This window comes from Alosa sapidissima, chromosome 11 (genome assembly GCF_018492685.1).
Source record: "Alosa sapidissima isolate fAloSap1 chromosome 11, fAloSap1.pri, whole genome shotgun sequence".
Classification (NCBI taxonomy): Eukaryota; Metazoa; Chordata; class Actinopteri; order Clupeiformes; family Clupeidae; genus Alosa; species Alosa sapidissima.
Window position 1 is genome coordinate 36,488,800 of NC_055967.1, and position 69,716 is coordinate 36,558,515.

General features: G+C 42.3%; 6 protein-coding genes across 13 annotated transcripts in view; 5 read left to right on the forward strand and 1 right to left on the reverse strand.

Moving 5' to 3' along the window:
* The first annotated feature begins 3,810 nt into the window (after positions 1-3,810).
* c11h11orf96 (chromosome 11 C11orf96 homolog) lies at positions 3,811-5,278 on the forward strand. Its single transcript, XM_042111292.1, has one exon. It carries the CDS (start codon positions 4,185-4,187, stop codon positions 4,557-4,559), a length of 375 nt encoding a protein of 124 aa, XP_041967226.1. The 5' UTR covers positions 3,811-4,184; the 3' UTR covers positions 4,560-5,278.
* Positions 5,279-9,019: 3,741 nt separating this feature from the next.
* On the forward strand, positions 9,020-31,106 carry ticrr (TopBP1-interacting, checkpoint, and replication regulator). Of its 2 annotated transcripts, none has more exons than XM_042110855.1 (22): positions 9,020-10,297; positions 10,393-10,654; positions 10,888-11,108; positions 11,292-11,541; positions 12,041-12,182; positions 14,851-14,987; positions 15,701-15,898; positions 16,268-16,413; positions 16,622-16,716; positions 17,339-17,432; positions 17,546-17,628; positions 17,780-18,001; positions 18,404-18,500; positions 18,607-18,688; positions 18,793-18,933; positions 19,083-19,173; positions 19,252-19,310; positions 19,463-19,600; positions 20,912-21,063; positions 22,324-24,649; positions 25,331-25,459; positions 30,715-31,106. In XM_042110855.1, exons 1-22 carry the CDS (start codon positions 9,614-9,616, stop codon positions 30,810-30,812), a joined length of 5,847 nt encoding a protein of 1,948 aa, XP_041966789.1. In that variant the 5' UTR covers positions 9,020-9,613; the 3' UTR covers positions 30,813-31,106. The 2 variants fall into 2 exon arrangements, with proteins under 2 accessions (XP_041966789.1, XP_041966788.1); XM_042110854.1 differs by having other exon boundaries at positions 9,021-10,297; positions 16,616-16,716.
* A 693-nt stretch (positions 31,107-31,799) lies between these two features.
* Positions 31,800-41,501, forward strand: LOC121724460 (creatine kinase U-type, mitochondrial-like). 4 transcript variants are annotated; one of them, XM_042111034.1, is made up of 10 exons: positions 31,800-31,884; positions 32,955-33,172; positions 33,963-34,161; positions 35,281-35,376; positions 35,521-35,742; positions 36,000-36,085; positions 36,702-36,825; positions 37,709-37,843; positions 39,947-40,072; positions 40,956-41,501. In XM_042111034.1, exons 2-10 carry the CDS (start codon positions 33,021-33,023, stop codon positions 41,064-41,066), a joined length of 1,251 nt encoding a protein of 416 aa, XP_041966968.1. In that variant the 5' UTR covers positions 31,800-31,884; positions 32,955-33,020; the 3' UTR covers positions 41,067-41,501. The 4 variants fall into 4 exon arrangements, with proteins under 4 accessions (XP_041966968.1, XP_041966969.1, XP_041966966.1 ...); XM_042111035.1 differs by having other exon boundaries at positions 31,825-31,877; XM_042111032.1 differs by lacking the exon at positions 31,800-31,884 and adding an exon at positions 32,251-32,352.
* A 2,746-nt stretch (positions 41,502-44,247) lies between these two features.
* LOC121723958 (cation channel sperm-associated protein 2-like) lies at positions 44,248-52,234 on the reverse strand. Of its 3 annotated transcripts, none has more exons than XM_042110206.1 (13): positions 52,076-52,234; positions 51,826-51,949; positions 50,507-50,668; positions 50,131-50,199; positions 49,866-50,038; positions 48,798-48,959; positions 48,571-48,695; positions 48,297-48,475; positions 48,102-48,201; positions 47,981-48,007; positions 47,783-47,871; positions 44,506-44,664; positions 44,248-44,308 (listed from the first exon to the last, which is right to left on the reverse strand). In XM_042110206.1, the coding sequence occupies exons 1-13, from the start codon at positions 52,085-52,087 to the stop codon at positions 44,277-44,279; spliced, it is 1,413 nt and encodes a 470-aa protein (XP_041966140.1). In that variant the 5' UTR covers positions 52,088-52,234; the 3' UTR covers positions 44,248-44,276. The 3 variants fall into 3 exon arrangements, with proteins under 3 accessions (XP_041966140.1, XP_041966141.1, XP_041966142.1); XM_042110207.1 differs by having other exon boundaries at positions 51,826-51,946; positions 52,076-52,202; XM_042110208.1 differs by lacking the exons at positions 50,131-50,199; positions 50,507-50,668.
* Positions 52,235-52,665: 431 nt separating this feature from the next.
* Positions 52,666-63,702, forward strand: pdia3 (protein disulfide isomerase family A, member 3). The gene is made up of 13 exons (XM_042110205.1): positions 52,666-52,951; positions 54,045-54,123; positions 54,231-54,348; positions 54,446-54,553; positions 54,667-54,796; positions 54,921-55,037; positions 59,248-59,373; positions 60,764-60,946; positions 61,186-61,294; positions 61,565-61,693; positions 62,858-62,937; positions 63,023-63,080; positions 63,181-63,702. Exons 1-13 carry the CDS (start codon positions 52,818-52,820, stop codon positions 63,292-63,294), a joined length of 1,485 nt encoding a protein of 494 aa, XP_041966139.1. The 5' UTR covers positions 52,666-52,817; the 3' UTR covers positions 63,295-63,702.
* Positions 63,703-66,491: 2,789 nt separating this feature from the next.
* The window catches only part of isg20 (interferon stimulated exonuclease gene), a 4,674-nt gene continuing 1,449 nt past the window's right edge, over positions 66,492-69,716 (forward strand). The window contains exons 1-3 of one of the 2 annotated variants that reach the window (XM_042110491.1): positions 66,492-66,634; positions 67,150-67,840; positions 68,027-68,227. In XM_042110491.1, the coding sequence (XP_041966425.1) occupies positions 67,175-67,840; positions 68,027-68,227 (867 nt within the window). In that variant the 5' untranslated portion in view covers positions 66,492-66,634; positions 67,150-67,174. Of the gene's footprint in view, positions 66,635-66,705; positions 66,727-67,149; positions 67,841-68,026; positions 68,228-69,716 lie in introns of those variants that run through there. The other variant, XM_042110490.1, reaches the window with a different exon arrangement.

Genomic DNA, 69,716 nt, shown 5'->3' on the forward strand with positions numbered 1-69,716 from the left:
CCATCCTGTCATACTTGTTATCCTTTGAGAGCAGACCCATCCTGTCATACTTGTCCTTTTTATCCCAATTTCCCAAATGTTGCCCTTCTCTTCCTGACAGCACTTGTAATGCTTGGCCACTCCGGGCAGTCCAACCACTGACCATGACGTTAGCTATACCAGTGGTAATGTCAGTACAATTCAGCTTTTCATTGACTGTTTATACTCCTCTATTCACCTTTGGCTCTCAATGAAAGATTGTTATTGTTAGATTTGGATACATTACAAATCAGAAAAGTATTGTCCTGCTAAAGGTCACATAAAGACATAGAAAATGTTTATTTTATATTTGAGGTCAGCTGACCCTGTAGAGTGAACACCTTGATGAAGGCATGTAAGACATAGAATGGTCAGTGTGATAAATATATATTTTTTTTTTCAGCTCAAAATTCAAACCTTTTGGAAATACCTTTTGATAGCATAACAGATCAGAATGATCAGAAATGTTTTGGTGACATTTAAAGAGTAAAGACCAATGTTGTGAAATTAGTGGCAACCATGGTTAAAAAAACCTTCTGGCTTCAGCCCATCAGACTATTGTCAGCGGCGGTATAAACAAGTTGGATTACACATGAGACAGTTTGACCATGAACATCAAAGTCACTTAACATATTCAAACATGAGAAAGATCATCGAACAATCCCAGATATGATCAGAATTAGCATTGGGAGTATGTGGTCTTGGTGTCAGAGTATGTTTAATGTGACGTGTTATGAAGATCCATGGTGCGGTGTGGGAAGAGCCTCCCTATAAATACCCTTGGCTTTCTCACCCCCCTGGTGTTTTCTGTGGCAAATCCCTAGGGTCATCATCTACTCCCATAAGGAGCTATTTTTTCCTGCCTCCAGTCCTAGAGGGCATCTAATCATGCCAATGAGAAAAACATGTGTGGCTCACCACTGCACTGCACTATGTGGCCTTTTGCTCTCACAAGTAAACACAACTTTTGTGTCACATTCGGTCGAAAGATCTGTCCCCTTTCTCTCCCCTTTGGGGCCTTTTCAGAAGCCTGTGTGTTGAGTGTCACCCTCAGATATTCTGTTGGGCCTGCTATGTTACTCACCTCAGTACCCCTCGCTAACTCACTTTCATGTTGGCTGAAATGGCAGACCATTGCACTCTTGCTGTAGATAAGAGTGTGTGCATTTGATGGTATTGTGCTAGTACTCTTGCTGTAGAAGAGAGCGTGTGCATTTGATGGTATGGTGCTAGTTCCTAAAACAACTGTATTGCTTCTATTTATACATCTGATGTCACAACAACATGAAATAAGTTTTAAAATAGGTCCCATCTTTGGGAAAAGCTTGTTAGTTCTTGACTTTGACCTACTTTTCATTCTGTTTACACCACATGTTGCTACTCAGAAGGGTGCACGGGTCTGCAGCTGTTTTGTTGTGTCATTCACCAGACGGGCACAACTATAACCAAGGAAGCAGTGCGCTTCTGAAATGTTCGTGGTACTTCACTGCCATAGGCCTATACACAGCATGGAATGTCTTTACCTCAATTCTTATCTAACAGTTTCCACTAAACCTCAGTTTGCAGTCTGTGGCTCTCTCAGCACTGTCACTGCGACCTTGGAATTGTCATGACATAACAAGAGAAACAACCACGCTCCAATCCCTGCGACAAGGTGAAACTCTACCTCTGGCAACTGTTGCCACGCAACCTTGAGTCCCAGTAACAATCGGAATGGAAACTGAAAATCAAGACGGGTCATTAATTAAGGCAAGGCCAGCATCCATGCAGTAGCTTCACCTCTGGGTGAGATCTCATAATGCCGTATGGCCTGTAGCTCTGAGGTCACGTTATAGCAGGAGGCTATATGAGGCTGAAATCCCTGAAGTCTTAGGGGTGCTGAGTGGAAGGTCTGTCTTTGGTACAGCTGCTAAAGTTAGCAGGCTAATTCAATAAAACTTGCCTCTCATCTATCAAGGATGAGCCAGCTGTCACTGGTCTTGGGTCTTGGAAGGCTGGAAATTGCCTTAAAGCATCACACTGTCTGACAACATCAGCATGAAAGTGAAGAATATGTCTTTGTGTCATAGTTGTACAATCATTTTTGGCCATCTTTTTGATTATATGAAACAATATATATGCGTAAAAAAATTAGTAAGTCCATTTCCCTGCCCAGACTGAGAGATTAAAGGCTCAGGAAACCATTATTGTGCTTGATTAGCTGATAAGAGCTCTTCTCAAGTCGCAATTTCTGTATTATAAGTTTTTTATTCTAATATTTTGATATATTGGATTTTTGATTTCCATGAGCTGTAGGCTACTGATCAACTTTAATCAGCAATATTAGAATACTTAAGATTAAAACAAACAAACAAAAAAGGCTTGAAATATTTCACGTTGGGTGTAATAAATTTAGATTATATGAAAGTTTCGCTTTTTAAATTACAAGAAAAAATGTACTTTTTATGATATTCTCATTTTTTAAGATGCATCTGTACATCAGCATTACTAGATGTCAAAATATATTTTTACAAAAAGAAAAACAAAGAGAAAATCTAACAAACAAACAAATAAATAAATGTTTTGTCCTCCATGTGAGGATAAAAGAGAGGATGCAGATGAGCCTCTCTTTCTTTTTCTCTCTCTCTCTCTCTCTCTCTCTCTCTCCCTCCCTGCCTGGCCTGACCTGTCTGTATGCATGCCCTCTGGAGTGAATAATAAAAACAGGGGCCAGTGGCAGGCTTAGTAATGCATGAGGCAGACCTGAGTGGGTTTCATTACAGGCACTATTCCCGGACGGACTAACACAGGGCTGCTATTGCGGCCCATCCGGTGAGGGGTGGTCATAGTAAGGGAGCCCCGAGGGGGGGCAACGGGGTGTCATGTGATGTCACCCAAACCTGAGGCTGAGCGGAGTGCCAGAAATAGACTGAGCGGCATTCACACAGGCACCTCAGCACACGCCCCATTCACCGCAAGGGCTGATGGGAAGGGTTGGCACGTATGGTGATCTTACAGGGTTATCCTGGGAATGCGTGACGGAAACAGGAACGGTGTCTCACACATCACGTCACCCTTTCTGCCTGGCGGTAAAATGACAAACACGCGCTTCGTGTTTGACATGGTCCGGCCTCTAACCTTTGGTGATAATTATAGACACACGGTAATATAGTGGTGTAGATTGATGATGGAGGTGGTGGTTATCACTGGTGTTGTTGATACTGATGATGACAGACACACAAATGAAGCCTCTGACTGAGGCTGATTATGTTGATACTCTTAGTCTGGTTGGGATTGGGATGCGTTCACTTTTGTTTTTGAGCTTGTTCTTCCATGTTCAATCTTTCAATTAAATCTTTCAATCTTTTTGTTCTATCAGTAAATAAGGCTCATATACGTTATGAAATGGTCAAGGTGCTTTACTGATTGTGAATTGATGTTGTTTCAGAGACCTTGTCTGAACCACGCGTCCTCTTCCCTGTCCTTGTATGGCCCAGTGTGTAGGTGTATAGTTGTGCAAATGTGAGTGCTTTATCTTTGCATATTTGTGTGATTCTTTATCTTGAAATGTCACCATAGGCATACATTACCTCCAACAGTTACCTATTCCACTGAAAATGTGGGTGTGTTTATGTTACCTCTCTCTCTCTCTCTCTCTCTCTCTCTCCGTCCACTGGTTTCCTTCTATGTGGCTGGTGTTTATTTAAGGGGGCTGATCCTGGTTGACTGGTATGGCAGCAGGAACGGTGACTGGAGTTAGAGGAGGGGCCAGCAGGGGGGGTAGTGGGTAGTGAGCAGCTATAAAAGCCAAAGCTGGAACCATTGGCAGCAGAAGCACTCGCAGGCAGACGCAAAAACCCAGCGCTCAGAGTCAGTAGTAGCAGCAGCAGCAGCAGCAGCCAGGAGGAAAAGTCAGACTCACAGAGGACTCAGCCACTGACGACAGCAGCAGTGTTTGCCACAGGCACCGGTAAAGCAGGAGCACGGCGTGCTTCACCAGAGCCAAGCAGGATATTGTTCCAGAGTACTGCATTCTCCCATTTGGCGTGAAGCTGTCTACAGACACTCAGCCCCAAGAGGCCGCAAGGACCGAGGAGGGACCGGAGCAAGAACCGCAGGCTCTCTGCAAGAAGGAGCTACTGGCATCGCCGACAGACCAAGCGCACCGCGCGTCCACGCCGCCACACATGGCCGCCCGTCGGATGGAGGTGGTGGGCTTCCCCGCGCTGCCCGCCCACCTGCTGGCGTCCACCATGGAGGAGTTCCCGCAGCAGCTGCCCGTGCCCAAAGGCCCCGCGCACGGACGCAGCCGGCCTCGCCGGCCCCGCGAGGCGCGCTTCAAGACACAGCCCGTCACCTTCGCCGAGATCGCCGAGGTGGAGGAGGAGGGCGTCTCTCCGCTGGAGGAGGAGCGTGCGCGACGGTCCTTCCTGCAGTCCCTGGAGAGCCTGCGGAGGAGCACCCAGACGCTGCACCACGGACCCCCGGCACACGCCGCCCACTCCTCCTCCACCCCCACGCAGGCCAGCTTGGACTCCAGCGACTCCGACTCGGCACACTGAGGGAGGCCCTGGACCTGGAGGAGGACTGAGGAGCAGGACACACAGATGAACTTTTAGTTCCTCTCCTTGGACTGGACATTTCTCCTATGTGCGTAGATTCTTTGCTGTCACATGATATATGAATATATATACATATCTATGAATAGATCATATCTATAGTCTTGACATGCATCTGATGCATTCTCAACCAAACTCCTCCAGCAGTGTGACAGTAGTTGGCTGACTGGATACCACTGCTTGGCAAGAGCTAATTGTAGCTTGTAAGATGTGACACAGTCATAGTACCACTTTAATTCCTCATATATTCCTTTATTTTTACTGTGTAAAGCATTTTGAACTTTAAGCAGGGCTTGAAAGTGGATCTAAGTATTTGTTTTTTAAAAACAATGAAGCATTTCGTTTTTTTTTTTCACCTTGTGCCTGCTCATAGATTCTTAAAAGTAAAGAAGTGGCTGGCTCTTGAACTTTCTCTGCAAAGCTCTGATCTCTGGCCCCCAGAGATGTAAAATTAACCACAGTATGTTTTCCAGAATTGAGGAACAATGTTTTAAATGATTGTGATATTTATTTTACTGATTTTAATTCAATTAGGAAAAAGACACTGTGGACTAGTAAAGTCACTTTTCATAGATACAGAGGGAAAATGCCTTTATACTTTTGATTTAATTTTATTATCTTTTTACAGTTTCTTATTACTTCAATAAATATTTCCAACTATAGTTTTTGCTGGTGTGGTCTATGCTTGCATTGGAAGAAGGTGAATTCCATGGTGTTTATGCATTCTGAACGCATAGGGGAACGCGTAAACACTCCGAAGAGGCTGTGACATTCAGTGACCCAGAGTGACGCATGAATCTCCATGCATAACTCATGTACAACCTAAACTGGCAGGCTACGTGCTGAGTGACCCCTTAACCCCATTAACTTGACCATCCATATGAGTTTGTTTATTTCTTGTAATTATATACATATGTGAGTGAATCCAGTTCCTGAGAAATATACATAGCTGGAGATCCTCATTGGACACTTCACAAGATCTGGCACTGTTACACTTTCTTGGCTGCAGTAGAGATAAAAATAGTCTGACTTGCCTTTCCATCTAGCTGGAGGAGCATGCAGAAAGAATGTAATCGTTGTGTAAGAGCATGTTAGTTGTGACAGTGCAAACATCACATTACTGTGAATCTGATTGTCTGTCAGTATCAGCACACTCTATCAGAGGCGAGGCTTCACGAGGGCCTTGTGCTTGCTCTGTAGGGCGAGGCACTGAATATGGATTCCTCTACTTCCCTGACAAATACTGCATGCCAACAATCAGGACTTTACAATGGTCACTAATTTCAAATTTAGGAGAAGAAATGTATTTGTGCTTCATGTTCCGCTGCTCCAGTTCATCTTTTCACCTCCTTTTCATGCCTGCAACCTACTTTGCATCCCGTTGCCTTGGTAATGGAGGAATGAAGTATGATGTTCAGAAAGTGTCATCAAAACAAACCTCTCTGTTCCATTTCTACCAGACCGTCCTGTTACCTGCCCAGTCATCCACACACACACACACACATACACCTCCTCTCTCTCTCTCTCTCCCTCTCCCTCTCTCTCTCTCTCTCTCTCTCTCACACACACACACACACCACACACCTCCTCTCTCTCTCTCTCTCTCTCTCACACACACACACACACCACACACCTCCTCTCTCTCTCTCTCTCTCTCTCTCTCTCTCTCTCTCACACACACACTTCTTCCAAACACACGCCTATTTGCCACCATCAGTCTTTTTTATCTTCTTGGTTTGTTTCAGGCTGTATGTTTTGGTTTGTTTCAGGCTGTATGTTTTGGTTGGCCACTGCAGCTGAAATATGATTATGATCTTTGGAAAAGACTCCATTTATGGAAAAGATGTGTTACTAGAGCTGTAGCGAACAGCTTCACTCTGCAATTAAAAACACTATGTTCCAACAGGCTGAACAAGAAGCAGATGTTTCTTCCATTATATAACCATAAACTGACATTTATTCACTTCTTTCAAGGAAATCTCATGAGCCCTTCAAAGAGACCCACTTGTAGCCTTGGCAGAGCATACATGTTTCTCAGACAAGGACAGAGTCACTGCCTCGTGAGGACAGATTGTGGTCTGAATGCACGACCAGGCAAACTGGTCACATGCAGTCCATAAAACTGCACTACATAAATAAAAGACTTACTTACTTAAACTGATTGTTGATTTAACTAAATGTGTGCCAAACAGATGGAGCTGAAACGCATGTTTAGTGGCATAACACCTACATTTTTGCCTCATTAGTCATCTAGAATGTGTGCATGAAGCATCAACACATTTGCATTTTGACAGGTGAATTACTGACTCAATCATATTGGCTTCTGACTGGATGCTAAATGATGCAAATGTCCACATTAGTTGGATAGAAATCTCCAATATTTGTGTATAAAGTGAACATAAAGTGAGGTCATATGCACATGCACATTCCGACACACACCTGTGAAAAAGGGTTGTAGGGTCGGAGGGGGGATGAGGGGGCAGATGGATCCAAAACGTCCTGGTTGCAATAAACTTTGAAACAGGTTTGGATTTACTCTTGATGGTAGGGTGGGCTCATTCATTAGTGAAACATAAATAAATTGTCAAGATCTGGTTTTGCATTATCTTCATCTCATTTTTTTTTTCTGTATATTTTTCTTCATACACTAACCCATTTGTGATGGCCTGTTAAAGTGCAACAAACTGTACAATGACATTATTATTTGCTAATCAATGCTGTTCAGAAGAAGATAATAAGTGCATCATGGGATGTGGTTCTGAGATGCGGTGTTGCAGTGTCTGTATACGGCCTGATTGGAGTGTGTTGGGTTATGCGGTGAAGTGTCTGTATACGGCCTGATTGGAGTGTGTTGGGTTATGCGGTGTTGCAGTGTCTATACGACCTGTGTTGGGTTATGCGGGTTTCTGAATCTCTGTCTGACCTACATTTTCCAGTCTCAGCACATCCCTCCTGGGCTTTGGGCCGGAACCAAGAGACTCAAGTCTTCAAATGCAATCCTTCCACTCACGCCTTTTGTGAACCAAAAATTATCCTCTTTTCTTCCTTCTTAGACACATCCAGTGGTGTAGTCTACGTGATACGCAGGACTACGCAGTATACCCACTTAAAAAGCATCACCATCTCAGTATACCCATTTAAAATAGGCAAGGATATGTATTAACATTTGGAGTTGATCACAGTATACCCACTACAGCTAACTAGACTACATCACAGTATACCCACTACAGCTAACTAGACTACATCACAGTATACCCACCACAGCTAACTAGACTACATCACATAGGCTACCCACTACAGCGAACTAGACTACATCATAGTATACCCACTACAGCTAACTAGACTACACCACTAATTCCACCAGTGACAGGAATAGACCTACGGATAATGAACAGAAGGTAACCCAGTTCTTATACTCTCCAAGAGCAAGGTCAGTTCCAGGCCCTATAGGTAATATGGGAGTGAATATTTATGACAGCCAAATTGGCAAGCAATGAGACAAAAATGTGCCTATGAGGACAATTTAATATGGATCTATAGAGTAAATTATGGGGTTGTCCATCATGTCCTTTCTTAAATTTCCCCTAGGGATCAATAAAGTATCTATCTATCTATATATCTATCTATTGTGAATGTGGATAATGCAGTGTCACTTTTGAATGTTAAACGTTGCAATTGGTGATTAAACTCTTTTGAGAGGTGGATAAACTATTTCTAAAATGTCAGAGGTGGATAAACTGCGTACTTGCATTTAGCCTCCACTACAACACTGGTTACATTATTGTAAAATGCACAACATTCTGCCATAATTTCTTCAGAACAACGGTAGCAATATGGACCCTTTCAAGAGAGTTCCATTATCAGCATCATAGTTGGCCCCACAAGACTTCCGTTTTAACATTCCATATGTTATCTTAATGCAGAGGAAGTAGATTGGGGCCCAAATAGAACGTTCAAGCATTGTTTTTGTTTACCTTGTTGAAAGGGTCTATAGAGAAAATGTTCCAATTGATTTGGGGGTGGTCTATCTATCAGCTGCAGAACTAGGAGTGCTTGCAAGGCCTAACCAGATTGTTCTGATTAATCCTAACAGGAGACATCAAACAATGTAATAGACGGCCTATAGACTATTAAACAATACAGGCTGACGGCCGAGACAAGTGTCATTTTTAGAAAATACCAAAGACTTTATCACTTGTTATGACTAGCCCTTTTAATGATTGCTGTTAGCTTGTTGTTCTTTGGCGTGGTGCATAGACGAAGCAAGCAAAATTGATTTAAATGTTTTAAAACCTTCACGCTTGGCACATGACTCCAGAGTGGTCCAATGAAATGCGCTCCTGTAGACGCGGACGCAGTGATCACTTGATTGATAGTACGTGAAGCCAGTGAGAGCTTTTGCTGTAAAATTGGATCCAATGAGGCGCAAAGGGTAGGGACTTCAGTTTTGAAGCGCGAACAGTTTGAGGGCAGGGGAAAATGGCGAATTTGAACTTAGCGTAACATTTTACTTATTGCGGTTTTATTTCAGAGCTTTCGTTTTACATTTTGTACGTAGTGGTACAGTATTTATGGGAGTTTTGTTTGTTTTACAAGAAGACCATTCACTTTGACTGTTACATGTCAACAAAGGGAAGCAGCAAAGTTGTTTTTTCCAAAACAACGCTTACTAGCTAACTAGCGGGACTAAGTTAGCCAACGTTAATTTCTGACCTGTGTCAGATACGACGAGGTGATATTCGCTGTCAGCCAGAAATATTTGCATGCTAACGTAACCTTTGGAAATTTGCTAACTATATCAATATGATAAATATGGTAATGAGCTAGCCCGTTTAACTGGGTAGAAGGGATAGCTTCTAGGGTAACCTTCGGAAAGTTGTTCCGATTACAAAATGCTTCGCTTATTCACTGACGAGATAGGTTGTCTGGCTAACGTTAACTAGTTTAGTTATTAGGAAATCAAATTTGAGTGCTTCTTATTAGGTTGGCGGGCCAATATGGCCTCGCATAATGTGGTTTTTGTCATCGACGTTGATCAGCAAACAGAGTTTACAATAGACAGCAGCAGTGTCATTCCGCATCCATTGAAACAATGGATCCTGAGGATTTTACTGTGTTTTGGAAACAAATATGGCATCGAAAAAGTGCGATGGGGATACAAATTCTTTTATTCTCGGGTTCCTCGGAGTACTAACTTGATTGCAAGAGGCTCTGATCTCAAAGAAATTACAGAAAAGTCGTTTGATGATTTTGAGTCGGAATTCTCATCCAAATTCGATGGAAAGGCAGCGACATTGCCTCGTGCCCACCAGAAACTTCGGACCACCCCTGCTGCTGCGGTCCAGAACGCGACGAAAGAAGCTTTGCTTGATTTTCAGTGGGACAGGCCCGACATCACCTCACCAACTAAGCTCATACTGCGCCCCAAAAGGGCAAGTCATTTTGGAAGAGCAACAGCATCACCAGACGATGAACTGTCAAACCAAGGCAACAATGTGTTGTTTGTACTCACCCGTTGTCCACATTCACAAGCTGACATGGAGGACTTTGTTTTCCCCCGTGGCAATAACAGTAGTGGACTTAAAGACATGTCTGACCATATTCTACCTAAAGGGCTGCAAGACATACTTCTGCAACGTCGAGTTGTATTGCATTGGATTGACACTACAGCATATTGCCAGGTAAGTGATGCGTGTTGTTCATGTTTCCTAGCACAATTCCAAATCTATACGATCAGTCAGTGACGGCTTTGTGACCACTGTTTGTGCGGTTATAGGCAGTACACTGTGAGGATAACCTCGGAAGTGACATAATAAGTGATGCTTTGAGACAAATGGGTGGCAGTGTGGTGCCCATGGATACCTTGCACTCCGCCTGCTACCCAAACCGCCAGGAGGGCCCACCGCAAGGATGCCCACCTGCTGGTGAAGGCAGAGCCGTCTTTCCACTGGACTCCAGCATCAGCTACATCTTCAGCTCTCAGAAGCTGCATTCTCTCTCCTTCCCATTAGTTGGAGGGGTTCTCCGGTGGGGTCAAGGTAAACTAGATTTTTCATCCGTGTGTGTATAAGAATATCTTTCCTTGCGTAATCACTATGGACTCATTTGTATGTATGTGTACATATTTGTTATGTTTGTTCAGATGAACATGTATGTATGTGTACATATTTGATATGTTTGTTCAGATGAAAATGTATGTCTGTGTACATATTTGTTATGTTTGTTCAGATGAAAATGTATGTATGTGTACATATTTGTTATGTTTGTTTAGATGAAAATGCACGCACTGGCAGTGTGTCCCTGAAGCCGATGTCCAGTAGGCAGTCTTTGCTCTCGGCACCAGTGGTGATCACGCTGAGAGCTTTGTTGCATAACTGGGACTCACACATTGTGGAGCAAGTTGTTACAGAGAGTTGGATGTTACAGGCTACAGATGATCAGCCTGATTTTAGCCACCTTATGAAGGAGATTTTATCTCAAGGGATTCACATGGTAAATAGCCTACATTGTTAAGAGTTAACTTGCATAAGGATTATGTGTACCATCAGCCACAGGTTTTGAATTGTTGATAATTTTCTCAGTTCAAAATGTATTTTAGTCCATATTTCTTTTAAAGGTATGGGACTTGGAGGTGTTATTTGAAATAATGTGTGTATAATTGCGTACGCTTTTCAGGTGGCAGATGTCAGTTGTGGAGGCCTGACACACTCGGCCGTGCTCTCGCCTCTGTCGACCCACACCGCTATTCTAAGCGTCCTGCGGCCTCCGATGGTCCTGGGCAGTGAGTATGTGACCCCTGACCTGCGTGTGACCCCTGACCTGGCCTCCACGGTGTGTGATGAGGAGCTTGCGGACCTGCCGGATGTGGTCAGCAGCGTGCTGAGCGTGGTGTACGACCTCATGAAGGATGAAGACCGTTGTGATGGTGAGGCTAAGGCTAGTTTATATTAGGGATCGACCGATATGGATTTTTTAATGCCGATACCGATTTTTTTCCATCAGCCTTAGCCGATGACCGATACAGCCGATACAGAGGAGTCCATGATTTTCAAAAGGAATTGCACATTTTGATTGGTCTGACCACAGGACCTTTTTCCACTTAACCTTAGTCCTTTTTACAATGAGCTCAGGTCTAGATAATTTCTGTATCATACAGAAACATGGAATTCAGCATGGAATTGTCCAATTTGTCATTTTCAACATTTGATGTGTTGTTTATGTCCTTTTTGCAGCTAAATATGGATTTACGAGATTTGCAGATTATCACATTCCGTTTTTATTTGCATTTCACACAACGTTCCAACTTTTTCTGATTTGGGGTTGTATAAACAGCCAAAGGGAGCACAGCTGCATGTAAATAGTGAAGTTGTTTAGCTGCTTATTAAGAAATGTCGCATATTCCTGATTGTTGCCTCTTCCTACAGAGAAAGTAAACGGCCAGATCCCTGACTGGGCCAACCAGGAGCTCAGACATAGGTCCAGCTCTGTTTCGACGGGGTTGGTGGAATACTGGTTTCCAGAGTCTGATGAATCGGGGGTCAGTGCAAACCTGATGGAGTCAATGAGGTAACTGTCCTTTCTTATAAACACTCTATGTTAGGGTTGGGCGATATCCCCTTAATTGACGATGTGTACATTAAAACATTGCGATGGATGATGATATTGTGCGTGGGGGGGTGCGTATCTGTACAGAAATAAATGAAACATTTTCTACATAAAATTACATAGCCATAGCCTACAGTTACACAGAATATTATACACACCGTGTATAGGGATGCACGATATATCGGCGGCCGATATATTATTAGCCGATAAGGGAAAAAATTAAAATATTATTATCGGTCCGATAACAGAATTCTGGCCGATTATTTGCGCTGATATTTTTTAAAGTCCTAATATAGGCCTACGTAAGGTCCGTCTGGCTACACTGAGCTAGCCTATTTGAGCTTGATTGACTACTTTTTCCTCAATATAATGTTAGCGGTGTGAATGTATTTCACCACTCTCTGTATTTCAAAATCTGTGGCGTTCATTTGGAAATCTGTGCATCTCAAAATCCTCGTGAATGATCCGCCATTTAACCTTAACAGAGCGGAGCTCAGCCCTATCTAGAGCCGTCTCGTGCTGGTGTGTTTGCACTTTACCGCGCTGGTCGGGGAAACGAATAAACAAACTCGTTAGTGGGACGAGTACATAAGTAGGCCTAGTTCTAAGTTGTGTTTTAGTATTATATTTGCATTACTTTAGCTTGGGTTTTGTATTATTACCTAGAAATATGCTAACCATTCGTGCTTCAGTTCCAGACAGGTCATCATAATAAGTTATTAAAACCTTCGGGGCTAACGCCTTTCATTTCTGCTGCAGCAGGTTGTGCGCAACAGAGTAGACGGACATAAGATACAGTCTGAGGAGTTGCAGCTTTATTCAGTTACCCGCAGTTGAAACTAAACCTAAGTTTCCCTCACAAACTCTGATTTGGTCGCTATACTGTAGCTTATTCCAGGCTGAGTCGTTTATGAGCGTTTAGTCCTAAATGAAAACGATTCAAACTCTCTAGCCACTCAACTCGCAATTCACTGACGTTAGGTTTACTTAAAGGAGCCACACATACTGTAGGGCTAGGCTACTGTTATGTTGTTTACTGCCGTACTATTGAGGACTATTATGAGTTCTGTCCATTGGTGGTACAGTAGGTAAAATTACTGCAATAAAATTATGCTTATTAAATGCTTTCCCCAAATCACTTTTCACAATTTTTTTTCAAGAGTGATATTATCGGTTATCGAATCGGTATCGGCCACAACAAACCAATAAATATCGGTTATTGTTATCGGCCCTAAAATTCCATATCGGTGCATCTCTAACCGTGTATGGCCTAATGAAAGTGGACAGCTAAGAGACATAGGCTACCGAAGTGGTGTTGAAGATCTGCTCCAGTGAAATCAGCATAAAAAAGATGGACAGACAACCAATCTAAAAACTTGCGTGCACACCAACCAGTGGAATATTCAACATTGCCAGCCTTAGCAAAGAAGCTACTACAGATAGATAGATAGATAGATAGATAGATATTTTATTGATCCCCAAGGGGAAATTCAAGGAAAGTGCTCGAAAGTCGAACCCGGGCCGCCTGGGTGAAAACCAGGAATCCTAACCGCTAGACCATATGGGTACTGCTACTATAGTGTTCACTCATCTAAAATCAAATCAGTACCTCATACGCATCTCGTACCACGTTATTACCGGCCATGCCGACTATGAGCAGGGGCAGCGGAAAGTGAAAGTAATGGGCTGCGATCGCACAGTCCAGGCTACTGGAGGCAGGACGCAGCAAACAACTTTAACAAATAACAAATCCCGACGCAGCGAACAACTTTTACAAATAACGAATCCCGATTTCCACTCTCCTGCTGTCTTGGGCTTTTGCCAAATGCACGAAATACAAGCCTTACAGTGAAAGGTGGTGGCCTTCTGATCCTATAACTCTAACAAAAGAAATGCTTCTTTTAACACGGTGGAGAAGAGTGCATTTGCCGTTTCAGTGCTGCAGCCTCGGAAAAATAGTATATCTATGTACAGCGTGAGACGTAAAAAAAAGGCAATATCCATGTCACAGTCAGGATATCATATTTGAATAAGACAGTAGTTTCACATAGATAGCCTGAGTCCTTTGACCTCTCTGGTTGACCGTCTTTAAAATACCCCGCACATGCATCAGTTCTAGGCTCAATTTAATTTCAAGGGAAAAGTTTTTTATGTTTTAGCCAGTGTTTAAGCAGGATCTATAGAATAAGTGTTTATGTTTTAGCCAGTGTTTAAGCAGGGTCTATAGAATTATGCGTGTCTGGCTTGTGGTGGCGTGGCATCACAGTGGTTGCTTCCCATCGTGATGACATCGTCCATCGGCCCAACCCTACTCCTTGTACGCATTGTACAATTTAAAGATGTAGACTGCTATTTGGTTCCAGTTTTGCGAAAGGTTGTTTATATTTGAGCATACTGTAGCAGGTTTTCAAATGACGCCCTTCAATGCCGTGCTCCTGCAGCTCCATGCTGATTGGCTCAGAGGGTACAGTGCAGCGCTCTTTACAAACGCCGTGGAGCATTTCACTGAATTTGACAAGAACTGTATCGGACAAGAATTGTGGGCTGCACCTTTAATCACGACTGTGTAAATAATATAAAATACGTTTTTCAGTCTAAATGCTTCAGTTGTGTGTTGATGCGTCCCCAGGCTGCTCCATGCTGCTCCAGACGAGGCAGAGCTCGAGGAGGGAGAAGAGCTGTCAGGGCCTCAGCAAGAGCTGTTCAGCGGCCTGTCTGAACTCTACCAGAGCAGCACTTCAGAAGGCCACCTGAAGGGCAAGAAACGTACGTACTGTACTCCAACGGTCCAGCTGGCACCATCCACGGCCTCTTGTGTTTTATGCTGTCTTCAGTGTGACACATTTGTGCTCGTTGAGAATGACCTTGTGGTCAAAAATCTCCAGGCACACTCAGGTGTGAGAAATCACTGCAGGTTTATTCACGATACCGGGAGCAGGTCACTAGCAACAGCACGTTCCAGTAACAGTAGGGCAACTTCCAGTAAGTTCTGTAGGGCAATGCCCCACCTTATACATGTTAGTTACATCGTGGTAATACAAATCACATGAGCACAATGGTCTTTTCCAAAACTCCTCATACATAGTAATACAACAATACATGGACACTTCTTGGATATAGCATGTGATCCACACACCATACGCAAGTCATGTGGCTACTCCAAATATGTAAGATAATTGGTTAATACAATACATCCTTCAGCATTTTCTTGCCATTGTATGCTAATATTGCTAATATTCCTAATATTACTGCCTCAGGCATAATACCCTTAACTTGGGACAAAAGGGGTCGCATGATCTTTATTAGCAAGTCGTGACATTGAGAGAGCAAATGACGGACAAAGCAAAGTTGATGCACAGTATCAAATGTATAGAAAAGCATACACATAATATAAGAAAATGTAATGTTAATCACCTCTATGTAATAAATGTCGATTAGCCCATCTGAAACGTTGAGTCATTGTGCTGTGTGTCCTGTAGGTGGCGCCCAGCGCACGCCGGTGAGGCAGAAGATGAAGACGATGAGCCGCTCGCTGCAGATGCTGAACTTCGCTCGGCTGAACGTGAAGGCCCAGAAGAGCTGCTCAGACCCCGAGCCCCTGGGGGGCGGGAAAGGGCTGGAGAAGACGGGTAAACGGCAGTCAGGGGACCAGGCGAAGGCCAGCTCTGGCGCCATGCGTGAGTGCCTCTGCTACATACTCGCTACGGTGACATGCCACACGCCTCACAGAGTAGGGTTTGTATACAGGGGGAAAAAGATTAAGTGTGTGTGTGTTTAAGTAACGTAAAGTCATGCGAGAATAAAGGCTTTTTATTTAATCCTCATGAGTGCCGCCTCAGACTTTGTTTGGAAATGTTTCATGATATAAATCTGTATGCAGATTCTTGTAACAGGCGAATGATTAGTCAGTCCAATATCAGTAATGTCAGTCTATTATCAACACTTGTACGTTATTCCCTCTGTTGCAAAACTATTATTGAAAAGATTGTAAAATATTATGCCATTTTACAGTCACTGTGATTAACGCAGTCGTTTCTTCATGACAGACTTTAAGAGTGAAGCTGAGCTGCTCTCGCAGCTGAAGTCCCGTTATCATAAGGCAGTAGAGGAGAGGCATTGCCCTCTCAGCTCCGTGGTGCAGAGTCTGCTGGGAATGGTGAAAACATTCTTGAAATCCACAAATTCTTCCGAGGTAAGAGATTTTGCTGCAAGGTCACGATACAGTCAGGCAAATAATGAGTGGAGCTTTGAATGAGTTGATAAAGATCAAATCAAACATGGTATGTCATAGTGGATTATTGGAAATGTGCTGTTGATGGCAGGAAAGTTGAACGATGTTGACGGTGACAGATTTTGCAACCATTTGTGTCATCGTTTTGTCACTTGCTTGGCAGGAACAGACGTCAACTTTAATTGAGAAGAGCCTCTTAAAATCAAGTCAATCTGTTCGGCAGCTCTATGGAAATGATTCAGATACTGAGGGCAAAGTCAGAGAGTAAGTGCCTTTATATCCTCACGGCTTCAGCCTGTTTGTAATTCTCATAATTGCTCCCTTAGTTCACCCCACATCAAAACACTTTTCATCAGATGAAACTGCGTGCATATCCAATTTGAGTTCTCAGTGCCTCTGCTCCACAATGTGCCCGATAAAGTAATGTCTCCAGAATGTGCCCGATAAAGTAATGTCTCCAGAATGTGCCCGATAAAGTAATGTCTCCGATAACGTAATGTCCCACAATGTGCCCGATAACGTAATGTCCCACAATGTGCCCGATAACGTAATGTCCCACAATGTGCCCGATAAAGTAATGTAACAGAATGTGCCCGATAACGTAATGTCCCAGAATGTGCCCGATAAAGTAATGTAACAAAAATGTGCCTGATAACGTAATGTAACAGAATGTGCCCGATAAAGTAATGTAACAGCAAAATTGCAATAGTCTCATGTTCCAGTTTTGGGGCCCAAATATAAGGTGCATAATACATAATTTTTTTGTTTGGTTGTATTAAATGTAAAACATCATAGGTAGGATGAAAACATGATCTTTGTTAGTTTTGACAAGATGGGTTTGTCTAAGCAGAAGATCTAAATGTAGTAAAAATGCACTGTCCTACAGGTGTCAGTTGCAGGCAGCACTTAGGGTGGAGCTCTGCCAACAGATGTCTTCCAATCCAGAAAACAGTGACCGTTTGGAAGAGATGGTGGAAGAGGTATATTGATTGATTTGAAGAAAAATGGTCTGTCAAACAATTATGGGCAAATTCAATTATCTGACCATTATAAGGTTTCATGTGTTTCAACTGTGTTTCTGCTTTTCTCTCAGGTTACTGATATGTTGCGGATTATCTCCTTGACCAGAGATCCTGTCTATCTGGCCAAGTTCATGCAGGATGAGCTGTTGCCACTGTAAGCCCTCTTGTCTTTCCCCATTATCACTGCACATAGCCCTGATGCAGACCCATGGTTGCCTAACTAGTTGCCTAACAAATTTCCCTCACGGGATCAAAAGAGTATATATATATACACTTAACTCTGCCTTCTCTGCCCTCATACACAGGTACCTGACAGCCATTCCTCGCATCCTTGCGGATGTATATAACAGCCTTGGTACCCAGCTGCCGGAGGTGCTGGTTGCTGTGCTGCCGTCTGACTTCTTCAGTGATGAGTCTGTGCAGAAGGACAGTGTGTCTCCCGCGCCCTCCTCTGTGTCTGCCATGCAGAATTCGGCTTCCGGAGAACGCCTTGATGAGCTGCGCAATCGCTCCGCACGCAAGAAAAGGTGTGTGTGTGTGTGTGTGTGTGTGTTTGTTTGCACACTCCCTGCGTTTCTGATTCTGTAGATGGTTCACTTTTGAATGTAACAGTATTATTCTTTACTGTTAATAGTTTGAATGGCTACATTTAGTATTGTGTTGACTGTGCTCATGAATCAGTTTCATACTGCAGCATGTACAGTATGTTAACGTCACAGTCTCACAAAATTACTTGCTAATAGATCTCTTTGGTTTTGGGCCCCCTCGCACCTAGTTTGCCAAACGCAAGTCATAACTAAAATCACTAAAAACGTGTTTAGTGATTTTTATTTATGAAAAACAGAGTTAACATGAATACTGCTGAATGCAAGGGGTCTTAGGAACATGAGGAACTTTGAAATATTTTAATTTGTTTTTTCCTCTTCCAGAAGTGGAATGCTTACACGACATCGAAGCCTGACTGAGGCATCTCAGACTCTCCGTCAAATTGAAATGCCCCGAAAATCTACCAGGGTGGTGAAAGAGGTCTATAATGATTCTGAATTTGACATGTAACTGCAACTTATAATGCCTGTCATGTATGTGTGTAAAAGTTGTGTATATATCAACATGTCCCTTGCTCTCTTTACAGACCAAACCAAAACCAAAGTTGAGTATCTCTGTTGAGAAAACAAACCTTGAACAACCACCACCTAAAAAGCAAGAAGTACAAGGTGAAAAAGTTTATTTACTCGTAATTCTTATCGACTCCTTTGGTTATCGTTTCAGTTTTGTTTTTGTTGTTGTAATGTTCAATTTTGGGCTGTGTGTTGCACAGAAGTAACAAAAGTGCGCAGAAACCTCTTCAATCAAGAGACGTTCTCACCAACCAAAAAGTCCAAAATGCCCCGAAGTCATTCTGTGTCAGCTGTGGAGGGACTGAGGAAACGAAAACGCTCACAGTTGACTGAAAACAGCGGTAAATTTCACATATGAATGAAAACACATGTGTGTCCATGATGACATACTGTAATCTACCTAATTTTGTGAAATATGAACAAACTTATTACTTGTCCATGAGAACATGAACTACAGTACATAATTTTGTAATTTTTTGTGTACTTTTAGATCATCATTCTCTCTTAACAAAGAAAGTGACCGAGACGCCTTTACACAAGCAGGTTTCCAATAGATTACTACAAAGACAGATGACTGGCAGGTAAGTCATGCTTTATTTGATTTATTCGTGTTTGGAAGTCTGATGTGGCTGTTTTACAGAAGTGATTTGTTTGTGCAGGAGGTCAGGAGAGAGTGATGTGAGCATCGTGGAAGAGTCACCAGTTAAACCACCAGCAGGTAACACACACCTTCCAAGATGCTAATGGATAAACCAATTTCAACCATTGCAATGACATTGTATTTAAAAACAGAAAAAGGTTGTGTGCTGTTCAGCTGTTGCTTTATATCTATTTCTGAGTATTTTATTTTTCCCCCATTTTCATTGCCAGACGTGAGGAGAAGTCCCAGGATTAAGAGCCTAACCCGGAGGCATTCCAGTGTGTTCTATTCTAACTCTCAACCACGTTCCAGAAACTTGGACCGAGTTCTCTCCTCGTCCCAACTCTGCAGTAGTGAAGGCCGCATAGGTGAGCAGAGATGACTGTACATCAAAGGTGTTAGAATGCGCTACAAAATTCTGTGGAAAAACCCAAACGGTGCAGGCTACATGGGTGATATACACTGACTGGCCACTTTATAAGGTACACCGTACTAGTACCCTTCTTCACCTTCAGAACTGGCCACTTTATAAGGTACACCGTACTAGTACCCTTCTTCACCTTCAGAACTCCCTTAAACTCAAGAGGCTGGAAACATTCCTCAGATTCTGGTTCATATCGACTTGATGGCACCATGCTGTTGCAGATGTGTCGGCTGTGCATCCATGATTACTGTGCATCCATGTCTCCTGTTACATCACATCCTGTTACACCACATCCCAGTGCATCCATGATGCAGGTCTCCTGTTACACCACATCCTGTTACACCACATCCCAAAGGTGCTCTATTAGCACTTTTCCACTGACGGGAAACAATTCTGTTCTCATTTGCGAACCAACGTTGGACCGTTCGGAGCATTCGACCAAACAAAAACCGGTTCAGAATGTAGTATTTTGGCTTTCAGGCTGGTTGAACCAAAAAATAGTTATTCCTGCGAACCAGCATGTCACACTACCATTCAGAGAGAAGGCTAAAAGCATGAGTTTTTTTTTTATTATTATTTATTTATTTATTTAAAAATTTTTTATATATATATATTTTTTTTATTTATTTTTTTTTTTTTTTTTATTATTATTATTCCGTATCAACTGTTGCCATGAGTAAACAAAACTAGTCAACTAACATTACTCTGGAGGCGTTATAGCATTATAGCTAATAAAGTCGTCTTTCTAGCATTTTTACGGGACCACTGTCATATCTCCTGTTAATGCATATCATTAACTCTTTATGCATGCAACACTCTCTGTAGATGACACATCCTTGGTTCCTTTCATAACTGGTGGAAATGCAGGCTGGTTTACTAGATACCATAGCACCGAGATTCAAAAAAACAGAACCGAACGGCTAAAAGAATGTGTTGGGATTGGCTGGATATCTGTATTAATGAGCAGTTGAACATGTGTACCTAATAAAGTGCTCAGTTAGTGTATCAGTTGGCGCTCAATTAGTTGGTGAAAGGCCTCTTTTTCCAATGATTAGTCAACCCACTCTGTTATTACATGACTAGCCATAATTTAACTGAAATTGTTTTAATCCATTTAGTTTAGTAGGAGAAATTTTGACCATACAATACACATACAGATATAATTTTTTCTCAGTGGTCAGAAAAAAGGAGAAACTTTGCATTGGTTTTATTTTCCTTCAAGCTGAACAGGAATATGTTTTTTTCTTGCTACTAGGAAGTATTAGTGTTGGTGCAGTGAAATCTCCTGTGCGACTGCTCTTTGGTGCCGCCAAGTCCCCTGAAAGACCCGCTACGTCCTCGGAATCCACTGGTGTTAGAAGCAGCCGGAGATTCCTAATTGGGTCGACTGAGTCTGATGTCTTTGAGGTAAAATCACAATTGTCATTTTAGAAACATAAACACTATACTACAAATCTTCCATATATGGTATGTGTCCCTTCAATCATCACTCCACAAAGGTTGAGTATGGGAGGTTGGTTATGGGACTCTGTACTTTTAATGGTACTGACCGAATGATGTCATTACTATGGAATACTGATTCACATTAAATCAACCGGTGCCAACTTAATGGTACTTACTGGTACCAGAGGAGAATGCATCTGGGAGAGACCAGTACACACCCACTGCAGATGTAATATATTTTTGGCCATTACATCCTGCCGTAGTTTTTGTTTGTTGTTGTCGAAAGGTGCAATTGCTTTGTCAGATTAAGTTTGGCTAGTTGAGTTTTTTAGAACTGAACTCTGGTTGGAGGAGATTTTAAACTTAGAGTTTAAAACACTAGATGAATATGATTGCTGTGTCAAGACTTTCAGCTTTTTCAGGTTCAGCTGATACGGAGCTAAACTGTCTGGAAACAGGAACTACGATATCCTGACCATAATAATACATGAATGCCAGTAAGATCATGCCAAATATATGCTTTTAAAGGCCCTGGACAGACTAATTGTGCAATCAATTATTACATTCAAATTACACCCGCCAACAAATGATTGATTGAATGAATAAATGTATAACCGTTATTGTTAATGTTGTGTGGTGCTGGTTGATTTATTTTGCCACAATAATCCAACTGATTTTGGGATCCAGGTTTAATGTGTGTGACTTACTTTAGGTGTCACAATCAAACTTCACATTCGCTCATAATAGCCTATGCAGTGGGGAGTGCGCTATTTGCATCCTGCGTTTTATTGAGAAGATACAACCTACGAACACAATAAGAAAGGTTTCTTTAATTGGCATAAAACACTGTCCTGCTGTTTATACACAATGCGACTAATACATATGAAATTACTGTAAATGACTTTTTTCCATCACTTAATTGTGACCCTGCATTTGAGTAACACATAGTGGAAATAAGATATAGCACAGCATTCTGTTAAGCAGCAAATTTGGATATGTGCAGGAAGTAGACCTTTTTCAAAATATAACATTTTATTGGACTAAATTTGGTAGGTCCACCAATTTCTTTAGTCACCAGGAGAAAAGTACAGAAAAAAGTATCATTGGGTACTGATATCGGTTGAAAAGGTACCTAACCTTACACTCCACTGATTCAGAGATCAAATGCAGAGCAATATAATAAAATGTTCTCAACTTATCAAATGTTCTTTGTTACTTCTCCAGAGTCCCAATAAGACGCCAAGAAAATCTCCATATAAAACACCAACCAAATCTCCTCATAAGCTGCCTGCATCAGTCATGGGAAGTGGAACGCCAAGAAAATCTCCATATAAAACACCAACCAAATCTCCTCATAAGCTGCCTCCGTCAGTCATGGGAAGTGGAACGCCAAGAACCCTACGCTCCTCCACCATGGCCTTGGGCTCTGTAGGCTCTCGGAGACTGGGCACACAAGGAGCGAACAGACGGACCATGCGGGGGAGCCCTTGCAGATCCCCGGCTCAGCGGGAGCCGCTTTTGCAAACCCCGAAGAAGAGCCCACTGAAAGGAATTCTTAGAACTCCAGTGAAAAAAGACAGTCCGCTGAAAGGACTTGTTCGGACCCCAGGAAAAGGGATTCTTAGAACCCCAGTGAAAAAAGACAGCCCACTGAAAGGACTTGTTCGGACCCCAGGAAAAGGGATTCTTAAAACCCCAGTGAAAACCCTGCTTGACTGTATCTCCCCTGGTGGTGCCCAGATGTTTCAGAGCCCCAGCATCAGAACACCAAAAAAGAGTGTCACTTGGTCTCCCTCGCCTAGGAAACTGCAGGCAGAGGCAGTCCAGTCACCTTTCAAAGTTCCAGAATCTCCATGCTATCCCACTCGAATATCACCAAGGTTACTGACACCAGTTAAGTTTTGTAGCCCATCAAAGAGTGTAAGACATGGATCAAATGTTTTCAAGACACCAGAAAAATCACCTCAGCGAATCAATCAAACTTCCCCAGTAATACCACTGCAAAACTCACCTAGACGTGCTCTTAGGAACCTGCGCACTCCTGTAAAAGATGTCCAAGCAGTAGAAGAACTGACAACCTCTGGAGTCCAAAATTCTGCAAAGTCTCCGTCTACACCAAAGACCCCAACCTTGATTTCAGGGCCAACCCACTGCATGCTGACACGCTCCTCAAGGACGCCACTGAAGGACTCTCCTCATCAGTCTCCTAACCACACACTGGCGACGCCAGACAAAACAAATGTAACCTCAGACAAATCGGATACCATACTGCAAAGAACTCCTGAGAACATTTCGTGTAATAGTGACAATGTTACCCAGGGGAGGCAATACAATCTCCGAAGATCACCCCATGAACGTTTACCTTTACAAAACAATGAAGGAAGCCCCAAAACCTTGAAAAAAGGCCTAAAATCTCGGTATGATCCTGGCCAGTCAGCTGAAAGAGGAGTACAGGATGGCTCTTCCTCAGACTCACAGCACTTAGACTCATCTCAGTTCAGTGCAGTCACAACTGAGGATGAGAGCATGGACATTGCTGAGGCCTCTATAGTGAAAACGCAGCTCACGGGTGGGCTTAAAATGAACATTTCCTTTTCCAGGAAGTCGTCCAAGTCCTCAGATGTCTTTGAGTTTGCAGGCTCACAGAAGACTGAGTCTGGTGCCACCACGCCCTCACAAAAATATGGTTTCCGTCAAACTCCAGACCGCCGACAGAGAGAGGCGGCAGCCCGTCTTGGTTACTCTACATCACCTCCCAAGTTCTCAACCCCACGAGCCTCAAAAGCTCAGCAGAAGACCGCCAACACTTCTAACACCCTCACTTATCAAGTAGAGCTGGAGATGCAGACTTCTGGCCTTCCCAAGCTCAGATTTAAGCGCACAGACTCTTTTGGTGGTGGAGATGCCTTTGGCGATGGTATGGCTAAAGTGGCCTCTCCCAATGTTAGGTTTTCCAAAACGACTCGAGTTGAAAGTCCTTTGACGCACTGCGGTAAACACCGTGATCCCAGCTGCCGCTCCCCCTCACTGTGCCCCCGTGGCACCCCCGCCAAAGGCACGCCGGGGAAGGCGAGCATACAGACGTACATATGTCAGTCCTACACACCCACACACACCCCAGGTGGCACACCGTCCCCAACGCCCGCAGCTGAGCCGATTCCCTGGACCCCATCCCCACAGAGTCGGGGGCGGTGTACCCCGGACAGCCTGAACAGTTGGCCCCGCAAGAAAAGAGTTGGAGTTGTGAGCAACAAGGACCAAGGCATATGGGGGCAACCTTTACTGGAGGAGATGGAGGAACTTGAGGACCCAGACTTGGACGGAGTGTTCAGGTTGCAGGAGGTGGAGGAGTGCAAGGACCTTGGCTTTACGTCCAGGCTTAGGAAGACGAGTGTGGAACCATCTCCTGCTAAAGGGCTGGCTAATGTCCCACTTGACCAAGCTGAAGATATGGACTGGACAGAGGCTTTGGTCCCACAGTTTGATGCCAAAGATGCTCTAAGATGTGATGATATTCCATGGCTGTCTGGAAAAGATTCTATAAGTGCAGGTGAGATTCTTAAACATTTAAAGGTATGCTATGAAGTTTCAGGTATTTTTGGCGATTGTAGAGCTCCCCCTAGAGTTGCGATATATTTATATTTTACTCTGCCGTTGTAAATAGCCTACTTCTTGTGGCTTGTTCCCCCTGTACACAATGAAAATGCTTTTGTTGTGGAGGCAAAGGATTAACAACACACAAAAACTATCTCCAAAGAGCTATATATTCTGACAAGGTAATGTTTCATGATTCTCGCGAGATGTCTTCGGTCGACTATTGTTGAAGTCGCATGGCTGGTTCCCTTGTTAGCAACTCGCTACGGCTATGCTGTATGGCTATGCTAGGTGAACGATTCCCCTAATGCAAGTCCATCAAATTGGCTTCGTAAAGGTTATATTAAGGTGAAAGTCTTGTATAGTGCACCTTTAAACTAATGGGATGTAGTTTGCAATGGAAGAGTCAGTGGCTATCTGTAGCCATAATCATTGCAATTATATTTATTGGTTACTAACTAAATTAATGGACACAGTGGATGCACATTGTACATTGTAGCTATGAGTACATTGTACTTTTGTCTTGCTAAAGCAATTGCAAAATTGATTTAAGTAGAAGTGAGCAAGCACATTTAGCAATAAAATAAGTTAGTTAGGTTGTGATCTTGTTAACCATCTTTATTGTTTCCCTCTTCAGTAGTGACTCCTCCCAGCTCCAAAGTAAAGAAGACCGTGTCTGCCAGTGGAATACTGGCTCTCACACAGTCCCCACTGTTATTCAAAGGCAAAACCTCGTCGACAGCCAAAAGAACTGCTGAAATGGAAGGTGAGTAAATGCTGTGTTGCTAGTATAAAGAGCACATGCTGATGGTGTACATGGAAAATGTAAAAAATGTAACTATTTAACAATGTGTGCAACAAGCTGCACTGTCGGTTAATAATAGTCTAGATAAGAGCAGTCATAAGATAAGTCATTATTGGGAAAATAAGTCCCGACAGGGCGAACCGGACCCTGATGCGCAGCGGAATGCTGCCAAAACGAAATATTAAACTCCTAACGATTAGTGCTGTCAGTTAAACGCGTTATTAACGGCGTTAACGTAAACCTATTTTAACGGTGTCAATTTTTTTATCGCGAGATTAACGTTCTTTTTTGTATAACAAACTTTCTAGTTTTTTCACATGCTGTTGCAACAACTAGTAACGTTAGAACAACTACAACACCACATCGGATCTAGCTAGACCGGAAACTAAACAATACGCACTGACGAATGGAATGGAACGTTGTATGTGCTGCATGTACACTCCCCCTTTTAGGGGAAGCCTGTGCTGCATCAAAGTAGGGAGCGAAAAGGGCTTATAGTAAACTTAATAAATCTTGAAACAAACGTGAATAAAAGGCACAAAATAAGGTTGGTGTAAGAGTTATCTGTGTGTTTACAGTATGGGATTAATGTGACCATGTTCCTATGTTTTGCTCTTTCAAGTTTACTAACAGGAGTGTCACGAATGTATCGATAGGCAGGCACAGTCAAACTGCCTGTGGCTGACTATAATTAAGTTCAGCAAGCTTAACTTTACATGTCATAACATCAACTAAACATAAGTCACACATTCATTCTATCACTTGTAATATGAACGTAGCCTATTTCCTACAACTAGGTGAGATAATTGGCTATGTTATACTGAAGTTCCCCAGTTAGCTAGCTAGCAAGCTAACCGTTTTGCATGAGATATTATGTTATTAAGTGTAGCTACATGCTAAATTTGTACAATACATGGGGTATTGCAAACGAATTAGGTTGGTAATGTACATAGTTTCGACATGAGTAAGTTACATAAACATAATTCTTCATAACTGCCGTGTTAGTAAAATGATTGAATGTCCTGTGAATTAATAGCTAGTCTTTCCCATTAGAATCAATGATATAATGTTAACCTGTTTTCCGCTAAAATGGGGCGTGATTCAGATTAAATGTATCTTCATGATGATGCACCATTAGTAGGCTACGTAAAGGCATGCTGCACACACTTGGTTGGGTTTACAAGCCAAAGAGTTGTAGCCTAGGCTGACGCATTAGTTGTGTGCCGCCAAAGATTTTTTCACCGTCACTTGTTCTGTTATCAATATTCCTCTTTGGCTGCTAGCTGCTACTATTTGCGATGCACTCTGCTTTCAACATTCATTTACATTAGATTCCATTCTTTTCAATACAACTCCGCACACCAGCATCGCACTTTGCCGCCGTGTAAATCACGATTCAGTTATATTTGGTCGATGCTGCTCCATAAAATCCATTGTTCATCCAGTGTTTGCCTGTTAAAAACTTCGGCGTTGGTGTGGCAAGTGACAGTGCACCATAGACTGTAGGCCTATAAAATGGCAATGCACTCATGTTGAAAAGTTCCTTATTTTCAACTAAACTCAAAGATAATGAATATAGTATGAATATAATATTTTCTGTTTGTTATGCCCTTTATAATGTGTGTAGGCCTACATTTTGTGCATGCACTTCTGCGGTAGCATTTATTTCAGTTTATATCAGCTATATTTCTGAAGAATATATTGTGTTGCCTCAGGTCTGCTGCCCATCTTTTGAAATTTGATTTGAAATAATTAAATAGACCTACGTCTTAAAGTTCAGTTAATAAAGTAACTTGCTTTGCTTTCATTTGAATCCCAATCAAGATACACAATAATTGCTTTATTGTTAATATGGACTCCTGGAAAGTTCAGAAATGCAAAATAATAGAATTTTAATCATATGATAAAATAATCAATCGTTACATTGCACCTTTTTTTTTAATTTATTTTTTTAAAGCTTCCTCACTTTGTGTTTTCGCTCAGTCTGCTGCCAACGTCAAAGTCACTGAGCTGAAGTGGGTGGGTCACCTTATCTGTCTGACTGTTTGTATATGATACAGTGCACGGCCCTTCAAACAATACACAGGTCTGATCTTAAATGTACCCCACCCCCACGCATGAAACCATTGCTGCCCCAGGCAGAGGTGATACATTGACTGCTGTGATTATCTGTCCAGAGACTGGTGCCAGAGTAGGGCCATGGCTGGATGTCACGTACCCACAGGATGTTACACACCTTGGGCCTTTGACCAAGAAGCCGTGACCACGTGCCGACTCCTGATAAAAAAATAACAAATCACATCCATCTGTGGCATTATGAATCCTATTTCTAAAAAATGTAATCGTTTGACAGCACTACTAACGATATGACTTTAGCCTACATGGCCTAGCCTATTTGTTACCGTTCATCGTGGCATTTGCTGAAACAAATAGTTCGCAAACAACACGCTGAACTTGAATCAAACATTCTTTAGAACACAGCAACAGTGATCAACCGTCTGCTTTCACTTTTGAATGAAGTTCCAGTCCTTGCGTAGGGATATGAAATGCCTGAATTAGAAGCACAAACTCCGTTGCCATTGACAGCGGTCATTATTTTTTTCAGAGGTCCTTTCCCAAGAAATAATGAACGCTAGAACTTTGGGAAATCCCAAATCCCATTCATTCATCCCATTCGAGCGTTCTACTTGCCTTGTTACATTACATTACATTTAGCAGACACTTCTTGACCAAAGTGACTTACATATGTCAGCTATATTACAAGGGATCACATTGTCCCCGGAGCAACCTGGGGTTAAGTGCCTTGCTCAAGGGCACAACGGTGGAAGCCGGGAATTGAACCGACAACTTTCAGGCTACTGCACACTAGCCCAGCTCCTTAACCACTACACTACCACCGCTATTTATTGCTAAATGTGCTTGCTCACTTCTACTTAAATCAATTTTGCAATTGCTTTAGCAAGACAAAAATACAATGTACTCATAGCTACAATGTACAATGTGCATCCACTGTGTCCATTAATTTAGTTAGTAACCAATAAATATAATTGCAATGATTATGGCTACAGATAGCCACTGACTCTTCCATGTGAAGAGCCGTGTAATAAAGATAAGATAAAATATACTTTAATGTCCCCCAGGGGGGAAATTTGTCTTGGGCTGCAGTCACTGTGTCACACACACTTACAACATACAGAGTATAGAAAAATATACACCGAGTATAGACAATACAAACATGCCACACATCATCCACAACAGACACAATAAAAAAAAACACACAAAAAGTGGAGGTAAAATTGTACAAGTAGGTAACATAGTCATTTGTTGCTGTTTAGCATCTTGAAACTTGGATTTAAACTGAACTGATAGATTACCATACCAGGTCTGCATGCTATAACGTATCACACTCTCTAAAATCATTTGGAAAAACAGAAAAAGGAGTTTGCTATTGACACCATACAGTCTTAGCCTTCTTAAAAAGTACATCCATTTGGGGCAGCCGTGGCCTACTGCTTAGCGCTTCAGACTTGTAACCGGAGGGTTGCCGGTTCGAACCCTGACCACGGCTGAAGTGCCCTTGAGCAAGGCACCTAACCCCTCACTGCTCCCCGAGCGCCACTGTTGTTGCAGGCAGCTCACTGTGCCAGGATTAGAGTGTGCTTCACCTCACTGTGTTCACTGTGTGCTGAGTGTGATTCACTAATTCATGGATTGGGATAAATGCAGAGACCAAATTTCCCTCACGGGATCAAAAGAGTGTATATATACTCATGCTCATACTTATATAGGGATCAAAAGAGTATATATACTCATGCTCATACTCATACACTTTGCTGCAACCTGGTCCAGTCATATGACTGCAGACCCCCTGTGACTGGTCTGAAAGGAACTTTGATATTTGATGTTGTTTTTAATATAAAGAGACAAAAGGAGACTTTTTGATCTTGATATGAAATGAATAACACTTGGTTAAGATTTTATTAGATAAGCAGTTTTTGCAGTGTAGCAGTACATTTGAAGTTATGTGAGTGGAGACACATAGATGGATGAACCACTAGAGGGTGCAATTGGGGGGAAAGTTTGTCTGGTTTGGTATAAGTGTTCTTGGTTCAATTTGATTTCAAAGATGTAGGGTCAAAGCTCAAGGTCACTGTAACCATGAAAGTCCTATTCTTGCGAACATGATGCCTCAAGAATGCCTTGAGGCATGTCCTTCATATTTTTTTTATTAGGGTCCATGTACAATTTTAAACATAAATGTTGCCATTTGATGCATAGTACCAAAGGTTAGCCACAGGCTAATTTACATCTGCAGTTCCCTGGCAGGGCACAATAAAAAAAAAACATACAAACATCAAGAATTTTTATAGCTTGCTTATATAATATATATATATATATATATATATATATATATTATCAACTCTATAATCTTTATATTACATGCCTCAGAATGCGCAGAAACATACCACCGCAACATGGCAATTCTAGTTTTTGCTCTAATCCCTGCATCACCTAGCCTGGAAAATCCAGACCCTGATAATCTAGAAAGATTAAGGGTCTGGCAAAGAACAATGTAATGGCCCAACTCGAGGGGCGGCAACAAGCATGCATTTAAACATCTCACTGCACGCAATTGGATAACACTAGACCATGTTTACTCTGAATTATTTCGGACTTCGACGCAATCGGATAACACTACGACCAATGTGTTCTGTCCTCCAACGTTGCAGCGCTGTCTTCATCAGTTTAGCTGGTTTCCCGGAATGTTGGGGTAAAAGTAACGTGCATCATTGCTCTTTGCCAGAGTGTCTCGCAGAGACAATTCCATTGTGTTCTCGCGAGAACTCTGGATTTCCAGGGTATGCATCACTCCTGTCTTAGCCAAAGTTATCATGCTAGCAAGCCTTTTAACTTTGATTGGCCAAAACTCCTTACTGCTGGTTTAAGTAGGTCATAGCAAATCATATTGTCTAAATATATATCTTACAGGAAATGGGAACTTTTAACACAAATAATGCTATAATGCTACAGCAATGAAAATAAAACTAGTTTTCAAACTGAAAAACCTCCAACAAAGTTTACGGTCATGAGTTTCTTCATGTTTTCACTACAGTAGGTGATTTCAGTATTTGTCTTTTATTCCAGGATTTTCAGCAAAAAAGAGTTTGGCTATTTCAGAATTTGTATTTATCCTTAATCACTTGTGTGTTCTCCAGATGAATCCCGCAAGAATGTTCTTTTTGAAGTGGACCAATCCCCTTTGAATCAGCCACGTCGCCGAAGAACCTACAGCAGGAAAAGATTGCTTGACTAATTTTTTGCTTCTTCAGCCTTAGCTGTCAGGTGTGTGACTGAATGGTTTGCAATGGCCTTTGTATTTCATGTAGTTGATTCTTTGAATATTTTCTCAAAAGGAAATCGTATTTATGTGCATTTTTACTTGTTTTATTGTTAAAGACCTCATCAAGTCTGTCTTTATAGATCAAGGTTGAATGACTCTTAATTTATTTTTCTTCTGTTTCAATATGGACTTTAAACTTGTATGTTCTTTTAAATGAAAAAGGTTTGTACATATGTTATATAATGTGTAAATTTAACAGAATATTTTAATAAAGACATCTTGAACCCCTGTTTTGTTGTAATGTTACTCTGTTACTTTTTTGTACAAATGAACAAAATATAAAGCAAATGAGGATCTGTTAGCAGGGCTTCCTAAATCCAATCTTACTTCCTTGACTTTGTTAATCAGTTTTAAATTCGTCATGCAGGTATTGTTTGAGAGGGTGTGGTGATTGAAGTGAACCTCTTTGGTACTCAGTCTCTTATCTGAAAGGCTTACAAACTGCAACTTCTACTGTTTATTTGGCATAATGTCCTCCAGTTGACAAAATCGCAAGGGAGTGAATGATTGAATCACATGTTTTGGCCCTTAATTGCTGTTTTATTTTGAATTGCATCTCTCACTTCGGATAGCAACCTTGTGAGGTTGCGAAATAGGATTCATAATGCCACAGATGGATGTGTTTTTTAAATTTTTTATCAGGAGTCGGCACGTGGTCACGCCTTCTTGGTCAAAGGCCCAAGGTGTGTAACATCCTGTGGGTACGTGACATCCAGCCATGGCCCTACTCTGGCACCAGTCTCTGGACAGATAATCACAGCAGTCAATGTATCACCTCTGCCTGGGGCAGCAATGGTTTCATGCGTGGGGGTGGGGTACATTTAAGATCAGACCTGTGTATTGTTTGAAGGGCCGTGCACTGTATCATATACAAACAGTCAGACAGATAAGGTGACCCACCCACTTCAGCTCAGTTACTTTGACGTTGGCAGCAGACTGAGCGAAAACACAAAGTGAGGAAGCTTTAAAAAAAAAAAGGTGCAAGGTAACTTTTAAGTTTTATAATTAAGAGTGTAGAGATGAGCTGTTTATGAGCAATGTGCTGCTTGATTAACTCAGTGACGATGTACTCTCCAGAAAAGACCTAAAATAGTGACAATGTGTAGGCCTAATCTTTCATTGATTGAACCTTTCTAATGGATATTAGTTAACCCAGCGTTACCCTTTTATACCTGTTTTAGGACGTGGTTCTGGTATCAGCAAGTTGAGGACATCATGGAACAACTGTAGTATCGGGTGGGGTGGATGGACTAGAGGAGTTAGTGCTAGAGCTCTAGGCTACTAGTGAAAAAGCCTGTCACGCATGGCTCAGTCACACCTGTTCGCTGTCTGTCAGACGGTGGTCATATACCAGCGGTGTTGTGGTTTACGTTTTTGCCGCTATCAATGCAGAAGTTTGACTATTACTACGAAGGCAATGCCTTACAGATGGATATCCTCGTGTACAGCAGAGGTAACGAACCATGTTCTAGGATCAGCGAATGTTCATTCTGGAGGCGTGATCCCGTTATACGGCAATTAGCTGCGGAAGGCTTTCCTTACAGTAGATCTATTGTGTTCAACTAATGACTTCAAGAAACTGAATAGCCCAGGGGACTTTACAACACAGGGGGGGCAGCTAGGGGAAGCCTCTATTACTAAAACTATATTTAAGTTGCATTTGTATGTATCAGGTTTAAATAAATGCGTTACTAATTTGTAATTGTTAGTTTGGCCTGTGAACCTTCTAGATGGTACAATATAAGTTGCTCTGTGATATCATTGCGCTGTGTAGGCTACCCTAAGAGCGCACCGCCCAGCTGTCTGAGTATAGCCTATTCTCAATTGCTGCACTTCCCACATAAGCAGCTACCCTTCCTGCAGACTGCATCCAACCCTCTTCCCAGTCTCGACTGTTTCACTTTTGCCTACACTGGAGTTAAGGGCTACCACTAAACTACTGTAGGTTAATCTTCTCAGGGAGCCGTATTCCGGCATCCACCACATGCAGTATACTGTACGGTTGGTATTCAGAACACGCATCTGATTCTCTTCTCTCTGGCTTCATACTTTCAGCGGCATACCAACAGCGAAGTATCTACTCAGCTGTACCTGTGTCGACTCTCGTCTTGTGGAAATACTATGGCAAGCAATTTCGCCCGGATTTTGTCCACCAAAAGAAATGTGGGCATCCTATCATTAGTTGGAGCTGGGTCACTAACAGCGGGGATTTTTCTGAGCAGGGAGCAACATGTAAACGCCGGCTCACAGGTCCGGAGACTGTACCCAGCCAGGTAAACCTGATCACATCCACAGGATTTTCGATGCATATAACAGAGTGTTTTACTCTCAGTTAAATGCAGGTTATCTGCCCAATTAAGTGGATTCCATCTGTATACGAAATACGTTATTCATCATTCATTGTCATAATGACACACACACATTTTAGACGTGACTGTCTACTGTGCTTTAGTCGATGGTATTCTGGAGACAAGTGCGTTTAGCCTGCATAACCGAATACATGCTAGTGCGGGTTTTGGATTCGTTTGCACACTGACTTCGAGGCATCGTATTCTAGGCATGCATATTCATTATTTTTTATAATATAATAAAGTAGCCCAGTTGATTTTTTAAAAACTAAAATGTCAGTAAATTATCAGCCACATAAAGACGACAAAGTAATGGCTGTCTAAGCCATATGAAATATGTAGGCTAAACTATGGAAGTGTCTGGAATGTCCTCATGACCCGAAAGCAATTGGCTTTGCAAATCCAGGGGTATTTCGGTACGTTTGCACGTATTCAGATCACGGCGTCATATTTGCCTATCTAGATTCTTCGTAGACGTCCTTATTAACATGTAACAAACATGTCAGAAGGGAATGTGGACCACAGTTCAACTAAGGACAGTTTGAAAAACGGTGATAGCATCCATGTCCATATGCACTCATAATAAACTGTACTGCAGTCTTTCTAATGATCATACGAAACATATCAACCTCTTCTGGATGCCTCTCTGTGTCTGACAGAAGCAACTACTTATCAACTGTGTAAAGGAAATGTCTCCATATGTGTGCTCAAATAGTGCAGAATATCCAGATCTTCGGAAACACAACAATTGCATGGCCAGTCATCTGACTCCTGCTGTCTATGCAAAGCTGTGTGAAAAAGCCACTCCGAATGGATTCACCCTGGATAATGCCATCCAGACTGGCGTGGACAATCCTGGGCACCCTTTCATCAAGACCGTGGGCATGGTGGCCGGGGACGAAGAGTCATACGAGGTAAACTGAGTCGCAGATTGCCTGGGGAGTAGCAAGGTCATGAGAACACTCTGGCATCATCAGCTATTTACAGAAGCCTTAGTAATGTTTCAAGTAGCTCTAAGATTATACTTGCTGTTTTACTGAAAAATACTGCAGTAGACTCAGCCTGTCTGGTGAGGGAGGGAGAGAGGAGAGGAGCTGGGAGATGAGAGGAGAGGAGATGGAGGAGAGGAGCTGGGAGATGAGGAGAGGAGATGAGATGAGGAGCTGGGAGATGAGGAGAGGAGAGGAGATGGAGGAGAGGGGGGAGGAGAGGAGAGGAGCATTTCACAGAAGGATGGTGTACTGTAGCTTGTTTCGAGTCCTCCGCCCTAGAATGTTTGCGTAACACTAGTCTGTCATTGCACCATGCATGAGTTCCGATGGGAAGCCTTGTTGTATATTTGCTTTTACTGAGAGGCCTGAACCACAGAACATAGAGCAGTGTGCTGAGATTAGATGCAGTGAGGGGACAGATGTGCCACAGCTGTACCAAGGCTTTAAGCTTTGATGCCAGGAGTCTGACCTACAGTATGCATTTGAGTCTCTTATCACTAGATAACTCCTCCCTCTGGCATGCCCAGTGTTGCTTTATGTACTGTTAATGCAGCACAAGTATTTCGGTCATGCCTTTGTGGGCTTATGCTGCAACCCTTTGCAGAGTTTGTTATACCTTCCTGAATATCTTATACTCACATTCTGTAGTCATTACAGTCTTCATTTCCATGGATCCTTTCAGTCCATGGTGATTTACAGCCTTACACAGAAGTACCATACAATGTAAAATATGACTAGAAACGTTGAAGGATGAAAATATAAAGAGGTAGGCAAAAACAAAACAAAGGAATGTTAATAAAACTTTGGTTTTAAAAAGGTAACACTGTAAAAAAGGCCAACAGAACAGTAAAGCCAGGGATAAGAGTAGGAAATGGGCAAGTATTTTAACAGTGGAAGTGGAAAACAAGACAAAACAAATACTTTACGTTTCTTCAAATGCTTTCTGAGATGTATGTCATTTGCGAGATTTGTTGGTAGCATTTGGTATGAACATATTTCTGTATTATATCCAAATGGCTCTGGCCTCTTCTTCACTACCAGGTGTTCGCAGATCTCTTTGATCCCGTCATTAGGGAGAGACACAACGGGTACGACACCAGGACGATGACCCATCCCACTGATCTGGATTCCAGCAAGGTAGATCATACTCCATGTATGAGTTCTATTCCTGAATTCATATGCAAGTCTGGACTCTTAGGGCAAATATAATTGTCTGAGCAAGTGTATGTGATTGTTTTTGGAGCCATGTTGGAACATCCATGAAATGTAATCCACCATCAGATTCGGTCGGGGATTTTTGAGGAGCGCTACGTGCTCTCCTCACGGGTGCGGACAGGACGGAGCATCCGCGGACTCAGCCTGCCACCGGCGTGCACTCGTGCGGAGAGGCGAGAGGTCGAACGGGTGGTGGTGGACGCTCTGGCGGGCCTGAAGGGGGATCTGTCCGGCCGCTACTACGGTCTTGGGCAGATGACCGATCAGGAGCAGCAGCAGCTGATTGATGTAAGAGAAGTGCACTTTTTGACTAGCACGCTCTTGATGTAAGAGAAGTGCACCTTTTGACTAGCACGCTCTTGATGTAAGAGAAGTGCACTTTTTGACTAGCGCACGCTACTGCAGGTCTGCACAGCTGAAGTCTCTCTGACTTCACAAGAGTTTGGTCTTATGCCACTGGACTGCATTACTATGGGACCAGTGATGATTGTCCATAGATGTTAAGAGAATAGCAAGAGGTTTTCATGTGTCTCGTGTCCACACAGGATCACTTCCTGTTCGATAAGCCCGTGTCGCCACTGCTGACCTGTGCAGGGATGGCCCGTGATTGGCCGGATGCAAGAGGGATCTGGTAGGTTTTGTTTACATCAACTTTCACCTCACCTCCAACTTAAAATTACTGATTTACTTTAATGAAAGTGTTTATAATGGATGCAGCACAACCAAAAGCAACAATGTGTAGTTGCGGAAACTTGCTTGCTTCGCATTTCTCTTGAGTGAATTAGGGAGATGGGCATTGGTGATGCTGACGTTCCCCTCTCAGCCTCAAGTTACAGCCAGTGCCCAGAAATAGAGGCATGCCAGTTCTTTTCCATTATGCGCTGCAGCATTGATCACCTGTGCCCACATGATGCCAAGCTCTCATTCTCCATTATTCAGTGCAGTCGGTTTTACAACTGTCTCTTAGCTCCGGTGTCCTTACCTGCCCTAGACAAGAATTTAAATAAATTATGCTGCGTCACAAAATGTAATGGTTTTAATGGTGGTCAGAGTGTGATTGTAAATGACAGTGAATGATTGTTTAATTAAAGGAGTTGCAGTAGGTTTTTTCACCCATTAAAAAAGCACAAGGAACCTTTTTAGATTAGAGAAAACGTTAGGGATATATTTCTGTAATTTGCACAAACAAAAGCTATAACCAGTTTCAGTCCCTTCTCAAAACTTGATATCTATGCTGAATGATTCAGGCACAACAATGAGAAGACCTTTCTGGTGTGGGTCAATGAGGAGGACCACACTCGTGTCATCTCCATGGAGAAGGGTGGGAACATGAAGAGGGTCTTTGAGCGCTTCTGTAGGGGCCTGAAAGAGGTGAACGCACACGCATGCATGCACACATTCATAAACACGCACATACTGTACAGTAAATACACACACACACACACAGACACACACGCACACACACACACACACAGACACATAAGCACTGGCAAATGGACACACACACATGCACCCACACATACTGGCATACAGTCATCTTGGAGGCCAAACAAGTCACTGTTATTTGTCAAACAAAGCTCTATGAGATGCAAGACAGCTGTGGGAGTCACAGCCGGGATAAGAACTCCTTTGAGACGTGCTGAAACAGCGCATGAGTTGTGCGTGTTTCTGTGGCTGTGCAAGCCAGTGTTTATGCAAGCATGTGTGTCTGAAAACAAACATTCCAGTTCCCCCAGAAAACAATGCAATTCATGACGCCCCTCCACAGGGAAGACCCAGTAACACCTCTTTATGTTCTGACTGATTATTCCGATTATGCTAAACACAGTAACATCTATGTGATTGCTATACTGTTTGATTTGCATGAAATGCATTTCCAGTGAGATCTTGCCAAGAGGTGCTAAAATCTTTCAATGGTTTGTTTGCTGAGAGTGGATGCTTGTCCCACAGTAAGGCGGGGATCACATTAGCCAGCGGCAAGCGACAGGTTTCCTATTGTTCTCTATGGTTCGGCAGCGGAACAGTGGCAATGCTGGCGTAACGCTAGCGTTGAACAAGCTGAGCGTTGAACTTGGTTCAACTTTCAAAGCGTAACGCGAGCGAATTCAATTGACAAACCGTTTGTGTTGCTTAGGAACGAGACAAAACGTATTATGGTCTGAGCGTTACGTTATGTTTGCCGCTGCCGCTTGCCGCTGGCTGATGTGATCCTCGCCTAAGGGATGCTTACAGGTCATCTGTGTGGCTCCCACAGGTGGAGAGGCTGATCATGGAGAAGGGCTGGGAGTTCATGTGGAACGAGCGCATGGGCTACATCCTCACCTGTCCGTCCAACCTGGGCACAGGGCTGCGTGCCGGCGTCCACATCAACCTGCCGCGCCTCAGCAAGGTACCTCGCACAGTCCCTCAATTCTCAGCCACGCCTCAGCAAGGTACCTCGCACAGTCCCTCAATTCTCAGCCGCGCCTCAGCAAGGTACCTCGCACAATCCCTCAATTCTCAGCTGCGCCTCAGCAAGGTACCTCGCACAATCCCTCAATTCTCAGCTGCGCCTCAGCAAGGTACCTCGCACAGTCCCTTAATTCTCAGCCGCGCCTCAGCAAGGTACCTCACACAGTCCCTCAATTCTCAGCAAGGTACTGTATCTCGCACAATCCCTCAATTCTCAGCCTACCACAGTGCTTCCTCTACGTTTATTTTAGCATGGCGGCCCGCCACGGTTCAAATTAATACCGCCACGGTATCAGAAACACAATGTAGTTGCAGTTGCTTTTTGAATAATCCTGCCGACGTAACCTCCCCTGCTGGCTGCCACTCACATTGCAATTTAACAATAAGTAGCCTAAAACTAGTCAGAGGTTATTATGGACCGTCCAGTCTCACTTCACATATTATATATTGTATTGATGTAGCCTATTTAAAGCATTAACTTTCTTCTCAGTGTTTCCTCTTCATTTAGCGGTGCCACTGCTTCAGAATTAGGGGAGACGCACAATATTGTAAATTGTAAATGCCCTCCGCTGGCTGCAGAAAATTGCAGTTTAACAATAAACAGCAATGCTAATCCGAGGTACCTGTCTGGTTTTATTCCATATCCACATATATTGTTTTTATAGACGTTAGTGGCATGCGCTATTAAGAGCATGTGCTACGCATGTTTGTCAACATCGCAAAAACTACAATTTTCGTGCAAATTGGTGGAAAGGTGTAGCACAGCCTAACGAAAACCCATTCATTTCTGGAGCTGATCGTATTGAAGGTATTTTCCATATCGTAGCCTATTAGCTCGCTCGCAACAACAGCAAAAATGAAACATGGAGAGTGGAGGTCTCCCCGGAGACACCGATAGATGCGCACTCAATCGCGATTGACGCAGGAAAAAAAGCAACGACTGGTAGTAACAAAGGTAAATTGGGTTAAAGCATAACTTGGCCAAAACATTTTGTATGCACTTGCGGTGATAGCCTAGCAATGTGAATCGCGGACTATAGCCTAACCAAAGAAAGTAAAGGAGATTTGCACCAAATAAAGGCAGTGTTGTGGTTTGTGTTTCTACAACATGTTGGCACAAAACTTAATTTCTGTCAGAAGTAAACTAGGCGTTTTCTCCTTTGTCAACGTGAACTACCGGTATGTTTAAGCAGTCACATGTAGTTTACGTAGTTAACGTGACGTGAGTCAGATACCCTGGAAAACCAGAGTTCTCGCGAAATCAGTCAGACTGAAGATGGGCCTGAATCCAGTCCCTTTCAAGTCACGTTAAATGGTGTGATTAGCAACTAGAAAAAAAATGACACCCCGACCCCCAGTTTTTTCATACTGCAGGCTTGTAACCTTTTTTTTTCTGGGGAGGGGGAGGATGGCCTGCGGCCACTGTTACAAAAAAAAGAAGGAAAAGGAAACACTGTACGAGCATTGAGTCGCCTCTAGCCCAGTTAGAGAAGAGGAGTCACTCAAGTTTCCCAGAATGACTAGATCCGCCCCTGGAGTCAATGTTGAAACACTCAGCAGATTTCTGATGAATGCTGCACTACCACGAGGGTCACTGAATCACCATTGTTCTCCCATTCCAGACTCTAGTATGAAATGTTGGTTTGTAACTTAGCCAGTGTTGTTTCCTAATCAGTTTACAATGCCAGAACACAGCACTTCCTGAGACCAATTTGCTCTAATGGCAGTCAGCAAGATAGTCTAGATCACATTCAAACCCTGGAATCCTGGACTCCTGCTGCTCCTCTAGAACACCTCGTCATTATACAGTATGGAAGTGAGAGGACAACAGAAGACGTAATCTCCTCTTGGGCAAAGCACTGACCCACTTCATTGCAAAATAGCTTATTGTCTTAGAACCCTTTATGTCTGTCGTGTCGATGGTAATGAGTCTACACTGTGTATCTGCCTGAAGGACCCTCGGTTCTCTAAGATCCTGGAACCCTTTATGTCTGTCTGTCGTGTTGATGGTAATGAGTCTACACTGTGTATCTGCCTGCAGGACCCTCGGTTCTCCAAGATTCTGGAGAACCTGCGTCTGCAGAAGAGGGGGACGGGGGGAGTGGACACGGCAGCAGTGGGCAGCACGTTCGACATCTCCAACCTGGACCGCCTGGGCCAGTCAGAGGTTAGTGTGTGCTGACATCCAGATTCAGACGTTATAGTGGTGAATTTTACAGGCCCCACATCTCATGTTTTGCTGGGAAATAGTCTGGAGTTGCGAGAGTTTAATTGATATCATCAAGGAAGTGCTGTGTCTCAAGAAAGAACTTCACTAGAAGAGTTGCGATGATGGGAGTTTGGTTTAAGGCTGAGGTAATCATATCCAATGCAATGATTTTATGACAGCACTAAAGATATTGCAATTAGAGAGTTGCCACAGTGAAAGTAATAGAAAGGCAACACCATCTTGTGGAGCTGAAGCACATTCACATTACATTTCAAAAGCGACTTACACATATAGTGCTAAAATCATGTCTAAATTGACTGAGAGTACTCTTGGTTGAGAATATACTGAGAAATCCATGACTCAAGTTACAGAGGAAACCATAGAAACAAAGCTGATCTTTTGACTCAGACACAGGTCACATTAGTTTGTGCTTCTTTTTTTCTGCATGTACAAAAGAAAATACATACTGAAAAGAAAGGCTCTGGCATGTTTGGTTGCACAAACAATGCATCATATTGAGTATATACTTGTGATAATCTTATTTGAAGTGCATAATGTCTGGTTTTAACAACTTTTTCTTGTTTGGAATATATTTTACCTATCATGTAGCTGGAGTAATAGGAAGACTGGCCCGTCAGGGTCACGTGTATGAACCATCCTGAACTCAAGAGAGATCACGTGTAGCATAACCACTGTCCATTGGTCCAGAGAGATCACGTGTAGCATAACCACTGTCCATTGGTCCAGAGAGATCACGTGTAGCATAACCACTGTCCATTGGTCCAGAGAGATCACGTGTAACATGGTGTCCATGGTAACGTGTCCATTGCTGAATGTCCAGGTCCAACTGGTGCAGACAGTGATTGACGGCGTGAACTACCTGATCGAGTGCGAGAAGAAGCTGGAGAAGGGCCAGGACATCCGCGTCCCTCCTCCCCTCACCTACAAGTAAAGAGTGCTGACCGCCCGGTTTCCCAGCCGTCCCTCCTCCCACCTTCCAGTAGTGGTCAATCGACTTACCACAATTAATAGTGTAGTTATGGGAAGGTATCCCACCCTAAACCATTACAAAGCAACACCCCACACCACCCCTAGTCTTTCCCCACAGCATGCCTTGTGTCGGTTGTGTTCTCCGAGCTTCCCACGCACAGAGTACTGGAGAAGTGAATGTACTGTACTTAATGATTGTGTTACTGTGGCCTCATTCATCCATGTGGCAGACAGCCATACTTGATCAAATTTTACAATATGAAATACTCAGTAATAATAATAACCTTGGATGTGAATGCTTGCTCAGGTGAAATCAATAATCATATCCAACTATATTAATAATTATCAATATTTTTGCTGAAATATATGTAGCTAAATAAATAATGTGTACGATTTAGCCAAGAGTGTTAGTAGTATTTTGTGTGAGTATGTGCTTGTGTATTTTCAGTTTAAGCCTACTTACATTCATAATCCAGATGAACAAACAGCCATATGACTGAATTGGTGACAAGGTAGATTTAGAAAATATCTCACATTCCTGACTCACACAACAGAGAAAACCATAGAAACCACCCTGATCTTATGGGTCAGACATGGGTCACTTCTTTGTTCACTTTCGCCTCCTATTTCCGAACTTACCCAAGAATAGTGCAGATATAAAGCTACACAGATATAAAGATACACAGCACCACCTCATACACACAGAGACAGTGCAGGGGATATTTGCTTATGGAGTAAAGATGGCACTTCAGACATATAACTAGCCTGAACTGTGACATTGTCAAATTTATAAATATAGAAATGCAAGCTCTCAGGAGTTGGAACTATGCCCGCACACAGACTGGCTCCTCGTGCTGTGTGCCATATGGGCATGTGCTTTGGCAAGACAGGGAAACATGAGTAATTGCACCCGATTGCCATTCTCCATCGCTTAGTTGTTATCTTACGCAAACTGCAAGACAAAGTGCAATATTGGAACGGATACTGTATGTGGTCTGAGCTTAAGAGTGTCTGTTAGCTGGGCTGTGGAAAGCTCAGTGAGGCACCTGTTCAATGTTGCATTTATTTAGCTTTGGTCTCCTAATGTTTGATTCACGTTGCCTGTGTTAGTGGTTACTTGGTGTGCCTGCCAACGTTTGTTTAGAGACGTCACACTCCAGCCAAAGCCGGCCTAGCAGCCAGACTTCTCCCAACGCTGGGCTGCACCCTTACGGCTTCTAAATCTGGCAGCAAAGGAGCGCTGTTGCCATGGAAACCCAGGGCTGGAGGAGCTCCTTCTTATGGCTGTGATGCCAGAGCGATAAACACAATAACACTGGCGAGCGACGGGGAATGTTGACTGGCAGAGAGCGAGGCGCAAAAGGCACACGAGGTCACATGTCTGCTGACACTTTTGGAGGAAACCATGTTTGATTTGAAAAAGCATAGTAAAGCAGAGATGAAAAGTGAATGCAAAATCTAAATAAATACATTTTAAACTGAGTGGATGTATACTTTCATTAATATTTTCCTGCAAACATAATGTCGTAGATTGTCAATCAATAATAATAAGCACATTTCGTATCTATCTCATCACTTCTAGCAAATACATACTACTACTCAGTGTTACATTTATCCCCGATATTGTTTTTCTTTTTCCGAATTTCTGGAATATCATAGAATTTTGGAAAGTCTATTCCAGACATGGAAAGTGAGGGAATTTTTTATCATTTTGGGGGCAAAGTCATGGAATATCACGGAATTGTGTTGTAGCAGTTTAAAATTGCCCAAATACATCAATACAAATATATTTCCACTCAGAATTGGTGTATATCTGGGAATTGGCTTTACTGCTTGAGTTGTTGTGGTTAGTCCAATGTTGGTGTATATCTGGGAAGTGGCTTTACTGCTTGAGTAGTTGTGGTTAGTCCAATGTTGTTTATTCAATGCCCAGTTATTCATCTCCTGCTCTCAAAAAGTAAGAGATTCTTGAACATTATGTGACTATTCAGAAATCTTTGGTCAGTGTATTGTACCCTTCATTAGATAGATACTTTATTGATCCCCAAGGAAATTCATATATATAGTATATATACCGGTAGTATAGTATAATATTATATATATAGTAGGTCATGGAAATTCTGTTTTTGTTTTTTTGTCAGGAAAAAGTCATGGAAATGCACAAGTCAGATGTAAGATGTGCTTATAGCGGGAGAGAGCCAAGGCATGCTGTACTGCAGGTCTGAAGAAGCAGGACAGAGTCAAGGTATGCTGTAGGCCTACTGCAGGTCCGAAGGAGAGACCCAAGGCATGCTGTACTGCAGGTCCGAAGGAGAGACCCAAGGCATGCTGTACTGTAGGTCCGAAGGAGCAGGAGAGACCCAAGGCATGCTGTACTGGAGGTCCGAAGGAGAGACCCAAGGCATGCTGTACTGTAGGTCCGAAGGAGCAGGAGAGAGCCAAGGCATGCTGTACTGTAGGTCCGAAGGAGAGACCCAAGGCATGCTGTACTGGAGGTCCGAAGGAGAGACCCAAGGCATGCTGTACTGTAGGTCCGAAGGAGCAGGAGAGAGCCAAGGTATGCTGTACTGGAGGTCTGAAAGAGCAGGACTGGGACGGTCTGGGTTGAGTGCTCATGAGTAAGGGCACCTCCAGCTGAGCTTCTCCTTCTGCAACAGGCACAGTGCCTTATCTCTTCATTAGGGGGATTAGCATGGGTAACTGACAGTCATGGTGGCTAATGCTGAGCAAAGATCCATGACAAGTCTATGTAACCCAAATAAATGAGAAGGGTGTTTTAAAAGAATAGGTTCCACTCTGACCTACTATGGACTTGGATATGTTCACTGAAAGGCCCTATAGAGTCTGGTGACCTCAGTCAGAGAACTTCTGCTAATTACTACCATAGATCTGTGTACCATCTATGGAACAGGAAATATGCACAATAGATGATACACAACTATTGTAAAAAAAAGGGTATCGTACACAGAATCTATTATTTTGAGCCTCAATGTGTGAGAAGTAGCACCCCCTGCTGTTCACAGAACAAACATGTCATTACAACGACATTTTAGGCTCTGACCTCAGACATGCAGTGATGTCATCCATTCAGTTAGTATCAAAAATGACCAATTGATTAGAGCTCACAACTGTGACAGATGATATGAGATGAAATGTGCTTTATTCTCTTCGTTTAGGAGTCATGCAGATTGAGCAATGCTTGAGCTGTGAAAGAGACAGACAGGGAGAAGAAATGGGAGAAAGGGAGTTGATATGAGAGTGCAAGTGAGGCTTTGCATTTGGTTTCCACCTTTTAATAAACAGACTCAAAGAGCTAAATAAGTAATCATGATCTTTAACTATCAGTTCTTCAAGAAAAGATTCGAGGCACTCAGAAATCCTGGGGATTCTACGGTCCGTACCTGCCAAACCCTGCAGACGCTTTCTGTTGTCCAGGTTGAGCTGTAGCAGCTCCAGGAGCTCAAAGTATTTGAAGAGGGAATCCCTGGGCCAGAAGACCTGCTCATCCATCTCCTGGTTCTGCATCACCGTCACGTTCTCCTCCACGTAGGTCTCCCAGTCTGAAAGCTCAAGGAAGACTTGCTGTTTACATTTTCTCACATATTACATGTTTATCTTGAAATCCTATGTTTTTTTTGTTTGTTTTTTAAGTATTTCTGTTATTTGAGTTCATCACAGCCTGAACTCTGATACCAAATAGGGCAACAGAGCAGGCTACGCTACTACAGGTGAGGGCGGATATACAGCGCTGTGTAAAATGATTTGCCCCCCCCCCCACACACACACACACACACTCACACACTTCCTGATTTCTTCTGTTTTTGCATATTTAGCACATTTAAATGTTCCAGATAATCCAACTAATTTTAATATAAGACAACACAAATAAACACAGCTTTTAAATGATCTGTTAATTTATCAGTTATTCAAAACCTATATCATCCATGTGAAAAAGTAACCTATATCATCCATGTGAAAAAGTAGCAACAACAGCAATCGAATCTTTGCGTTAACTTGCAATGAGTCTTTTACATCGCTGCGGAGGGATTTTGGCCCATTGATTCTTCTTTACAGAATTGTTTTAATTCTGCAACAGAGGGTTTTCAAGCATGACCTTGCCTGCTTAAGGTCATGCCACAGCATCTCAATAGGATTCAAGTCAGGACTTTGACTAGGCCACTCCAAAACCTTAATTTTGTTTCTTTTCAGCTTTTGACTTGCTTGTGTGCTTCGGATGATTGTCCTGCTGCAAAACCCAACTGCACTTGTGCTTTAAAGCAACACCAAAGCACTCTTCCTCTCCAGCCCCCCTACAGGTCGCATGCGCGCTATTTGTTTATCCAGCACCTGCCGAGTACCCTCCCCCCAGAGCCTTGCTCCACCTATCGGCTATTGTAATGCTTGCCATAAAGCAAGTCAAATTTGTAGTTTCTTATGTCTCATTCAAACTACAGATCCGCTACCCGATCTGGCAAACTTGCATAGTGCGGTTATAGCCAATAGAGGGCCGCAAAGCGAATACAGAAGTGCCGTTCAACCTGTTACGAGCTGATGAACCACTGAAACGATTTGGAAATGGAAACATTATTTTAAGGTACAAAAGAATCTTTGGTGTTGCTTTAGTCACAAACTGATGGCTGGACATTTTCCTTCAGGATTCATGGTCCCATCGATTATGACAAGTTGCCCAGGTCCTGAAGCAGCAAAGCAGCCCCAGACCATCACACTACCATCTCCGTGTTTGACTGTTGGTATGATGTTCTTATTGTGGATTGCTGTGTTGGATTTATGCCAGATGTAATGAGACCAATGTCTTCCAAAAAGTTCCACTTTTGACTCATCAGTCAACAGAATATTATCTCAAAAGTCTTGGGGGGTCATCAAGATATTTTTTGGCAAATGTGAGACAAGCCTTGGTGGGTTTTTTGGTCAGCAGTGGTTTTCGCCTGGCAACTCTGCAACTCTTCCATGGAAGCCATTTTTGCCACTGCAAAAACTGCTTATCTAACAGAATCTAACCAAGTGTTATTAATCTTATTTTATTTTATCTTAAAAAACTAGTTGGTACAGTATAAAGAGACTTACGCTTTCTAATGAAATCATTTGACTTAATTTAAGAAAGGTTTGACTTATTTTAAGACATCTCATCCTGAAAACAAGCAAATTTGTCTGCCAGTGCGTTGAGTAAATTTGTCTTGATAAGACTCCTTAAAATAAGTCAAGGTCTTCTTAAATTAAGTCAAAATGATCTTACGGGAGAGCACTAGGTAAGTCTTTCCATACTAAAAACAATACCAAATAGATTCTTTGATCTTAATAGAAGATTATTAACACTTGGTTAGATTTCATTTTTTGCAGCACAGTATCCTTCTTATCTTCTCCCTGAAGGACATTTACACCTCCCACCTCACCCGCAAGGCGACCACAATTGTGAGTGATGCAAGTCACCCCGCTCACAATTTGTTTGATCCACTGCCCTCTGGGAAGAGGTACAGAAGCCTGCACTCCCGCACCACCAGACTCACCAACAGCTTCATACACCAGGCTGTTAGGATGCTGAACTCTCTCCCCCCTCTCCCCCCTCCACCCTCAGCTACATAACATCCTGGACTTTGGACCCACAATGGCTGCCTTGCACTACTCCACTTGTACACTTGCACACTTTGCAACTTGTTGTTGTTGTCCTGTTGTCCTGAACACTTCTGAACACACGCTGCTCTTACATAACTTGCACCACTATGCCACTTGCATACTTAAGTCAAACAGAACTACCTCAGCCATTTATTGGCCTGACTTTTGCACTATTATATTGACTGTCTACTGTATGCACAATTGCACAATTTCAACTCAAATTTTGCTGCTCTTATTTTCTTCATTGTATGTGCCTTTTTATTTTTACTTTTTATATTGTTTACTTGAATGTTATGAATGTTATGTCTGTGGACCTAATTGGTAAAATATGTCTTGTCTCCACCGTGGGATAGTAGGAAACGTAATTTCGATCTCTTTGTATGTCTTGACATGTGAAGAAATTGACAATAAAGCAGACTTTGACTTTGACTTATTGTAAAAGGTAGGTAGGGTTGGTATAGCTTTTTTTCATTCAAGAAATGAAATCATAATTTAAAAACTGAATTTTGTGTTTACTCTGTTTTTTTGGTATAATATTAAAATGAGTTTGATTATCACAAACATTTAAGTATGACAAAAATGCAAAAATAGAAGAAATCAGGAAGGGGGCAAATACTTTTTCACAGCACTGTACTGTTCTCATCATTGACTCTCAGAAAAATAACATGTCTGAGAAAAACGTAACCTTTTCCTAGAAATATAATCAGACCTATGCTTGCCATAGTTCAATGTTTTTTTTTTTTATCACACTACTGATATGGCATTTTATCACACTCACAATACTAATATGGCATTATCACACTATGGCGGCTAAAACATAAACAAGGGTGTCCCTTGTTGATACCACCACCTGATGTTATCAACACATTCTATCGCAAAGGTAATGGAATTGCCTTGTCTTCCCACACTAGATTTACTTATTTTATTTCAACATGCTAAGATATTATGAATATTATCTAATGACTGAGAGTAAGCTGTTTTGGCCAAGTGGATCTCACCCTTGTCCATTGTACTATACACATTCATATTTGGCCAAGTGGATCTCACCCTTGTCCTTTGTACTATACACATTCATATTTGAAATCTCTGTTGGGTCTATTGGGGTCTCCTCCAACTCCTGTGCTATTTGTGGTAATCTGGATACAAATAAAATGTCAGTTTTCCATAGTTTAAACTACCATATGAGAAATATATTTGTCTGTAGTCTTTTGTCAATAAGCTTGATTAAATGAGAAATTGTCTTACTGTGGAAGCATCAAATGACTTTTTCTCCTGCAGCAGAACAGAATAAACAAAAGTAGCAATGTTAGCATTAGCTGAAATACACCCAGTGCAAAGGTGACTAGTAGTATGTCTGTGTCTTAACCTGTTAATGAACTCTGCTTTGAAGTGGTCAGCCTTTTGTTGATTCTCAATTTGCTGGACTTCTCGTGACAAGTCTTGTCTTATTGACTGGAAATTATTCACTAAATGACAAGTTATGAAAAGAGGTCAAATCAGTTTATACCCACTTCTTGTAGAATGCTGTGGCACATTAATCCATCAAAATACTATTACTAACCTAGAATCCCAACAAAAATGTTGCGAAATATAACAGCCCCAATAATGAGCCACAGAATGATGTAAACTCCACAGATGTTTGGGTCCATCTCCGGAACCTTCCTCGTGTCGGCCAGAATTGCATACCAGTGATCCAGGGTAAAGAGGATGAAAAGTGTGATGAAAGAATTCATAATGTCCCTGTGGGGGGGGTAGCACAATACCAAAGTCAAGAATGGTAACATTTTCAACATGTACAAGAGAGTAAGTGTGATTTCCACCCAGTTGTCACCCACTTGAAACTGTCATGGTATGTTAGACCCGAGACATCAGAACGCGTGTAAGCCTGGAACAGGATGACTCCAACCACAGCAAAAATGTAAGCAAATACCAGCAGAAGTAGAAAGATGAAAGACATAGCCTGAAAATAAACACACATAACATCAATTGATTTGCTACAATAAATCTGCTGGATTTGGAATTAATCTCCAATTAAAGCTATGTGTACATAACACTCTCCTACCTTAAACGCTTTGGAGACTGTTAACACAATAAGCCGAATCTGACGAAATTTGGACACCATCTTTAGAGCTCTTAGGATGCGGAGCTTCCGCAGATACTCCACCACCTGGATGTGACTTGTGTTTGCTCCTCCGACGGCTCGGATGATTTGTGGGACGACAGACTGCAACAGCCCAAATGCAGAGCAATCCTCAGGCTATGTGCTGTGAAGGTGCAGCGTTAAGTAAGTATAAGTATAACCCTGCTGAAAAAAACAGCCTGACCAGCTAAAGGTGGTTTGCTGGTTGACCATTAACCAGCTTGTTTGACCACCCTATGATGGTTGACCTGCTAGACCAGCAAAACTCTTGCGAAAACATACCTTCAGCTGGTTTTCCCAGCTTATGATGGTAATTCAGCTGGTTTTGCTTGTCGTACCACCTCAAGCTGGTCATTTTAGCTGGTGTTGCTGGTCTATAGTGCTGGTTTAACTGGCCATGCCAGCTTATGTTTGTCATTCTAGCAAACCAGCATGGCCAGCTTGACAGGCTGGTCACCAGCATGACCAACTTGCACCAGCTGTATCCCACAAGACAAGCTGGTCACATCAGCATGACCAGCTTCCTCAGATGGTCACGCCAGCATATCCAGCTGGTGGCCCAACCAGCTACACCAGCAAAGACCAGCAAGAGCTGGAAGAAAACCACCAAAGACCAGCTAAAAACAGCTACCAGCATAAGCTGGTTTCTAGCTGTTTTTTTCAGCAGGGAAGTCTTATATACTCTTTTGATCCTGTGAGGGAAATTTGGTCTCTGCATTTATCCCAATCCGTGAATTAGTGAAACACACTCAGCACACAGTGAGGTGAAGCACACACTAATCCCGGAGCAGTGAGCTGCCTGCAACAACAACGGCGCTCGGGGAGCAGTGAGGGGTTAGGTGCCTTGCTCAAGGGCACTTCAGCCGTGCCTACTGGTCGGGGTTTGAACCGGCAACCCTCTGGTTACAAGTCCGAAGCGCTAACCATAGGCCACAGCTGCCCCAAGAATGAATAATTAGTTAATTGCAGTTCTGTCTTACAAGGTCTTACCAAGAATGTGACTACAAAATCAAAGATGTTCCAAGTACTCTTCCAAAAGTGCCTGAAATTGTCCAACCATTTCAGCAGCATCTCCAGGAAGAAAATAGCTAAAATACTCCAGTCCATCATATCCAAGATTAACCTCAGAAGCTCCAGCTTTGGGTCCATGTTGTCAAATATCTCTGGATAAATGCATTGCATATCATTATGACAGACAAGAGGACACAGACTATAAGGCCATTTAAAACTTGGCAAAACACTTTTTGTCCCTCACCTGCTTGAATTTCTAATACAATAGTGTTGAAAATAATGAGTGCAACAATAATATTTGAAAACAGATGACCTGGAAAACAGTTAAGGTTGAAAGATCTAACTATTTAAAAATTAAATAGTTAGGCTATATCCACATCTGTGTGTTCTTTAAATGTAGGTATATCACAGAGTTAGATGATGTAAAGCAGAAAGCAGATCTTTTGCAGATGCCCCTTGTGAGGTTATCTTAACATCTGATAGTTTCCACAATACATTTATGAGATCTAACATCTAACCAACATAAAGGCCCATACATTAAATAGTGATATGATGGATCTATATTAACATCACATTATCAATCAAACAATCTAACATTAACATCTATTTTGTGAGGATACTTTCGATGACCCAGTGAGAGAACATGTTGAGAGGTGGGAAACGTCTGTGGCAATTCCTAAGGCGACTTCGCCTGCGGTCCTCCATAGAGATGATGTGGTCCCCCTGAGATATCTCAAAGCGCACTAACTGGTGGGAGTCTTTTCCCCGCAAGGTCTGAGAGTCTGTCACCCATCAAAACAAATCAGACCACATGTGAGAAGAAGCATACTTTACTCCTACTCTTAGCGAGAAATATAGGGGCGGCGAAAATTTGCATTTGTGCTGCTTCTGAGACTAATTTTACATTTTTTAATCAGTGTTTTAGACAAACTGAGAATAGGCCTACACAACTTGGGTAGACTGAGTACAGTTGAGACATGTGTACAGTTGAGACACCTTAAATATCTTGCTTGCGCAGCAAGCCCAAGTTGTGATTTTTGCTATGCACATGCATATTAGTGCCCTCTTTGATCATGGAAAATTTGAACGACACAAGTATCTCCCATTTAAGGATATCGGCAAGTGTTTTTTTCCCAAAGTAAGAATTTCACTTCACCATGCACCTTCGACAATGAATAGCTCATTACACTTATGTTACTGTTAAACGTAACTGGTATCATTACAAACATTATTCTGTGTCCTAAACACTGGCATATTTTATGGCATTGTGCCATGTAAGGTCGTTGCAAAATCTAGAGAAATGTGTGAGGTGGTCAGTGGGGGACAATTGAGACACACATTGGATTGTGTTAGGCTACTTGAACATTCCATTTGTAGGCTACTGTTCGCTATCTGTTCCTGTGTCACATTTTGTTCATGATGTATTCCTTTTAACCAACGCTAATTTAAATGAAATAAATGAATTTGAACTACAAACACTTTGCAATTGCTATGTTTTTATTTATTCAACTTTCCAACTAACGGTTAGTTAACTATACATCATTAAAGATTGGTGTCTCAACTGTACCAGGTAGGTGTCTCAACTGTACTCTATAGGGTACAGTTGAGACACAGTCAAGACAAAAAATGCACCTTATGTTTATGAGCTAATTGTGGAAAATATAAACTACTTATGGGTATTATTGATTTATAATATTTTAGTCTACAAGCTAAGGAAATGGCATGTGGAATATTGTGTGGAAAATCACTTCTTTTCAGTATCTATTTTTTGTTTGATTTTGTGTGGGCAAAACGTGTCTCAACTGTACTCAGTCTACCCTACACAAAACTGAGAATGGGCTACCCAACTTTACACAAAACTGAGAATACACTTGGGTTTTCACACAGATTGTGGTAAACACAAATTCTGTCTTAGAAGGCTAACCGAACACAAGCTTACCAAATACATCCCTGATAGAATACTTCGGAGAACCCCGCTGACCCTCCTGAAGTTGGTCAATCAAATAGAAGGACTGGATGAGTTTGGATCGCACTATTTCCGCTCTGCGGACGCATCTCTCCTGCTAAATGGTGTGGTGAAAAAAGTGACATGGCTTAAACAACGCATTTGTCAGAGTTAAAACCATTTCATTATCCTACTTCATTAGCCATAACACACCCGTAGGTGTTAATCTGTGAACTGGGCCTACCTCTGTCCCCATGTCTGCAGGACACCACTGTCACCACTGAAGACAGATTTTTATTCACTGGTCTCTTCACTGAAGAGAGAGACGTTTTTCTTTGGAATGGAACACTGTCTTGGAATGGCATTGTTGCTTGTACAGCTACGTTCTGGTTGTGACGTGGGGTTAGTAATCTTAGTAAACTTTGGCAGGGGTATCGGGCAGGCTGGTAGCATCTTAGCATCATAGACTGTAGCCTATATATGGTTATGGTTATGGGATTTGGCTATATACAGTCTATGGGTAGCATTAAAAAGAGAGACAGAGAGAGAAAGGGGAAAAAATATTTAGGCTACTAATTAACCAGTGTTATCAAAAGCATGCCATCATCGGTGAAATTAAGTGATTTCCCCACATAATCAAAAATAAATGTATACTGAAAACACATTTTTGAACATTAATTATTATAGGTCTATGTCGCCCATTCATTATCTTGATGCGAATTAGCAAATGATGTTTGCTTCCTCAAGGAAATGTATTGCATGCTCTGATTGGCTGATTTAATGACGGTGACGCTGCTGAAAATCCAATGGTGAGATGCCACACTTTAGTTACTTTGAGGAGCTCCGGTTTGCACATCCGTGCCGCTAGTTTCTGTTTCTTTACTGTCTGCATAGCTGGGCCTGGGTAACGTTACTGCGGTCCGACGTCTGTTTCTCATAGAGGTGAATCCCAGTTGTAGGCACTGGAGACACTTGGATATCGAACAATGCTCAAGTTAATATTTGCCGCTTTCCTCGCCGTTGCTGCTCAGGCAAGTGATGTGCTGGAGTTCACTGATGACGACTTTGACAGCAGAATTGGAGACCATGATATGATCCTCGTGGAATTCTTTGCACCATGGTGAGTTTGTCAATTATCATTTGTACTAACCTTACGATAAGCTACTTGATGTTGTGCATCATTTGATATGCTACGTTACTCATACAGCGTTAGTCATAAGGGTTCCAATTATACTTATATATGAAGGAAATGGGCGCAGAGCAGGCAAAAGTCTTGGTAATTTAACGTTAGCTTGCTGAAACGGTTGGTGTGCTAGTCAACGTTTCCGCATGCATTTGTAACGTTAACTTGTTAGGTAACTTAGCTGGTTAAATGTTAATGCTACCGCAGTCGATTTAATATTTTTGTCGTATTAGTTAGTTAGTCGCCTCGTCGAAAAGTTGAAGGTAACTATTAGCTAGCGAGTGCTAATATTGCGCAGAGCATTCATTCGGACTCCTAGCTAATGTAGTGCTACACTGGAGGCAGTGGCATCTTTGGTGAGGTAACGTAATATGAAAGACCTTGGTTTGCCTACAGCCTAACGTTAATTATGTTGTGGTTACATTACAGTTGCATTTTTCTAGTTCAGTGTGCGTAATTTTTCTTTTCTCTGCGAGTTTTGTCATTGCTAGCATTAATTTACTTTACCCATAAGGAGGACTTAGCAAGCCATCACCAACGTCAGTTTGCACTGTTTCATTGCTAACTTACATCTTGCCAACTAACAGCTACCGGTTGTGGTGGAACTCTCTTTATGGAGGTCTTAAAATATAAGTCAGTTTTTGGGTTCTTCTGGTGATTGGTCTTTCGAGAAAATGTTGGACTGCTTGGAGAAATATAATTCATTGAAATGGCTAACTTTGTAGTAGTTAGCTATAGCCACGGTTTGAAGAAATCAGTTTGCTAAGGAAGTAGCAAAGTTGTGGGCACGGCCGCCAATCGCTGTAATGCTCTGATTCGTCAGTGGAGTTTCGGTGTCCGACTCTGATTGGCTTACGTTAGCTATTACGTTGCTCTACTTAAACTAGCTCTCACTGACCTGAACAAGCCTTCTCAATGTTGTGAAACCTTCGCTTAAGTTTTAACTTTTCACGTGGCCTCACTGGTCAACAAACCTTTACATTCATGTAGGCCTAACATATTCTGAACCTCATCTTTTATCATTTTATAGGTGTGGACACTGTAAACGTCTTGCTCCTGAGTATGAAGCTGCTGCTACCCGTTTGAAAGGAATTGTCGCACTGGCAAAGGTACCTTTCATATTTTTCCTTATTTATGAGTTTTCCTTAATTATGAAACTGTAATGTCACTAACACACTCGGGACACTGCCTAAAAAGACTTCTTTCTTCTGTATAGGTTGACTGCACAGCCAACTCCAATGTGTGTAGTAAGTATGGCGTGAGTGGCTACCCAACCCTCAAGATCTTCAGAGATGGAGAGGAAGCAGGGGGCTATGATGGACCTCGCACTGCAGGTATGTTAAGGGTGATGGATTGGAGTCTCCTTCTTGACTTTCCTGTGCTCAACTGTATGATCTGCATCTGATGTGATCTTTCTGCTCTTTGTCTCAGATGGGATTGTCAGTCACTTAAAGAAGCAGGCAGGCCCAGCGTCCGTGGAGGTCAAGACCCAGGCCGAATTTGACAAGTTTACAGCAGATCGTGATTCAAGTGTTGTGGGTAAGATGTGGCCAACTTTCTGGAGGGAAATGAAATATGATACGTCTTACCACTCCCAGTCATGGTGATTGTGTATGAACGAAGATGTATTAAGATATCCATCTTGTGCTTAGGTTTCTTTGCTGATGGTGGCAGTTCAGCCCAGGCAGAGTTCCTCAAGTCTGCTAGTGCCCTCAGAGAGTCCTACCGCTTTGCCCACACCAACAACGAAGACCTGCTGAAGAAATACGACGTTGAAGCAGAGTAAATAGCGTTTCAGTGGAGGAGTCATTCCCAAAGCTTTCACTTTCTCTTCTCAGAAGTGTTCTCTTTCTCTTCTTGGAATATGATTTTAGCATGAGACTGATTTGTTATGATGTTTTTGCAGGGGTGTCATTCTTTTCCGGCCACCACATCTGACCAATAAGTTTGAGGACAGCAGTGTTAAGTTCAGTGAGGAGAAATTCACCAATGCCAAGATCAAGCGATTCATTCAGGACAGCATGTAAGTTAAAACATTACTCATTCTTGTGAAGACCGTATTTTGCGTATTTTGCTTTTGGACCGGTGTACATTTTTCATGACTACCATGAGTGTTGCCTGGTTGCTAATGTATGTCGGTTCATAACTAGGGGCAGCCGTGGCCTACTGGTTAGCGCTTCGGACTTGTAACCAGAGGGTTGCCGGTTCGAACCCTGACCAGTAGGCACGGCCTTGAGCAAGTGGTGGGCGATATGGACAAAAAATAATATCTCGATATTTTTTGTGATTTTGACGATGACGATAATTAGTCGATATCCTTTAAAAAAAATTGTAAAAGTCTGAGTTACTTTACAGCTCATTATTTATGAATAGCATCAATACAATAATAACCAATAACCTAACCTGTGACTTTTTAACCAAATCAACCAATGCATTGTCACTCTGACACATTTCCAATTTTGCCCCCACTTGTGTGTGTGTGGCAATGACATGGTCTAGCCAGCTAGCTACATTAGAGAAGATGACTAGGCCTAACAGTTTCCCAAGAGAAAGTCTGAAGCTGAAGTTCCTTTCAAAAACCTTTACTTAGGATTCACTGTAAAACTAAGCAGACCAACAGAGTACATCTCGGTTATTTCCTTCGATGTTTTGTTTAAGAGAAAGCATTCCAAGTTACAGAATAGAAACTAATGCGTTAGCTTATGGCTAATGTATATGAGAAATCCCATAGAGATGCTAACGGTTAGCATAATCGATACACGTAGATATTTAGAGCGAACTTCAGTCAATTTACAAAAGGGTTACATGAGGAGTTCTTTGTTTACAACTGACTTAAAATACTCAAAGGCAAGTGTTTTCTCTCCATATAATACCATGTAGGAAAAAATGTGACTGTCTCATCAATGCTACGTGAACAGAAGTAGCTGCATAAAATCCCAAGTAGGCTACGTCTTGATCTCGCTACACAAAATAAACATTAGGCCTGCGTGTGACAAGGTGGACCCACTAGCGATCATGTGACACTTGCTCTGCTGCAACGGGGCTTCTCTTGCATACACCTCCTGGATTTAGTGAATGAAGGGGGTTTCAATGTGTGATTTTGAGTGTTTTTTCCCCATAAGTAGGGTTGGGAATCGTTTGGGTTTTATCCGATACCGGTGCTAAATCGATACTTTTAAAACGGTGCCTGAACCGGTACTTTGTTTTTAAAATGTTTTAAATTAAAATGGTCTAAAGCATGAATTGCTTTTTTTATTATTGATAAGACAAATTTGAACATGAAATTGAACTGCTATATTCAATTTACTATCAATATCTCATTGCTCCTACGAATAATACATTTAAATGTTAAAACAGCTTGCCATGCATGCACACACAATGGTAGGCGAAAGCTCTGCTTTCAAGTTTACCCAGTGTGGGCGTTTTGCCATAAGGTATGTTAAAACCGCTTGCCATAAAACTGCCAGGTCATGGACAACGGCATTTGCAAGCAAGCTAATCTAACAGGGACTCTACTTTCCAGTTAATTCAGTGTGTTCCCAAATGCTTCAAGAAGTTTCATGTCTTCCCCCATAACACGCAATAGTTTTGAACATGTTGGGCTACATGTCGGTGTTGAAGTGTTTAGAATCCCAACGCTAGCCTAGTAGGCATTTTAACAGCAACTATGGATATGCGCTAACACCAGTCAGCTGAGTTTAATTAGCGATAACGTACGGAGATGGTTTCGTAGCCTCTTTGACAGCTCAGTGACATCAGGTATGTAACCTACATATTTATGTTTTTGCCAGCTAACTTTTAACATGATCTTCATATTCATTGCTATATGGGCCTCATGCACATGAAGGATTAATATGCCATTATGTTGTTTAGAACACACTTTGAAACTAGAAATGCAATTCCGAGGAATTACACGAGGGGATGCAGTCTGCTGGTTAGGGTGTTGGTGGGGCTGTTGAGCTTGCTGCTAGCTGGTTGGTAGGGTAATTGTGATACCTGCAAAGGTGCTTTTGGAGTAACCAAATTTGAATCTTGTGTGACATGGTGTTTTTGACCTTGACATTTGACCTTCAACCTCCAACTTCATCTCACTTCATCTTTGAGTCCATAAAAACACTCGTACCAAATTTGAAGCATGTACGTCAAGCCGTTCTGGAGATATAATGCTATATATAATGCTGAATGCATGAGATATGGCTGGGACCCATAAGTAATTTAAATACTCGATAATATTAAATTAAATTTGCACATCGTTAAAACAACAATCACGATATTATCGCAGACGATATATATCGCCCACCCCTAGCACCTAACCCATCACTGCTCCCCGAGCGCCGCTGTTGTTGCAGGCAGCTCACTGCTCCTGGATTAGTGTGTGCTTCACCTCACTGTGTGTTCACTGTGTGCTGAGTGTGTTTCACTAATTCACGGATTGGGATAAATGCAGAGACCAAATTTCCCTCACGGGATCAAAAGAGTATACTTATCCTTAACTAATAATTTGCCCTTCTATTCTTATCACTCTCTACACTTAATTTCCATTTATATTATTCTTACTCTTGGACTTAATTTCCATTGATATTCGTATTACTCTTTAGCCCGGTTAAAACCAGACCCTTCTCAGTCGTAACTGAGAGTGGGTCTGGGGAAGGTTCGTTCACAGCCCATTTCCAAAGGGCGTTCCCAAACGGACGCCGATCAAAATGCCTCGGACGCAATAGGAGAGGCCAAAAACCAATCAGAGCAACGAAAGAGACAGAGTGACGGAAACACACAATTTGCAATACTGTCTGGTTGTAGGGAGAAGTAGGAAGAATTAACCACTTTTTAATTAAACATAGGCTAATTTACAAAGACATCGTGCCACACTGAAAGCTAATATTTTGTCACTATTACATCTGCCCTCTGTCAAACACAATTGCATTTTCAGCTCTGAACAAAACCGTTCACGTTCAAACGAGCATTTTGTTTCATTCGTCCTTTCTGGCTGACTGGGACATATAAAGCAGGAATGGGGGACGAGAGACCGAAACGTTCAAAGCAATTATGCCGGAATCAAGGCATACACTGAAGTGTAGCATTCGAGTTATGCTCGCATAGCACACCAATTCAAAAGTAGCCTATGTGTTTTCTGTCGTCTACGTGTCCAGCTACTATAGTCCTATAAATGAACAGAATATCAAACCGTTTTTAGTAGCCTACCACTGTTGCAGATATCACATAGGTATTCCTGAAATACATGTTTGTACAATGTTGCATATTCCTAGATAGATAGATAGATAGATAGATAGATAGATAGATAGATAGATGGATGGATGGATGGATGGATGGATGGATGGATGGATAGATAGATAGATGGATACTTTATTGATCCCCAGGGGAAATTCATGGTCTCAGCAGCATACAGACATACACACACATTCTTTAACAGCAGAAAGAGTAATGAAAGTATATAATATAAAAACACAACTAAGCAATAAGGACAGTAGAAGATAAAGAATATGCTAAATATACTAAAATACAAATTATACTAACTAACACTTAATCTAAATCAATTCTAAAAACAGTATCCACATAGTGGAGATTAATCAATCAGAGGCGCTTGCAATGACTGAGGCAGGGACTGAGCCTGTGATTCTCTGTGCATGGTAAGGTAAGGTGCTCTGTGTGAATGCGTGTCATGGTAATGGTGCAGTGGTGATAGTGGTCATGGTGATGGTGCAAATGAGTAAGTCCAACAGTGCAACAAACATAAGGAAGCAGTTAAGAAACTTCTAACTCCCTGTCTTAAACCAACGTGATCAGCGTTAAACAAGCCGCAGCAGCCATGGTTGATGTGTTTTTGTTTTGTTTTTTTCCCCCAAAAAAACCTGGCTTCTTCAACAGGGTGCGCTATCGTCATCGTGTAAAGCCCGCCTCAAGGGTTCTGATTGGTGCCTCGATCTAGGAAAATAATTGGAAATGGGCTAGAATGGGTTCTTGGCCAGACGAACTTTCAGAGCGAATCTCGAATTTGCCGGAAGTACGTCTGGGTTTTTCCAGGCTAATTACTCTTTGCACTTAATTTCCATTTCTATTCTTACTCTTATATTTTTATTTCTATTCTTATTACTCTATTTATTCTATTACTTATTTCTATTCTTATTACTCTATTTATTCTATTACTCATTTCTATTCTTATTACTCTATTTATTCTATTACTCATTTCTATTCTTATCACTCTCTGCCTGTAGTTTTGGAATGTGCCCCCACATGACTGATGACAACAAGGACTTGCTCCGGGGGAAGGACCTGCTGGTGGCGTACTACGACGTCGACTACGAGAAGAACCCCAAGGGCTCCAACTACTGGAGGAACAGGTAACTCTCACCTTCCTCCCTCCCTCCTAACCTTTTCAGGTAACTCTCACCTTCCTCCCTCCTAACCTTTTCAGGTAACTCACCCTGCTTCCCTCCTAACCTACTGGAGGAACAGGTAACTCTCACCTTCCTCCCTCCCTCCTAACCTACTGGAGGAACAGGTAACTCTCACCTCCCTCCCTCCCTCCTAACCTACTGGAGGAACAGGTAACTCTCACCTTCCTCCCTCCTAACCTGGAGGAACAGGTAACTCTCACCTTCCTCCCTCCTAACCTGGAGGAACAGGTAACTCTCACCTTCCTCCCTCCCTCCTAACCTACTGGAGGAACAGGTAACTCTCACCTTCCTCCCTCCTAACCTGGAGGAACAGGTAACTCTCACCTTCCTCCCTCCTAACCTGGAGGAACAGGTAACTCTCACCTTCCTCCCTCCTAACCTGGAGGAACAGGTAACTCTCCCTGCTTCCCTCCTAACCTACTGGAGGAACAGGTAACTCTCACCTTCCTCCCTCCCTCCTAACCTTTTCAGGTAACTCTCCCTGCTTCCCTCCTAACCTACTGGAGGAACAGGTAACTCTCCCTGCTTCCCTCCTAACCTGGAAGAAAAGGTAACTCGCCCTGCTTCCCTCCTAACCTGGAGGAACAGGTAACTCACCCTTCTCCCTCCTAACCTGGAAGAAAAGGTAACTCACCCTTCTCCCTCCTAACCTGGAGGAACAGGTAACTCACCCTTCTCCCTCCTAACCTGGAAGAAAAGGTAACTCACCCTTCTCCCTCCTAACCTGGAGGAACAGGTAACTCACCCTTCTCCCTCCTAACCTGGAAGAAAAGGTAACTCACCCTTCTCCCTCCTAACCTGGAGGAACAGGTAACTCACCCTTCTCCCTCCTAACCTTTTCTCAACAATATTTCTGGGCCTGTTTCTGCCTTCCTTACCGGTAGCTGCCTGCACCAGCTGGGTCTATCAGTGTCAGGGTCATCCTCATCCAGTGTGTCCTCAATCTGCTTCCATACTTATTGGGTTTGGACATTTATTGGATTTTGAAACACTGGAAAGACACAATAATACCAATTAAATACGGAAATATACATGCATGTATGCGCGCATACATGTATATGGGAATGTGGGAAAAATAGGGGGGCGGGGGGGTGTAAGCCTAAGGGTTATCTCCAAGGGTCATTTCTGTACTGAAGAAAGTTTTCCCATTTGAAGTAGTACCACTCTATCCTGAAGAGAAGTATACTGGTTCATATGTCGCATATGTCTATCTATAGACTGGTAGCCAGGACCCCCAGCATGTATAAACGAATACAAAGGGGATGGCTTACATACTAAATTTTCTTTTTTTCACTGCCTCCATGCCTTTGTATGTCAATATTTTGTTTTGCAGAGTGATGAAGGTCGCCAAAGGATTCCTGGATCAGGGCAAGAAGTTGAACTTTGCTGTGGCCAACAAAAACAGTTTCAGCCACGACCTCTCAGAGATGGGTCTGGATGCCAGCGCTGGAGAAATCCCTGTTGTGGGCATCCGCACAGCCAAAGGCGACAAATATGTGATGCAGGAGGAGTTCTCGTAAGTGACATTTTTAGATTGTGTGTATGTGTGTCCCAGTCAGTACATACTATCTGTCAGTACTAACTAACAATACATACTATTAAATGCCCTGTGTATTTTGTGCTATTACATAACGAGAGAGAGAGAGAGATTTTTTTGTTTCTCTTCGAACCTGTGGGCACTTGGACCCAGGGTACGGACACTGTGGCCTTTTGCGCCCCCCACAGAAGTGTCTGACGTTCCCTTCTCTTGTGCAGCCGTGATGGCAAAGCTTTGGAGCGGTTCCTGCAGGACTACTTTGATGGCAATCTTAAGCGCTACCTGAAGTCTGAACCTATTCCCGAAAACAATGATGGACCAGTCAAGGTACGGCTGATAAAGATTTGAGAAATCCCATCCCATCAATCCCATCAAGAAATCTTTAGCAAACAAACTGCTTGAGATGTCAAGCCATATGGCACGTGATTTGTCACACAGCAGTTTTGTATTCCTCAATGAGACTTGAATGTAAACAGTGTAGTGACAACCCTTTTGGGGGACATGGCGAACGTGTGTGTGTGTGTGTGTGTGTGTGTGTGTGTGTGTGTGTGCGCGCGTGTGTGTGTGTGGTAATATTTTGCCTGCCTCACCCTACAGGTGCTCGTGGCTGAGAACTTTGACTCCATTGTGAATGACGACAGCAAGGATGTCCTGATTGAGTTCTATGCACCATGGTGTGGCCACTGCAAGAGCCTCGAGCCCAAGTACAATGAACTGGGAGAGAAGGTAGGTGTGATAAAACCAAAGTTGCACATCAGAAGCATCATGAAATGACAAGATTGTCACATTTCAATGACTGGTTGAAAATATTACAAACTTTGTAATTGTAAATGAATTCATGTTGCAATTGGCAAAAGATGACATAACATTTAAAGTTAAGGTGCCGCACAGACGTTAACAACTTAACTCATGGCTGCGGAGCATTGACGCAGATCTGTAGAGGCATACTGATGAAGAGCTTTGTAAACTACTACTAAAGCTACTACTACTTGCCAATTCCCTTGGGATGAGCCTTTATAGTATTGTGGACTCTACGGTTGGTTTGAGAAAGGCCCTTTGAGAATTAAACTGCACTCCAAGTATTTTAATTTCATGGTGTTGGAAGATCTTTTTGTCGGCAAGGCCAGTACCAGGTGAACTGGGTTACAATTGTGCACATTAGCCAAGCTGTCTTGTCTCGGTGATATCACTATCTGTAAGAAGAACCTAGTGTACTTACTACACTACAGATGAGAAATAAAACCATTCCATGATGTTTGTTTCTTGATGGGGTGTGTTGCCATACAGCTGTTTTATACTGCCTACTTCACATTTGTGTGATGGCGGTGTGTGGTTGTGTTTCTGCAACAGCACACGAAATCTATCTACCTTGCTTGAACCACGTGCCTCAAGTGTGAAAGACAGGCTCCACACCGGAACATCTTGATTTTCATTAAAAGCGAAAGGTGTGCCTAAGACGCATGAGTCTCACACAGGCAATGTGTTCCAACCTGTTAATGTGGGCACCAAAATGAAAATCAACAGATCACATGTCACGCACACGCAATGCAGTGTGTCGCAGGGCTTAGCATTGGTGCTGAAAGGGAAATCAACAGGTCATGCATCTAGTGTAAAGTGGCCAACAGCAGTAGAATTTCAAACCTTCTTGTTTGGTGTGACCAGTTCAATTACTGAAATGAAACCGAGATGCTAAAGTGGTGATTGATGTTACGGCAACACTTCGTTCCGACAGCTACTCTGTCTAAAAAAGTACCGAGTAGCTCTGTCTGGTTCATGTGCTGACCATGTGATGTGTTTTGGATGTATAGGGCTGTCAGGATTTGGTTTACTTTTCTGTATGTTCTTATTATTGAGCATGTAAGTTATGTTTTTTCCCCCTTTGTCTTTTAGCTTGCCAATGATCCCAACATCGTCATTGCAAAGATGGATGCAACAGCAAATGATGTGCCTTCGCAATATGAAGTTCGGGGGTAAGAAAAAAAGAAATTCTCAATACTAGTCTTGGACGTGCTATTCAAACAAGACTCTGAACTGACCTCATGTCTTGCCTTTCAGATTCCCCACACTCTTTTTCTCCCCAGCTGGGCAGAAAGACAGTCCAAAGAAATATGAGGTTCGTTTTCAGTTCACCACTCTAAATATTGGTTTTGTGTTTTATAAATACACATGTATGTTCGAAATGTTTCTTGATAAACGTGTTGGTGCTTTCACAGGGAGGTCGTGAGGTCAGTGATTTCATCTCCTACCTGAAGAGGGAGGCCACAAATCCTCTGGTGGTGCAGGAAGACGACAAGAAGCCCAAAAAGAAGAAGAAGGTTGAGCTCTAAACATCTCGTCAGCCCACCTGCACTCAAGGGAGGACTAAATTATATTCCATTCTTCTAGAGAACTACAGAATGCTCTGACCCAAGTCATGATGGCAGCCCCCCCTCTGCCCTGCTGGGAATGCTGTGGACTGGGATGATGGCCAGGCTGTGTGTGATTTAAAAAAAAAAAATGTCTTCAAAAGGTGGACTGCCTTTGAAATCGAGATTATTTTTCCCTTGCTCTGAACCATGGAGAAATGCACTTTGGTGATGAGACCAGTTTCCAGTCGCGCATTGTTTTGTTTTCTGAAAAAAAGGGGGGTGTTCCTGTTCCTTGTTCCTGTTTTTATTTTTTGTTTTGTTTTATTTTGTATCTTGTCTCATTTTGTACATTTGGAAGGATTGTGAAATAAAAGGCCCACTAAACCAGTTGCTGTATCACCATGTTCTCTGAAAAGAAATTGGTTACAACAAGGTCATGTTTTCTGTTTTCTTTCAGTATTGTAAAGGAATGCAAGAATGTCAAGGGCCTCAGACAGCAGGGATACTGGACCGCATCTCTTAGTACAAGCTTTGATATCAAGCAATAGTAATTTTCCTCTCGGTGGATGTATGTTTTGTAGCTGGTTATGGGTGGCCAAAATGTCATGGGGCACAGAAATGTGTAGATCATGTCTGCTACCTCAAGATAACTGCAACTATAATACTTTATCTCAAAGCTCAAGCTTTAATCATTTTGCAGCTTGTAGTTTTTCTGTCTCCATGGATGGATGTTTTCTACATGGCCAAGGTGGATATGATCATGAATGCTGTTGCCATGATACAAGATTCAGGGACATGCAAAAAATCTGTTAATTTCCATGCCTTGTCAACCTTACGTAGGCCATTGAACTGTTTTCTGTTGTCATTCCTACCCAGAGTAAGATGGGAGTAGTCATAAGAGAATTCATTTGTTAGTCTTATAAGAGAACTCATTAAACCTATGGAACACACATGGCAATAAAACCAAGAAAATCCGGAGTCCGTTGTTAGCCTACCTGTACAGTATGCAGATCACACTAGCGAGATGCAAAGCACAGTGTGCCTGCTTAAGCCAAATGGATTGTAATTTGCAAGCATGTTAGGACTTCACACTGCACAGTCTAGTCAGGAGTCGTGCAGAGAGAAGTATACTCTTGATCCCGTGAGGGAAATTTGGTCTCTGCTTATAGATAGATACCTTATTGATCCCCAAGGGTAAATTCAAGCCCATTCCAATTCAAAAGGGAAATTTTATCCCAATCCGTGAATTCTGCACAAGGCCTAGATTTGCCAGTCTGGTAAGTCCAAATGCAGTGGATAAAGACTTGAGTTGAGGTCATATTAGCAAAGTGAAGCTGCAGGGTTAATTGTACAAGCCAAAAGCAAGAACAGATTATCTCAGCAATGATTTATTGTTACTCAAAGCCGTTTCCTTTATTTAACAGCGCTTAACAAGGCATCCCTGAATATCTGCATCAAATATTTCCCGCAAACATAATTGACCTCTGACACTGGAGAACGCCTGACAGCACCCTTTGACATTGACCACAACAAGCAATGGGTTTGCAGTATAGAGACCAGAGTCCCCCCTGGAAGAAAATGTTGTATATTGTAGCATTTAAATGAATCAATCTAGTGCACTTTGAAACCCCACCCGTTCGGGCACTTGGTCAGCTAAGAAGTAGCCTGCATACTTTCATGCTAACAACAAATATTAATTTAGTCAATTTTATAAGCCCATGAAAAGGCTATATTTATCTTAAGTTTAGTTTACCTGGTGGATTGGAAGGCATCTTATTATCTTATCTCTTTTATTTAGGCCACCAGTGGAAATGGCTTGTGCATAAGGACCTGTGGATGCAATTCAATTCATTATGTTTTCTGTTTCATTAGTTAAAATAAATGTAGAAAAACTAAACAAATGGAAGCAGGGCCGATTCTGACCTGCCGGTATATTACTGTGGGCTGATAGAAATATTGGGTGGGCAACATAGCAAACAAAACTGGTCAAATTTGATTAACACAAACAGCAGGTTGAGATGGGGGTTTAGGCCATCAACCCATCAGTCAACCAACTTCTGGCACCTATGAACAGGTATTTCAGCTCAGAATAAACAAACTACATTCCACAATTCTGCTCAGAATAAACAAACTGCATTCCACAGTTCCTGACCCCTTTGAAAACTTGGTGTGACATTAAAAAATGCAGTTTCTGAAGGCAAACAGGAACTGTGTATTTAGATCAATATAGAATGATTTTGCAGGCTACTCATGTAATTTAGTGGGCCAAATCAGCTGATAAGCATAACATTGCTATTTGTTGACATCAAACATGAGGAGGAACACTCGAGTTCACCCGGATGCTGTTCCGCCATTACACTCTGGCAGTTTTTTTTTTCTTTTCTCATGCCCAGATAGTTCCACACACACACACAGGCAGTTTTTCTTTTCTCATGCCTGGATATTTTCTGCTCCATCTTATCATCAACAATAAAAACACTCGCTAACTTGATGCAAGGGAGAAGCGAGGAGCCTTGATTAATTTACTCTGAGTTGGTCCAGGGAGACTGGCTCTTGTAATATTTGATTAAGTAAGTCGCTTTGGATATATAAGCGTCAGCCAAATAAATAAATAAAAGAAATTAAATAAAAATGTAGGCCAGCAAAATGTTGAATGGCTTGGTGCCAGATGATATCTGAGTTAACCTTTACTCCAATGAGGTTGATCACTCCATCAAGACCTGGTGGCTGTTCTAACTCCAAACTAAAAGCTGATCACTTGGTTTTGGCCCCTAAACCCCAGGGCAGCGGCAGCCATACTGTCTGTCCTAGAAACTAGAAAGCTCTCCTGAGGCCTGTTGATAAACTGTGTTTTTTAGATAGTAGTTTATGTTCTAGCCTACATTTTGTTAATGAAGTTCTTATGCTACAAACTGTTATGCCTGTGTGTGTATTGTTCCGTTGAAATGTTTCTGTTCATTTAATTCATATTCATAATTCTGTTCAATTAATGTAATTAGTTATCTTGCTACAAACTAAAGGGTATTTTAAAAATGATTTGGCCACAACGTGGCAGCACTATTTTATCCTTGGCTACTTGTAGGGGCCACTGTGCCGACCATAGACACATGTTCGGTGTTAAAGCGAGGGTTCTTTGCTTGGTTGTCCAAAGTCACGTGATGCTTTTCCTCAAACCGGAGTGAAAATGGGTGAGCCTGCTATTATTGTTTATTGCAGCGATGTACTTGAACGGACCAATAGCTACCCACCTTTAAGGACTTGCCCGAACTTGTTCTATTTCTGCCCACACGTCTGTGTGACCGGGTCCACGTGTGCTAAGGTAGGATTTTAGCTATGCTCGCACAACCTATGAATGCTAATATTTGCCTTGCTTGTCAATTTTACAGTGAATATGAGACAGTAACGTATGAGGTAAAATATATGTAATCTAAATAAACGCAGTAGCTAGTCTGTTAAGTGACTTTGTATCATGAACAGCGCTAGCTAGTAGCAGCTACTAGCTGCTAGTAAAGTTAGCACCATTCAAGCCGGTGGTGAAGCTTTCCCCTTTTAGAAAACAATTCCATGCAGAAAGCAATATCGTTTAACTAAAACGTTTTACCTTACACTTCTATTGAATTTACGAAAATGTAAAGCTGTGTTTTGCTGTATGGATGGCAAGAGTAAATGAAAAACGACGTTCACGTTAACTGGCGTGTTCCTTTTAAATAGCTTAGTGAAAAGATAGCTAACCACATAACGCTATTCAGCGGAAGTTCATTAGGCTTTGTAACGTTAAGATAGCAATTGAAAAGTCTGTCACCAACTCCATCTCCGTGTCTATTCATCTTTCAGATGTGAGCTATTTCAGACAGTGAACATGTCGGGCATAGAGATCACATGTGGAAGAATTTCCCCCTGTGGCCCACTGAATGGACAGCCTCGGGCACATACATACAGTATTTCAAAAGTATACAAGAAGTCTAAGAGGAAGCCTACAAAACGAAAGACCAAAGAAAAACCAGACGATGGTACCGACGCTCATAAAGCGACCAGCTCTGCAAAGAAAAGGAAATTGTGTGAGATTAAAGGAGATGACCTAGGATGCAGTGCATATTCTGGGACAGATGATTGTGTTGTTGACACTCCCGCTTCTGTATTCAGTAAAAGCACAGGTGACCAGGAATCCACTATTGATCACTTGCAGCCCATTATGGAGAAGAGGGTTCCTACATTCGGTGAACGTTGGGAGTTGGACAGTGGTTTTGCCTCCGAGGCGAGCCCACCCTCCAGTGGCCGATGCTCACCCTGCATTGGCAGGTGTCGTGCCAAAGTTGTGGCCATAGACTGTGAGATGGTGGGTACGGGCCCTGACGGACATTGCAGTGAGCTGGCACGCTGTAGTGTCTTGAACTATGATGGTGCTGTACTGTATGACCAGTATATTCTGCCAAGTCGGCCCGTCACAAACTACCGCACTCGCTGGAGTGGAATCAGAAAGCAGCACCTCCAGCATGCCGTCCCTTTTCAAAAGGCCAGGACAGAGGTAGGTTTCTTGGTGTGTGTTTTGTGTGGGAAGTGGTAGGTTTCTTGGTGTGTGTTTTGTGTGGACAGAGGTAGGTTTCTTGGTGTGTTTTTTGTGGTAGGTGTTTGCCATTCTTCAGGTGAAATATTAAAATGTTTTGTGATTGCACTATATTAACATGCTCTTTGTGCACCTTGTTGTTTTTAGATTGTAACTCTAATTAAGGATAAGGTGGTTATCGGTCATGCGCTTCACAACGACTTTAAGGCCCTGGGGTTCTCACACCCTTGGCATATGATCAGGGATACGATGTCATCGCGAGCACTTCGACAGATGTGTGGCTTACCTTCTAAAAGTGGCGCATCACTGAAGACTCTAACGCGAAGACTCCTCAATAGAAATATTCAGGTGAGGCCTTGACTAAAGCACTAGTCTAGCAAGCCCCTGTCAGTTCCCCGTCTTTAGCTCATCAGTTTAACTGTAGTTTCAGTGGTTATCTCTGGACCATTGTATAGCCCTAAAGGATAATTTCGGTATTTAGCACTTTGTCCCTTTTCTGGTTTGTTTGGATGAACTAGAGTGGTGGACACTGAAATTTTGAAGATGGGTGGTCCTGTCTCAACTTTCTGACTAGTTTTGTATCGCCTTTGACTGCTTCAGAGTGGCTGGCTATGTGTATGCACAAACATGTCCTTAAAACAACCCTTAAAGTGTAATTCCAGCGAGAATTGACCAAAAGTTGTTTTTCTGCATTAATACACAATTCAAATAAGCCGTGGAGAAAGTATTTTTTGTCGATCAACCACTACAGAGCTTGGCCCAGCATATGCTACAGCCCCAAATCCCAAACAGTGGCGTAGATAGGGGCGGTATGCCAAACGCTTTCCAAATGGCTTTTTTTTTTAACCAGTAATATTGGTCAAAACAGCACCAAACCTCGTCAGTAGCTTGCTCAGGGTCCCTACACATAAAATGAAGCACCAACAACCTAGTTAGCGAATCCGGAGTTTATCACAGAAGACTGTTAAGAACACTTAGCAAACTATCTCCCTACCAGCTCCTCTCGAAGGAAAGTCCGTACAAGTCGATTATCGAATGCAATGCAAAACGAGGGAGTCCATTGAAGATTTGTTCCAGAAAACCGTGTATACTTTGTTGTTTGAGGTAGTATAACTTATAATATAAGTTAACAACCGACTATAAAAACTTTGGAATAGTTTGTAAACTTTGAATAATTTAAAGACAGCAGCCACTCCAAACGAAACACATGCCTCACAAAAAAACGTAAAAATAACTGCATTGATTACAAGCCCCAAATAAAGTAAATAATAGAACCCGGCCATAATTTGACATTTAAAGATGGCATTTAAAGATTGTAAAAACTTCCAATTCATGGCACGTTTTTTATTATTATTTTGCATGCGTTCTGCAGAGAAGGGAGACTGGCATTGGTTATGGTTTGAAATGAAAAGGAGAAAACAGGCCTAGAGTAACAGACATCGCTCATATAGGCCTACCTATATATATATATTTTTTTTTTTTTGACGACGTAGGCTAGTTAAGGCGGCAAGCATGTGTTGCTAAGGCGGCCGCCTTAGCTGCAAAGTGCTGCGGGAAAACCTGGTTGTAGTCTTCCCGCAAGACTTTTTCATTCAGCTTTGCTTCAGACTCAAATATTGAGCGGAAGTTTATATGCGGTTGTGAGGAATCTGAAAAAATTGTTCTACAATAGCAAATAACACGGATTGAAATCATACAATGCGCCAATATATTTGTTTTTAATAATCAATGAACACCACTAACCACTCCGTGAGTTGCACACTTTTGAAAACGAACGTTAAGGGTTGTTTTAAGGTGCATGCCCATAGCCAGCCACTCTGAAGCAGTCAAAGGCGAT

Bases quoted from the DNA above. Each gene is read 5' to 3' on its own strand.
- c11h11orf96 (XM_042111292.1), top strand. From the start codon at position 4,185: ATGGCCGCCCGTCGGATGGAGGTGGTGGGCTTCCCCGCGCTGCCCGCC.
- ticrr (XM_042110854.1), top strand. From the start codon at position 9,614: ATGGCCTCGCATAATGTGGTTTTTGTCATCGACGTTGATCAGCAAACA. The intron at 15,899-16,267 runs GTGAGTGCCTCT...TCTTCATGACAG, and splicing joins GGCCAGCTCTGGCGCCATGC to ACTTTAAGAGTGAAGCTGAG. The intron at 19,174-19,251 runs GTAAGTCATGCT...TTGTTTGTGCAG, and splicing joins CAAAGACAGATGACTGGCAG to GAGGTCAGGAGAGAGTGATG.
- LOC121724460 (XM_042111032.1), top strand. From the start codon at position 32,317: ATGCCTTACAGATGGATATCCTCGTGTACAGCAGAG. The intron at 34,162-35,280 runs GTAAACTGAGTC...CTTCACTACCAG, and splicing joins GGGACGAAGAGTCATACGAG to GTGTTCGCAGATCTCTTTGA. The intron at 35,377-35,520 runs GTAGATCATACT...ATCCACCATCAG, and splicing joins CTGATCTGGATTCCAGCAAG to ATTCGGTCGGGGATTTTTGA.
- LOC121723958 (XM_042110206.1), bottom strand. The intron at 48,008-48,101 runs GTTAAGACACAG...GTTCTGCTGCAG, and splicing joins AAAGCAGAGTTCATTAACAG to GAGAAAAAGTCATTTGATGC. The intron at 47,872-47,980 runs GTAAGACAATTT...ATTTGTATCCAG, and splicing joins AGTCATTTGATGCTTCCACA to ATTACCACAAATAGCACAGG.
- pdia3 (XM_042110205.1), top strand. From the start codon at position 52,818: ATGCTCAAGTTAATATTTGCCGCTTTCCTCGCCGTTGCTGCTCAGGCA. The intron at 59,374-60,763 runs GTAACTCTCACC...TTTGTTTTGCAG, and splicing joins TCCAACTACTGGAGGAACAG to AGTGATGAAGGTCGCCAAAG. The intron at 60,947-61,185 runs GTAAGTGACATT...TCTCTTGTGCAG, and splicing joins GTGATGCAGGAGGAGTTCTC to CCGTGATGGCAAAGCTTTGG.